This window comes from Eucyclogobius newberryi, unplaced genomic scaffold (genome assembly GCF_026437365.1).
Source record: "Eucyclogobius newberryi isolate DKJ021-1_F unplaced genomic scaffold, fEucNew1.0.hap1 SCAF_4, whole genome shotgun sequence".
Taxonomy (NCBI): Eukaryota; Metazoa; Chordata; class Actinopteri; order Gobiiformes; family Gobiidae; genus Eucyclogobius; species Eucyclogobius newberryi.
The window spans coordinates 4,773,667-4,845,117 of NW_027316056.1; the positions used below are offsets into that span (position 1 = coordinate 4,773,667).

Here is a 71,451-nt window from a genome sequence, read left to right on the forward strand (position 1 = left end):
ATTAACAATACTCGATATTGGAGATTATTTTACCTGTAATATGTCGGTGTAATCCCTCATTCGTCCAGGCGTGTTCCATAGTAGAAAAAGCTTCAGTTGTAGTCATCTGGACTCAGTTAGAAAAAATAAAAAAAATTCTAACTGAGTCCAGATGACTACAACTGAAGCTTTTTCTACTATTTACCTGTAATAGTTTTTTGATTAGTTGACTAGACAAACTTGGAGCCTTTTGAAATACATTATCAACTTATAAAGATTGAAATATGGAAAGTGAAGGCTTCTAGACAGACAATATTGACTCTCACAAATTCCTCAAGCTGCTTCTAACCTAATATCTGTCACTTTCAGACGGATGAAAAAGCATTAGAAGATAATCTTTCGACCACATCGTCCTCAAAGGTAAGGCATTCACCATTGAAATTGTGATTATTTTGTCATCATTGAGGTGGCTCTTTTAACTCGCGCACTAACATTTTCTTTTATTTGTCTCGTAACTTTCAGACGGATGAAAACACGTCAGAGGATATTTCACAAAACCGACCGAAATCCCCTCAAGTCCAAAGCTTAGTCACAGATCTCAGCCCCAGCGAGGGAGACGTTCCGCAGACGTCCCCGGCCTCTAAAGACGAGGAGATGGAGGTAACAGTCACGACTCAGATGGAGAACCTGAACGTGGAGCCCCAACACTCCAGCGCTTCGTCACAACTCGCGCCGATGAAAAGCAAAGGCGACAAAACACACGCGACAGACGCTCGACAACCGTCCGGCGTTTTAATGGAAGAACAGAACTCGGAGGACTCGGAGGAAGATTCAGACAGGTAAATAAACAAGGACTGCCACCATTTATCAGAAAAGACTTAAAATGATCATAATATTCACATTTTGGACACTAAATCACAAAGCTAAATGTGTTTTATGAAGGAGAAAGCAACATTATTAACTCAAAATGTGGAAAAAATATTAAATTGTCAAATTTGATCAATACTTTAGGGCTGAAACAAGTTAATCGAGTCATCACAACTAATTAATTATTGAGATAATGTTGAAGTACTTTAGTTATCAAATAATCTGTTTACTGAACTAAACACAAACTCCCAAAACGTGAAGGTTTTATGAGTCAGACGGAGCAGGAATTAGACTAATAAGACACAGGAACGAGTTTGTCTAAATTGTGTTGACTTATTCCAAGTTCGAATAAATATAAGCCAAAGGTTATTAAAGCTAAATCCTGATTATTATTATTTTTGTATAAAGCTTGAGATTGGTTTTATTCATCTTTCAGGACAGTATTTGTGTTGTTTTTTGAACGTGCTCTTGAGGGCCTGTTGTCATGGCATTGTTGTATTACTCATACATGTGTTTCTTCCCTGATCCGCAGTGACAGCTCCTCTTCCTCCTCGTCCTCGTCCTCGTCCTCGTCCTCATCCCCGTCCGTCCGGATGGTGGAGGAAGACCACGACGAAGGCTTCAGTCAACCAGCTCCGATCAGAATCCAGGGAGAAGTCCTGCTCGAGGTCCGTCCCTCAAACAAACACACTCTAAAGTGTGTCTGTAAACGTGTTGGTCGTGGTTCAAGTATCTCACAAAACATGGACCATAAAAGTGGTCCAGTTCATCTTTATAAATTAAATCAGGTTCTTAATCAAGTTACCTGCATAAAAAAGGGGTGAATACAAATAAAACGCATCCAAAAATACCAAATCACATCATTTTGTTGATCATATGCCTTTACATTTTGTTACATTCTGTCACTGTGGGATTGGAAAACTTCTACAGTTCAACGATAGAGATGGGAATTGATCATATTTTATGCTTCTAGTTTTATAATCCTATATTTGATCTAATGAGGCACTATTTAGACTTAAGCATAACATTTTCTCAAAATAAATGGCTTATTCTGCTGCGTTATGCAAACAAACAAGTCGTCCCAGAGCAAAGACAGTAGGACTTTACCTCGTCTCATTCACAAGTAGAACCGGTTCTCGATTACTATCATATTAAATCAGTATTCTTGTATTGCAGTTTTGAACATGTGTTTGTGAACAGGAGCTGCCTGAGGTGGAGGTGGTGAGCGTGACGTTACCCGAGGACGCCGAGCTGCAGCCCGTCGGAGCCGTCTCCAGTATTTTAAATTGCCTGGGTAATGGGACAAACGCAGATGGGCAGAATGTCAATGTTTCTGGGGGTTTCAATAGTTCCATTCAAACATAAACACTGGTTCTCTGGTTCTCTCTGCAGTTGTGGTCCAGTCGCTCAAAGGTAAACCCGCCCTGAAAGAAGACAGCCTCCTCTTCACGTCCGATAGAGTGTCAGTGGGAAAGGTGAGTGTGGAGAGCTCGAGGAGGGCGGGGCTCCGTTACTATGAACCTTCTTTCATGACCAACTTTCGGTCCCGTGGGTTTATGCATCAATGAGCGAACACGGTACAAACAAACGCGGCTGCACCCTTCACAGACGGTGCATTTCCACATTAGTCCTCTGTACAGACAAAGGGCAGTGCTGAAGAAACCTTTGGAGTTCTGTAATAAAGACGTATAAATGAGTAAACACGGCTGTCGATGCTTATGCTGCCAGTCACTTGCTAACTGCACTAGTCCTCCAGTCAGTTCCTTGTACTTTTGACTTGTAGCCGTTAGCGAAAGCCCTCAAAACACCAAAACATTATGAATAATCAACAGCGTGTCTGCGGGTATCGATCCATCGACCACATTTGGGTCAGAGCCTCGCTAAAAGGCAGAGTTCAGTGTATTTTAGCTCAAAATGATCAGGTCAATCTGAGCCTAAGGTTGGGATTCCTGAAGTTTGTGGTAAGAATCTAGTGACACTTAACTTCCTGTTTCACGTGTTTCTGGTGAGGAGACAGATAAATGACATACATATAACAAAATAAACATGTTCTATAAATCATGTTTCATTTGATGTAACGGGCACACTCTTAACGCGTCCCTCGCTGTCCTCTTCTGCCCTCTTGTGTCAGGTTTTTGAAGTGTTTGGCCCGGTCTGCAGTCCGTTCTACCTCCTGAGGTTTAACTCGGAGCAGCAGATCCACAACGGCGACATCACCGTGGGACGGACGCTGTTCTACGCGCCGAACATAAAGGAGTACACGGAATACATCCTTACTCAGCAGCTGAAACTGTGAGTACAACCAGTGTGCCGAAGCTCCGCCCTCACACGGAGGCGGAGCACTTTCCCTTTGTCATCAGGGCTGCAACCAAAAGAGTATTTTAGTAGTCTTTTTGTATAGTCCAGATAAAGATTATGATCGTCAAAATACAACTACAATTCTTTCTTATTGTTACAATTAGTCAGTTTATCGTTGCACCACTAGTTTTTATTTTCATTAAGTAAGAACACGAATATGAAAAGTTTTTGTCTATTTATTTATTTATTTGCAATTATAGATTAGAATGTAAATGATTGTTTCAGCCCTATTAATTATACTATTAAATATGTACGATAAAGTCATGTGATATAAAATTTATGGGTCATTAAATCATTCAGTGTTTTTTTCAGTTCAATTTGGCGTTGTCATTATTTGGGACATGTTTAAATAAAGTTTGTTTTTAACAGTATGAAAGGATCTGACGCTTCGTGGAAAAATGACGATGAACCACCGTCGGAGGTAAATAATGAGATGGACGTGTTTACAGTGCGTTTGCTGCTGTTTTTCTATTTCTTTTGCATAAATGATTTGTTTTTTATAGTTTTCTTGTTATTTATTGATCAGTTGTTCTTACCTTCTACAGTATGTGCGGCTCTAAATAAGTGTGTTGTTTTAAACATATCTTTGTGTCCAGGCTTTAGATTACAGCGATGACGAGAAGGAGCAGCAGGCCAAAAAGAAAGGAAAAAAGAAGAGGAACCATAACATCATAGGTACAGACTTAAAAGGAAATACTTAAAATTACTGGGGATTTTGGGTGTCCCAAGCTTTCTTTTCTCCGTGGAAATGTTACTGTGATGGCATAAACTTCCATGGAGAAAAGAAAGTGACTCTATCAAACAAAGTATTCTAGCTTTATTTAAAAAACAAAAAACATTATAACTGTTAAGAGCTCCAAATATTTTTCACTACATGCATGCACTTGAAGATTACTCATTTAGAGTAACTGTATTTAGTTACAGTTACTCTTTCATTTGCATGGTGTTGAGAATACATTTACTTTCCTAAAATCAGAGGAGCACATTGAGGTACTAGATCGTGCATGTGCATGGTTTCCCTCTGTACTTGGTGATAAGTTTATGGTATACTTTGTTGAACCTGTAAGGAAATGAAAAAGATAAACAAAACTAACACAAATCCGTTTTAATTCAATGTCATGTTTTCACGCTATTATCACAATCAGAAAAAGGTTTAATGCAACTCATCCATCCATTTTCTACCGCTTGTTCCCTTTCGGGGTCGCGGGTGACTGGAGCCTATCCCAGTGACTTTGGGCCTTAGGCGGGGTACACCCTGGACAGTGGACTCAGTGTGAAAGTATTCCCAGTACTCGGGAATACACTTCTCTGATTGGACAAGGATGACACCAACTTGCTCTTATTTGTATAATTTTTTTAATACCTTTTGTTGTTGCAGATAACGGCGCTCCTCAGAACGCTCACAATCCACAGCAGCAGCAGCAGCTCGACGCCAGGACTTTCCCTCCTCGACACCAGCGTCCTCCGTTCAGGCACCAGAACCAGAGGAACCCTGGTTTCCGCCCGTCCAGACCTCCTCCTCCTCCTCACCACCACCACCACCACCATCACCACCGCCCCCCTCCAGGACAGACCCACGGCTCGCCCTCGTACCCGCCCCCTCCCTGCCCTTACCCGCCTCACCCTCCGCCACAGATGCCCCCAAACTTCCACATGTACCCGCCTCCGCCCGCGTACTTCAACCCGGCCTTCGCTCCTCCCTTCTGGCCACCGAACGCCATGTCGTACCTGGATCTGCCGCCGCCGCCTCCGCCACAGTGAACCGAGTTAGTCTTTTAAGGTTTTCTGGGTCCACCACCTGCTTGTCTCCCTGGAATAGTCCACATTATGGCATTAAAAGGGCTGTACCTGGTTTTTACCGTCTTAAAAACATGAAAAACGAGTTATGTTTTAACTCTTTACAGCGGTGCAAATACAATACTCACTCACCTAATGTATTCTAAGCATCCTATGAGTTGTTAAGCGCTTTTCGTAACTTTCAGAAGACACGGTGAGTCTTGCAGCATGCTAACGGCGCACGTCCTGGTCTGCAGGGGATGATTAGATGCAGACAGCACACAGCGGTTTGATTCTGACCCTACAAGAGCTGCTTTTATGTTATTACATAAAAATAAATTCGTCGCAGCCTCTTTAAACTTTTCAATCTGGCATTTATTCGATGACCGGTGTTTTTGTACCTAAAACAGATACAAACTGTTACAGGTCAGATCGATCGCCTCTTTAAGTTTAAGATGATACTATTTAAATCAATGGTTCTCAAACTTAAGCATATATATGTCATATATAAACCAGGTCTAAACTAGGGTTAAACTAGGTCCAAAACGGGACTATTTCAAGTCTAAACTAGGTCCAACACAGGACTATTTTAAGTTTAAATTGGCTATGGCTGAACAAATAAATCGTAAGATCGAGTAATGTGAAATTGTCTATTATTTGGGTGTTTTTTGAATCGAGGGGTCCACAGTCGATTCTCTTTCAGTAAAAACCGTGGTCTTGAGCACAGGTCAGGCTTTGGAGGAAGAAATTTGAATATAATTTATATTAAATGGCACAGATCAACAGTCTTAAACGACCCAGAAAAGCTTCATGGCGCATCTCTAAATAGTCCCTGTTATTGGACATTGGTGCTAAGTAAAGCAAAAAGTCAAATTACAGATGTTTTCATGGACAACTTAAAGCAGTTTGTGTGGTTTGAAGGCAGACAAAAAATGCAAATATAAAGAGGAAACTGAATCATGATATCACAAAAATAGAATATCTTCACCTCACGAATGGACTTCAAAATGCAAGATAAAGTTATATTTATGCACTTTATTTTACTGTAATTGTGAGCATAACATGAACAAAACGTCGTCTCATACACAGTTCTGCTACATTTTAGACTCTTCTCTTCCTTGTATTAAAAACATTCAATAAAAACTTATAGTACACACATTTTTCACTACGCGACACTAAATTGTAGTAGTAATTAATACTTTGGGATATGCATATATTTTGATATTTACAATTATTTTCAAGCCACATTTTGTTTGACCACTGGATTTAAAATAATTATAGATACACAAAGCACTTCATGTTTTGTTTGTGTATTTAAAAATGACCCAAAACTCATATTTACTTTGTGTTAAATATATAGATACAAATGACTCACTTTTTCTGGAATAGCATCATCCAGTTTAAGATTTAACCATATCATTTCAAAATATGAGACGAGTTATGTTGCAAGATTGTGTTTTACTTTTTTATAATCTTTTTGTACATTTTAGGATTACTGTCTTATCATATTTTATCGCAGTATTTCACTGATGTGTCACAATATCATAAAACACGACCAACATTACGTTTCCATTGTCTAATAAAACATTTATTTTATGAGATGAGACTTAAGTTAATATGACATAAAATAGATCTAGTTTAGATTTATTTGGACTTGGTTTTGATTCTAAAACGGTCTCCATTATTCTGTTTTATTTTGTTAGTCTTTATAATTATATTGTGACCATAATCATCCGAAAGAGAATAATCTTTATCCCTGCTGATGCCTGAATAGAATGTTTGATTTTTGTACGTTTAGCAGGGTCGGTATATTTCCACACTTTTCACAGTTGGCCTCCCAGAATGAGTAAACTACGTGTGCATTTTAGGCACATTATTGTATGAAAACTGTACACCTCCTCTAATATTGGCATAATTGTGAAAACAGGGCTTTTCTGAGCCTCAGGACAATGCAGGATTCAAACAATCAATCAAAACACACTTTGACTAAACTAATGATGAGGAAACGCTGTTGAAACAAGGCTAAAGGCTCATTTTAGTTGATGTTGCATAATGTCTCCTTTAAAGGTAGATCCAAACACTAAAAATCTGCTAAATTTAAAAGGTGATGATTGTGTTTATAATCAAAAACGTGGACTCGCTGATGGTCCTGGTTGAGCCCTGGTTGAGCCTTGGGTTAGCCCTGGTTTAGCCTTGGGTTAGCCCTGGTTTAGCCTTGGTTTAGCCCTGGTTTAGCCTTGGTTTAGCCCTGGTTTAGCCTTGGTTTAGCCCTGGTTTAGCCTTGGGTTAGCCCTGGTTTAGCCTTGGTTTAGCCCTGGTTGAGCCTTGGGTTAGCTCTGGTTTAGCCCTGGTTTAGCCTTGGTTTAGCCCTGGTTTAGCCTTGGGTTAGCCCTGGTTTAGCCTTGGGTTAGCCCTGGTTGAGCCTTGGGTTAGCCCTGGATGAGCCTTGGTTTAGCCCTGGTTGAGCCTTGGTTTAGCCCTGGTTTAGCCTTGGTTTAGCCCTGGTTGAGCCCTGGTTTACCCCTGGTTTAGCCTTGGTTTAGCCTTGGTTTAGCCCTGGTTGAGCCCTGGTTTAGCTCTGGTTGAGCCCTGGTTTATTTAGCCCTGGTTTAGCCTTGGGTTAGCCCTGGTTGAGCCTTGGTTTAGCCCTGGTTGAGCCTTGGTTTAGCCCTGGTTGAGCCTTGGGTTAGCCCTGGTTGAGCCTTGGTTTAGCCCTGGTTGAGCCTTGGTTTAGCCCTGGTTGAGCCTTGGGTTAGCCCTGGTTTAGCCTTGGTTGAGCCCTGGTTGAGCCCTGGTTGAGCCCTGGTTTATTTAGCCCTGGTTTAGCCTTGGGTTAGCCCTGGTTTAGTCCTGGTTTAGCCCTGGTTTAGTCCTGGTTGAGCCCTGGTTTAGTCCTGGTTGAGCCCTGGTTTAGCCCTGGTTTATTTAGCCCTGGGTTAGCCCTGGTTTAGTCCTGGTTTAGCCCTGGTTTAGTCCTGGTTGAGCCCTGGTTTAGTCCTGGTTGAGCCCTGGTTGAGCCCTGGTTTATTTAGCCCTGGTTTAGCCTTGGGTTAGCCCTGGTTTAGCCCTGGTTTATTTAGCCCTGGTTTAGCCTTGGGTTAGCCCTGGTTTAGCCCTGGTTTAGCCCTGGTTTAGCTCTGGTTGAGCCCTGGTTGAGCCCTGGTTTAGCTCTGGTTGAGCCCTGGTTGAGCCCTGGTTTATTTAGCCCTGGTTTAGCCTTGGGTTAGCCCTGGTTTAGCCCTGGTTTAGCCCTGGTTTAGTCCTGGTTGAGCCCTGGTTTAGTCCTGGTTGAGCCCTGGTTTAGCCCTGGTTTAGTCCTGGTTGAGCCCTGGTTTAGCCCTGGTTGAGGTTCACAGCATTAGTTTTCCACCGAGCTGACAACAATCAGACGCCAATATTACTGGAGCGCATTGTATGTTTTGTTTCATGTGAACGTCTGAATTTTTTTGCACTAACTGAAAATATAAACTTGTACAGCACAAAATAAATGTCTTCACAAGAGTTGAGCTGTGAAACTTGTTTTTAAGTTGATCGGAAACAGATGAAAGTGTTAGTGTTTCTCAAGAGGAAGTGGTGTCTACATGACTTCAAGATGGACATGAATGCAATTGACTTAACTTTGTTCATTGCCAAATCACCAAAGCCCCAATCTATTTACATCAAATCTTATTTTAATGAATGTTTTTCAAGTTCACTTGAAAAACATTCATTAAAATAAGATTCATTAAAATAAGATTTGATTTTGACAAGATGACAGCACTAAATGTTACTAAACTTGTTTTTAGATGAAAACAATTAGTTTATCGATATTAAATGTGGTGATACAGTATCTATATATCATGAGCTGCTGTATTTCTCTCCTTCACTGGAACTCCTCCAGGTTTCTACGCTTTTTTCCCAAAGAGGTTTTTTTTGTAGTTTTTCCTGGCCGAGAAGGAGAGTCTGAGGACAGAGGACCCTGGGACATCGTCCCTCGCCACCACAGACATTGTCTGACTTCATCGCCACCACAGACATTGTTGATTCATTTCTCCCTGTGGCCCTCAGAGGCAACTGTTGTTGTGATTTTGGGCCTTACAAAAATAAATTGATTTGATTTGATTTGATATTTATATATCACCATGAGTATTCCGTGGTCTAATTTACAAAATTATGTTGCGCTTGTTTATGCAATATATTTGACATTATTCACTGTGTTGATTATGTGTTTGAGTTTGTTTCATATTAAGAGGTGGTTTAACAAATCATTATTGTTGTGAAAATGTCTAAAGTTCTTTAAAATAGTGATATATGTAAGGATTAAAGAGTGATGAGCCGTGCGTGACACTGTTTTAACCCCACCACACACAACTACAGCAGCAGCACATTGTTTACCCGCTGCTATGGTGACGTCCACAGCATAGTGACAGAGAATGTGATGAACTGCTGCCGGAACAACCTAAAAATAATACACTAGAATTCTCACTGACCAATGCACGATTTCACATTGATCAGCGTATGTGTTGCAAAATGGTTATGAATGTATTGTGAGCCGTTTATTGACATTTTAAACCAGGGAACTGTTTTGAAATAGACTAAGTGGTCAAACCTGAGGAACGAGGCGCAACAAAAGGGGAAATTGCCAAAATGTTGTCGACATTCACGTTCAGACAGAGGCCACATGTGGTTTTTGCTCCGTGTACTCGACATACTTCCAAGATGGCTGTGTATTTTCACTCCGGCTCGTCTGAGATCAGCGTTGAAGTGGGAGAATATCAAGAGATGACCAGAACTGAGCCTGGGTCAACTTCAAAATCAAGTAGGTCGTTTTTTTTATTGGAAAACTAAACGTCTATTCAAGAACTTAACCAGCTTAAACTGAGGACTAATCCAACCAAAGAACCATCTCAGGAAACTAAAACCAGGATTAAATCAGGACTGGCATTAAACATGAGTCTCCTTTTCTCTTTTTCAGAGTACAAACATCTAAACTCCGTCATGCTGAGCTTTGGCGTCCTCTGTGTCCTGCAGGCCGTTCTCAACATTTCTCTGAGGCTCGTTTTGAGTGAGTTCAATTGTTTCTTCACAATTTTTGTTTAGGTTAAATACAATAATACGTTACATTTAGATTTTTTCTGCAGCAGAGTTTACCATGAATTCTAACGAGAATGAGGACAAATCCAACGATTATTACCATTGGTGGAAAAAGTACAAAATTTAGAGCATGTTTTTTTCTATTTTGAATGGTTTATGTTACCACTAGTTACTACATTGTTCTTCGTTTTTTTCTTCTTCTTATTTTGTTGTTGTTTTGTGATTGTGTTTTCGACCCTCTGAATGTTGAGAAAAGTCCCACATAGGGGTATATTATGTGCAATGGGCTCGGTGAAAAATGTAAAGATCACAAGATCGTCTGACGCGACACGACAACAGCGCCACCTAGAACAAAAAACAGTACATTTACAGTAAAAAAGTACATTTTGACCTACGCTCATGAAATTCGGAACTGATTGAAATCAATGAGACAAGTAAAATATTTGATGGGAGCATTGCCCTGACAGACAGGAAGTCGACCATTTTGAATCAAAATGCCGCCTCCACTTTGACATTTTAATTTAACCCTTGTCCTAGATTATTTGTCCATTCATTCATTCAGTCGTTCTCTACCGCTTGTTCCCTTTCGGGGTCGCGGGTGACTGGAGCCTATCCCAGTGACTTTGGGCCTAAGGCGGGGTACACCCTGGGCAGTGGCCAACTCGTCGCAGGACCAAACAAACATAGACATAGACACACAGCTTACCATTCACTCACTTCACTCACATTCACTCACTAGGGCCAATTTAGAGTCACCAATCTTACCTCACACTGTCTTTGGCTGGTGGGAGGAAGCCGGAGAACCCGAAGAGAAACCCACGGTAACACGGGGAGAACATGCAGACTCCACCCAGAGAGATCAAATCTTTACAACCTTGATGGTTGTTCTCTTTTGGAGCTGATTTGATTGTGATGTCACTGCCTCTAAAAGGATGTGTATTGTCATTGTTCTGGAGGGACAGATACTTTTGTGATATTTACTGTGCACGAGTAACTAAAGAGCCACCTTTTGAGAAAGAAAAAATCTGTTATATTTATTCATTTATTGGTAATTGTTTGCAGAAATTCCACAGCAGTACGTCACTGGAGCGTAATATCTGATTGCTGGTTGCTGCAGCCCCCAAAAAGTTGGGCCCTCGATGCTCTCGACGCGCGTCCGGCAAAAACATTCAAAATGCGGAATTTAATAAATATCATAATTTACTCCAAGAGCTGCAACTTTTGTTTTGGTCTGTCTTCTGGATGGTGAAATGCGTAGCTATGTCACTGGTCTCTCATACGTTGCTGCCAAAAAGTTAAGCTTTATCCATCTTCTCTGCATTAGATGCTCTGGACGCTCTCTGGGGTCAAACGCCCCTGGATTCACACCGCATCCCCTGGGCCTCTCAACAAGATATTTTTAAATTAAAATGAAAAAAAGGGAAGTAATAAAATCTGGACAAAAAGCACAGAAAAGGATATGAGTGATTCATATTTGTCAAAATAAGCCCTGATTGCTCTAATCCTCTTCCTGATTTTGTTCAAGGTATTGTTGTCACTGTCTGGAGGAGGCATGTTGTTCTGTGTAAATACGTTGCAGGCATTTATATATGTGTTGTGTAAATGTGTATATAAATTTGTTAGTGGTTTGTGTGCATTTATATATGTACCGTTTGTATTGACTATATTCATATTTGTGTTCCCATTACTTTCGGACATATCAGCTAATTTGACAGTTTGTCTGTGTGGAGACCTGAGTCTTGTTTGTTTATGGCGGTTGGTATCCAGGTGTTGCATTACCGCCAGACTTTATTCCTTAGACTTTATTCCAGCTCGTGAAACGACTGGACACAGCTCCCGGTAGGACAGCTTCAGCACTGTGACGTCACGAAGAGCTTTGAAGTTGTGACGTCATCATGTGTATGATCGCCAAGGTAACACATCATTTGACGCTAGAATGCGACAGGGAGACTTTTCAGTATTATTACTAAACCAGAACTAAACCGTGATTAAAGGAAAAATACAGGATTTTTCACCGATTTGAGAACTAAAGCGACCCTCCTGTTCTTTCCAAGAGGCCGCCCACCATCAAACCTCCTGCGGAACAGGAGCTACGCTGCTACCTCTGCGTTTGTTTATTAACGCAAGGCATATTTCAGTCTCTTCTGCGCTCGAACACAGTCTTTCTCTGTCATCATTTTGTACTGTACACTGAAGGAACTCTCTAAACACACACCAGCATATCAACCATGCATGCGCAGCCAGGGAAACGTGCTCATATGCTGGGAACGATGCTACAGGTGTGCAGTAGGACGCAGGGAATGACTGACATGTGGGAGAACTACTCGGCTGTCCACGCCACGAGGAAATGAGACTCAAATTGCTCTCCAAAAATCATCTATTATTACATAACTCTATCTCGAACTCAATCTCGTGGAAATGTTGAATGAAGTAGTACAAATTGGTAGTGTTTGTGAGGGAGGGGTGATGTAGGGGGGGATTAGAGGTGTGGTCCGGTCGCAAGGGGGGCGAGGGCCTTTATCGCCGCGTGCTGCTTTAATTACTTTGATTTTTACATTAGTACGTATGCAGTTGTAAACAAGCCAAACTGTATTCTCAATTTACAACAACTGTGAATACATTTTGTATTCTCAAAATGTATTCACAGTTGTTGAATAAAATGCATCTTGTCTGTTCAGACAAGATGCAGTGGATCTGTGAGAAACCACTGAAGTAACGGGACACAGCTGTAGATATATTTATTATCATTGTAAATATACTCACAGTTTGAAATGCACAGGTGGAGCAACCAAAATATGTACTCATGTAATAATAATGCTTACTTTAAAATAACATTACTCAAGTAGATGTTGTTAATGTTGGATATTTCATTTTGTCTTTGAGAGATGTTAAAGTTACAAGCTCAATAAATCCAGATACGAATTATATATCAACTAAACCTTCTGAACCTTCAAAGAGTGATGATAAGATTTGACTATTTAGTGTCTGTTGATAAGTCCAGATTTGGTATTTCTCAGTGTGGGAATGCATTTTGTGACCTACACATTAATTTCCCTTCGATTATAATACATGATAATAATAAATATATCTTTAGACTGGATCCTTTCTTTCCTGATGTTTCAAGAGAAAAAAACAATTTGTCCCACATTAGGAAAATACACCAAATATAGAATGATCCACACAAATTAACACATAGCAAATGCAAAATGAATACCGGTAGATGATGTACAGCAAAACTTGTCCACATGCGGCATCGATGACTCACATATTGTGTAAATGAATAAATAGATAAATAAAATTAATAATTAAGAACAGCAGAATTAGAATGATGGCGGTTTTGCACTATGAATAGTCAATTTCCCATTCATTTTTCCCAATAGACTTTTAGAAAATTCAAATTAAAACACATTAAAAACATAAAATCCATCAAAATGTTTCAATAACTTGGTGGTTTATAAAGTTTCAGAAACAGATTTGAAATAAAACTGCAGGTCTTCTGGTCTCAAACTCTGAAATGTTTATTTTTCTAGAAAAATAAATGGGAAATTTACTTTTCTGGTTGCAATAAGATTTGTGATTTGTTTTCAAGACAGAATTAAGCTCACAATACATTTTGCAAACATCCATGAGCATAAACAAATAAGAAAAGAAACTGTTAAACTAATACACGCCACCTATACTTTTTTATTTAGCGGTAACAGTTTGTACTAATTCATTCTCATTTGTTACCTTATAACCTTGACCATGACATTTTATACAAGTTAGATTAGATATTATTTGCAGATTATATTACAAATTGCAGCCTTTGCCACATTTCTATTCATTTAATTTATTTATTTATACAGGGAAAACCCAATGAGAAAAGTTCTCTTTTTCATGAGCCCCTGTTAAAACACAAAATAGGAAACTAAAACACAATTAAAAATATCAATAAAATTAATCAATACACGAAAATACATTTAAACATACAATCTTAGATACAATTATGTAAAACAAGTGCGTTGGCACTGAGGGTCGTCCTTTACCAGTGCTTTAAAATCATTAAAAGGCATAAAATGATTTAAAATAAAAAGTCTCTGTGTTTTGTCCCACAGGAGCAAAGTTGATGAAAGCCTTTTTTCCTGTCTCTGTGTAAACACGATGGGATTGTAAGATAAAAATGTCCTGAGACCTCAAACAGCGAATATTTGAACTAATGTGCAATAAACTGGATAGATAATCAGGCAACATGCATGAGGCTTCCCCAAAACATGATAATTGCCTTCAATTTCAAATTGAATCTGGTATTGTCCTGCATTTGAGGCCTGAGTACTCGGAAAACTCTCAGGATTATTCAACATATTAGGACGTCAGCTCTTACACGGGTAACGATCTCATTGAATGTTGAATCCAGACGCCTGGCGGTTACTGGCAGAATCAATTAAAATGGTGACAACAACATCAGTGGGTGGCTGCCCACAAGTCCAAAGGTTCACTAGTCCAAAGGTTCACTAGTCCAAAGGTTCACTAGTCCAAAGGTTCACTAGTCCAAAGGTTCACTAGTCCAAAGGTTCACTAGTCCAAAGGTTCACTAGTCCAAAGGTTCACTAGTCCAAAGGTTCGCTAGTCCGAAACTGTGAGCCTGCACAACGGGCTCTCCTCGAGGCTCGTGCGCCAGTTAGGGACCGTCTCTAAAGTACCTAAAGTGCTTGTTTAAAAATGTGTTATCTTAAAAAATATCAAACATATTTTAAAAAAGTAAAAGGTGTGCGTATGTGATACCTAGATACCTTAGCGTTGACTATCTAGATTGGCTGACTTGGGAGCTATTGAAAAGAATCCTTGATTTTTTAAGAAAAATATTCTGGATTCATGCTTAATGTTGTTGTTTTTTTTAGTATAAATATGTTTCATATTTTTTAAGATAACAAATGTTTATACAAAGACTTGTGCAATTGTAATTTAGAGATGGTCCCTAACTGGCGTACCAAGCGGCACTTCAGCACAGAAGAACTAGCAAACCTTCGGACTCGTGTCAGTGACATCGATTGAAGCGAGGAAACAGAGTGAGAATTAAGAATAAGTTGATGGTTTTAAGACAGACTGATACATGACGTGATGTGCTAGTGGACTTGGTATGTGAAAATGCTGGTAGGGTTACAGCAAACATACAGTTAATTTGGATTTTTATTTATGCCTTCAAAGTTTTTATTTCGATCAATATTAGGTTTTACTATGAACATTTAAAATAATGATCTCTATATGTTACAGATTGATATTAAATGCCCTCAAAATGGCATAATATATCTTCTTTAACTGGTTCACATTTTGGAGATACCACAAGCAATGGAAGCCAGATGTCATCATAACGTACCACACATTGTACAAAAACATAGAGCAATGCAAAGTGTCATTGAAAAAGAGGGAAAAAATGGGAGGCAGGTAGCAAACTAACATGTTGATCTGCACTGCTAAAATCAAATAAAACACTTTCCTTTTGACAGACTTGCCCTGTTTTCTGCTTGAACCATTTTGCGTCTTGAGTATTTTGTCGCCGGGCGAAGGTCGAAGGAGGTTTCTTAGGATTGACAAACTTGCAAAAGAATTGATCGTCATGAAAGCGGACAGTAAAACGCACTCCAACTTCAAAAATAAATTTTCAAGAGTTCCATGCATTCCACAAATGATCATGACCATAGCATTACCCACAATAATGATCCCCCATGCCACGGCCAACACCGCAAACCGATAGCGTAGAGGTCTGTATTTTAGAAAAACAGTTGGATGTTCAACGGCAAAGTATTGCTCGAAGCAAACTAAGCTCTGAGACAATGGATGACCGAAACTTATGAGACCGACAATGGCACTCCACGTGTAGGTGTACAAGACCGGCAGGAAGTTGAGAGTGAACACGGAAACTATTATGGAACTAGAGATAATAAAATCAACACATATTGTACTCAAAGTCAGTACATCTGTTTTTTCGGTGAGTGTCGAAGAGGCTTGTGTGAAGAGGACCAGACTTTGTACCGGAAAGGAGAAGAGAGTGGGGAGAACCAGGAGCACAGGGTAAAGCTCGAAAGGTTTCCTCAGGCAGGGATCGCAAATGGAAGTGTCGTTGATCATCTCCATGGATGGCAAATCTGTGAGGGAAAGGTGTTTATGATCTGATCTCAAAAGATATAAACTATCGCTATTAATGTAGCTCAAAGTTAGAACACAGACACTTCAGCCATGGTCGTGCTGAGAGACCGGTCAATTTAACCCACAGACACAGCAAATGGCTTTAGTTTCTCATACAGACAATATAAAAATGTACATGAAGCATGATAATATCTATTTATTGAATAATAATAAAGCCTTATTATGTGCTTTATTGGCTATTCAAAGCCTCTCAAACTCTATTCCACACTCGGTAGTGGTAAGCCACTTAAAGTCACAGTGCTCCAGGGGCAGACTGACAGAAGTGAGGCTTCAATTCTGCGCCCCTCCGACCACCACCAACCTTTCATTATACCCTAAAGGCACAGATAGTGTCACACTGGTATGGAGAACAAGAGACAGTTCTCACTATTGATGTAAGTGACCACTGATTTAAACTCACTATATTACAAACATATTCAAGCTTGGTTACCTGACTTTATTCTTGTAAATGTATTTATTTGTTTTTCTCCCACATTATATTGGAAACCAGCACTTCAGAACAATGTATTTTTTATCCGTTGCAAACCTGGTGGAAAAATCTGTCTGTGTTGCATTATACACTTAACAAAGAGAGCGCTTTGACGGTGATGACTGTCCCTGCTTTGCCTCGAGTAACAAGTAATCCTTTTAAAATCTCACAAACCTTCACCAGTATGTTTTATGTAGATGTAGAGTCTTCTCCAATTATACTTTGATTTAGCAGTGGTTTAGTCATGCAGGTTCAGTTTTGGTTCCTGGTTTGCACTTTGGGGCACCAACCATCAAGACAACATATTGGAATTGAAATAATTGAGTCAAACTGTTTTCAGAAACATCAGACAATGGTGACAGATCATCATCCATTCTTCAAACCAGTGTGAGCTAGTTACAGTTTAGATGTTTGCAAAGGTAAAATGTCACTTACCTTTTTAATGTGCACAAAGTTTATGGTCCAAGCTGTGCCCAAAACTGTGTGCCCTGATCCATGCCACGCCCTCTGCCTCCGCATCACAAGTCAAACCTCTTTGAACGAAATATGAAATCATTTCAAGTGGGATGTTAATAATTTGCTGTGCTTAATTAATCTCAGTCCAGTTTTAATGAACCGTCCCAAAACTCATGACATTGACAGTCTTCTACAGTAAATCTGGTTCTAATCTAATGTAATAAGACTATTTACAGGCAAATGTTGGCACAGAACAACTCATAATATTTTAACTTTTATTGAGCTCTTCTGTCATTCATTCGACTATAATACGTTATATAAAACATTTGGATCTGTTTTGTTACTTTAATTGTGCTCTAGAAATGTTTTATTAAGTCTCTGCTTTGGTACATGTTGATATCAAATAAAAAACATTCTTGGAATGGAAAAAACTGCTTTGGTTCATCTAGTTTTGATTGAATTTGGATTCAGATTAGGCCAACCTGAATACACATCCAATGTATTTGTGATGCTTGAATTAAAACTAACTAACTTTCAAAAGCAGAAAATAAATCTGTTAGTAAGTCAAGCTGACTTAAAGCAAAAAAATACAATGTCCATAACCCCAACCCTCTAAATGGAGTAAGACTATTGTCTTTGGGACAAATTGTATATTTATGTAAAACCAATAATCTAGGTTCATTTTTTGAAACATATGTAGACTTTTGCAGTGGGTGTTAAAACCCTTTGGCCAAGTCTAAAGACAAAAGTGCACTTACATCAGTCGACGCAGGCGAGATGTTATTTCACACTGGGTCGGGTTTTGCATTTTCCTTCCGTCCATAAAGAGAAGCCTCATCACTCATGTTTGTCAGCACCTGTCACTGCGCGGTTTAGACCTTCTCCACATGTGCCCTGGTCACACGCTGCGAAAACCACTCATTTACACCATCAGCCCAGTGTGGCCCCTCAACAAACCACAACAGTGGAAAACCTTAGTCATGTGTTGATACTAGTTTGCTTTAAAGATGCACTCTCATTTTTCAGGTGATGGCCACTTCACCTGCTTGTCTTGTTTTGGTTTGCCTGGAGTGTTCAACAGTATGGCATTAAACTTATCTACCAAGCACTTATTTGATTATTACAGGTGTTTGCTATGCATCTGAGATCTGACTAGATCAGACTTGGACAGGTTATGCTCTTCTGTTATAAAGTCCAATTTCACCAAGCTCAGTCAGATCACTTCAGAACCGACATTGCCTTGAGATGCAGCAAATAGTCATTTTAGAAGCAAGCAGCTTGGCTGTGGCTCCTCAGTGCACCAGCAGGGGGCGAGAGCCCCTGCACTGCCGCATCTGTGATGTGGATTTAATATATTTCTAGATTATGTATAGAAAATGTGTTTAGTCACCAACACTAACAGACAGGTGATTCATAGTTAAGCTAACATACTAGTACACTCAGATTGAAGGGCACTTTAAGGACACAGGACCAGGTGAATCAAACAAACAAGAAGAGTATTCTATGAGATATTCTCACTTGAACAAATGTCCAGAAAGTTGAAGTGGAATTATATCAAGTCTGAAATTAAAAGCTTCTCTCATGCATGTGGTTCCACAGCTGACCTCGTCACACTGTCAGCACCAATGACTCTTGAGACCTGAAGATTCACCGTCTGTGTCTCTGTGGCCAACACAAAGCTGTAAATCTCCCTCCACAGAGTTTGGTTTCACACAGAGCATCCTGACCCACGCCTGCCACTGGAGGTGTGTATATTTAGCAGTGCAAATGTACTGTATGCTAGTCCATGTGCCTCTCTGTCATTGTAAGCCCATAATTATGGCAGATTTTTATGTTTTTAGTGTGTAATCCTCTTATTCCCATAGTCATCGCTAGGTTTACTGTTGGATGGTTTGCCACCTGCTTGCCTGGAATGTTCCACAGAAAGACTTTGTACTTTGCAGCACACAGTGAGAATGAATGTTTTTCGTAATACATAAAAGCGCTTAGGCCTTCCATGGGGATTCTTTCGATTTGAACGATTTTGAGAGGATCTTTTCTAATTCCATCCATCCATCTTCTTCTGCTTATTTGGGGCCAGGTCGCAGGGGCAGTCTAAAAGCAGGGCCTCCCAGACTTCCTTGACCCCAGACACTTTCTCCAGCTCCTCCGGGGGGATCCCGAGGCGTTCCCAGGCCAGCTAAGAGACATAGTCCCTCCAGCGTGTCCTGGGTCTTCCCTGGTGCCTCTTCTGACCTTCCTCAAGGAGGCATCCAGGAGGCATCCGAACAGATGCCCGCGCCACCTCAACTGGCTCCTCGCGACATGGAGGAGCAGCGGCTCTACTCCGAGCTCCTCCCGTGTGACTGAGCTCCTCACCCTATCTCTAAGGGAGTGCTAAGCCACAGCTAAGGCAGAGGAAACTCATTTCAAACACTTGTATCTTGTCCCTTGGTTATTACCCAAAGCTCATGACCATTGGTGAGTGTATCAACATAGATTGACAAATTGAGGTCTTTGCCCTAGTACTCAGCTCCCTCTTCACCACAACAGTCCGATGCAGCGACTGCATCACTGCAGCCGCTGCACCGATCCAACTGTCGATCTCACGCTCCATCCTTCCCTCACTCATGAACAAGACCCCGAGATACTTGAACTCCTCCACTTGGGGCAAGGACTCCCCACCCACCTGGAGAGGACAAGCCACCTTTCTCCAGTTGAGAACAACTGCCTCAGATTTGGAGGTGCTGATCCACATCCCAGCCGCTTCACACTCGGCTGCAAACCGTCCCAGTGCATGTTGCAGGTCCGGGTTTGATGGAGCCATCAGGACAACATCGTCTGCAAACAGCAGAGATGGAATCCTGTGGTCCCCAAACCGGACACCCTCTGACCCCTAGAAATTCTATCCATAAAAACAATGAATAGAACGCTGACAAAGGGCAGCCCTGCCAGAGTCAAACATGGGAAAAGGTCTGATTTACTGCCAGCAATGTGAACACAGCTCCTGCTCCGGTCATACAGGGACTGGACAGCCCTGAACAAAGGGCCCCGAACCCCATACTCCCGGAGCACCAACCAACCAAAGGAAACCACAAGGGATACAGTCAAATGCCTTCTCCAGATCCACAAAGCACATGTGGATTGGTTTGGCGAACTCCCATGAACCCTCGAGCACCCGAAGAAGCTGGTCCATTGCTCTCTCACTGATTGCCATTGTACTCTACGATATAATTCACAGTGGTGAGTTCTGTATCCTTCTCCTGTAATGAATCTTAGCGCTGAATGATAAACCGATTTGAGAGGTTTTAAGACTGTTGCTGTAGAATGCATATACCAGTATATAATATCACCATAATCCAGAACTGAGAGAAATATAGCCTGGAGTTTTTTTACAATCAAGAGGAAAACACATTTTGTTTTGAAAGAAGTCTGGCTTTAAGATTATTTGTCAGCTCTTGTACGTGTTTGTTGAAGGACAGTTTATCATCAATCCAGATGCCCGAGTATATGTAATAGGGTACTTGTTCAATCATATTACCATCAAGCACAAGAATAGATACATTTTTGTGTCACTAGAGTGCTTTTTAGAAAACATTGACAGTTTTAAATTAACACAGTTTTGATGGATGGTGTGAATATCCACTATGTTTTAGATTGTGATCACTTCAGTTTATGTAAAGTGTAAATAGAAGTGGGCCAAGGACAGACCCTTGAGGAAGACCTTTCATAATAAGAAAGACCTTTGTTAATAAGAACATGCTGATTGAAAACCATCAGCAGCTTGAGCTCTATTTGTGAGGTCATCTGAAAACTACTATTGTGCATTTGAATCAAACCCAACAGCATCCAGACAATATAAGAGAATTATGTGATCTACAGAATCATAGACCTCTGATAAATCAACAAAAACAGCAGCACATTCTCCATGATTGGCCAATTCAATAGCAATATAATGTATAACTTTGGTAGCAGCTGTGATAGTACTATGCCCTGGTCTAAAACCGGACTGGTAACTCTGTAACAGGAATATAGTGAAAATCTGGTGTAATGACTGTTGTGATTGACCTCGCTGCAGACCTGTCTCTGAGTCAGCGCTCTGGGGTAAGAGGAGCCGGACTGACCCACTAAAATCTCCAGCTCATGGCTTTCCTTAAGCTGCAAATATCATGTTGTGACTACTTTTGCTTTGGGGGGAAAACTTTGTAAAATTAACACCTCGAAATATATTTTGGGCTTAAATTGAGTGTTCTGAATTTATTGTTTATTATTATATTATAGTATTGTTACTTATATAAATGTAAGGGAAAAAATATGTGTTTTTCACCATACTATGTTTTTGTGAAAAAAAGTAAAAATAATAATGTAATTTTGTGTGTAAAAATATGACCTTAATTACTGAAATTGCTATTAGGGATTCATGAATCTATGTTTGCATATATTCTGTAGTATTTGATTTAAACTAGATCTTACTGATCTTACACTTGTTAATTGTTTGCATAAGATTAGCCACAGGATGGAAGTGATGACTCAACCTGGTTATTAAACCAAACCATAACCCATTTCCCAATGTTTCTTTTTTTACAAACACAGTTCTGCCTGGACCTGGTTAAACTTGAAGCTGATTGTGAAACGATACGTGGTAGCGCTGCCTGGTGGTCGAGCGTTTAAGGCGGCAGCACAATGGCTCCATGTGCAGCCGGCTGCACTGCCATAGGTTTGAATCCCAACACTGACAATTTACTGCATGTCCTCCCTTCTCTCTCATCCTCATTTCACACTGAGCTAATAAACAAAAATATTTGTAGAAAATGTGGCAGATGTGCCATAACTGGGTCAGAGTGAAAGTTAACCTAAATTATAACCCTTTTTCTTTAACTTAATCAATTCATCATTCTGTTATATATCAGTTTTGTAGGAACTAAATACATTTTAACAACAGTATCTCTTTTTTTAACAAGTACAGGCAAAAACTTAATTAATGAAATTATGAAATACACCCATTTTAATAATCAAAGCACGCAATATCTCAAATATATTTAATGAGCAATTTTATTTTTTCCAAACAAGCAACTACATTGTAGCACTTTCATAAAATAATTTAGTTAAATATACCTTGGTGATATAAGCAAAACATGATAGCTATAATATATAGCTCACCGTGTGCTTTCTTGGTTTGAGTCAGACTTGGTTTGGTCCCTTTCTAGTCCTGGTTTAGTCCTGGTTTAGTCCTGGTTCCTATTTGGATGCGGTGATAAATGAAAGAATATGTGTGAAGAATTTGACTCTGACACTTTTCCTTTGTCGACCTTGAAAGTCAGTGTTAAGTCCCTCACATATACTTTGATATGGGATCTGAACACGTTTCATAAACACGTATATGACAGGCCGGAATGCTTTGCTCATAGTGTAAATGAGATTCCTCGTGCTGGTTCGCTGTGTCTGGGTGACACTGCCTGTGGGGGGTAGTGGTTTGTGAATACCAGAATACCATGAGCACAAGACCAACGGAGCTGCAAGCAGAAGCATCTAAGACTCTCAAATGAAAGCTCCAGGTTTTTGTGTTGATATAAGCAAGCTGAATTTGGATTTTATGTTTTTTTAATATTTGGGGATAATTGTGAGGTTTTGTTGGATTGAAGATATGCAGAAGATCAGAAAGAAGAAGCATGTTCGGAAAACCTCAATTGCTCTCCTCAAAGCAGCTCAACAGTGAGTAAAACAGAGTACAGTTACTGAACATGGCCGGGAAAAGGACTAGAATAGTAAGAAAACCTAAGTGATTTTTGGTGTGTGTTTACATGCACAAGAGGCATCTGATCCCCTGGTGACACGTGGAGTAAAACTGCTATGCTCTATCAAAAGCAGATTATTATCAGACTTTTGGAGTTAAAAGATTATTAAAAAGCAGCAAGATTATCTGATTTATTTCTGATTGTGATTCCTCTGATTACTTAAGTCACATTTTGCAGTTTACATGTCATTTCAATTGTCTTAAGGTCCGGAAATCAGATAAATAATCAGATTTAGCAAACACAGACACAGTATTTGTCCATCCATCCATTTTCTACCGCTTGTTCCCTTTCGGGGTCGCGGGTGACTGGAGCCTATCCCAGTGACTTCGGGCCTTAGGCGGGGTACACCCTGGACAGTGGCCAACTTGTCGCAGGGTTAAACAGACACAGTATTTGTAAGACGAAAAAAATCTTGATCATTTTCTCTTTCATTTTTGTTTTTGCCGCATTAGTTTGATGTTTTTGCATACATTTCCTTGTCAAAACTTGCACACGTGTGGACAATCTGAAGAAAATCAGATTCCTCACATCAGATGGAGCTGATCACATTGGATAACTCCAGAAATTTGAGAATGATCAGATTTTTGGTCTGCATGTAAACACTGCCAACATTTCTAGTACAAAGTTGTAAGTTGGTAATTTAATTTAATTACATTGTTCAGTTAATTAAAAAGTTAAATTGAGCTCGTTTCAATGAAAGTATAGTGACCTGCATCTTGTGGCAGGTTTGGATGTGCAAATTTCATCTTTCAACATTTCTGGAATGAAAAATGAATAAAATAAAGTGAAATAACCCCAAAACAATTTTTTGCATGTTTATTAAATGTTCGAACTCCATGAATAGTTTGATGTAATAACTGATATTTGCATCTTGGAATGACCTTCTTACCATATTAAACATTATTCAAAGGTGACATATTATTGCTTTTTTTATGTACTTAGTAATGAACTACAACAACCGTATCTCAATGTTTCACTACATTTTGATCTTTGTAAATTGCAAATCTGATCTGAAACGGCTTAATTATAGAAGCAGATCCATTAGTTTAGTTTAGTCTTTATTTAAAGGGATAACGACCAGAAACATTAAGATCATAAGAAATCATGTTCCGCACCAGATTATGGCTAAATTGCAGCTCCTGAACAGGCAGGACTGTACAGGATTTCTCAAACATACATGACTTAAAATACAACTCGAAATTGTTATAACATGGTTAAAAACTCATTAAGGTTTATTTGAAGTGTGCGTTAAAGTTGCAATGTGGAATTTTTCTGGTAGAGTCTCTGTCACATGCTTGTCTCCATGGAAATGTTACTGCAATATTCCACAGTATGTATTACTTCTTACTTCTTGTTTTTCCAGAAAACACAGATAACTTTAGCAATCTGGATAACTCATTAGATGTGATTTTTGATGTGTGTTTAGGAGCACAAAGGAGATCTGACTGACATCAAAACAAAAAATACAATTGTTTGAGTAACTGACATAATTTTCCAAAAAATCAGATAATGATCAGATTTTTGGTGTCCATGTAAACACAGCCTCTGCTGAGAAATACGTGCACTGAAAATACACATTCAGAATATTTTGATTATGGTACTGTATGTGATGTATAGTATTTTTATGGGAAAAAGAAAGAGGGTCAGCCCTATGTTCCCCATACTGTAAAACCATACTTTTATGCACAATCATTGGGGATGTGGAACCTCAACCAGTAGCCAATTCTATTATTTGAGGACATACCCATGTTCCCCCCGTTCATAGAAAAGGGGGAACATAGGTACCGCAGAACATAGGTACCGGGGGAACATAGTAGCGGGGAACATAGTAGCGGGGAACATAGTAGTGGGGAACATAGTAGTGGGGAACATAGTAGCGGGGAACATAGTAGCGGGGAACATAGTAGCGGGGAACATAGGTACCGGGGGAACATAGTAGTGGGGAACATAGGTACCGGGGGAACATAGTAGCGGGGAACATAGTAGCGGGGAACATAGGTACCGGGGGAACATAGTAGTGGGGAACATAGGTACCGGGGGAACATAGTAGTGGGGAACATAGGTACCGGGGAACATAGGTACCGGGGGAACATAGGTAGCGGGGAACATAGGTACCGGGGGAACATAGTAGCGGGGAACATAGGTACCGGGGGAACATAGTAGCGGGGAACATAGTAGTGGGGAACATAGGTACCGGGGGAACATAGTAGCGGGGAACATAGTAGTGGGGAACATAGGTACTGGGGGAACATAGTAGCTGGGAACATATTATGTACCCGGGAACATAGGAGAGGGGAACATAGGTACTGGAGAATATAGGTACATACCCCATGTGCAATATCTTTCTTCTTAAATCTGTGATAAATAAATGCAACCAACACAAGACGCGTTTTCAATCCTGTCAAGTTCATGTGAACGTATTCAGAACACAGTACCCGACTGTGTAACAGATACATTTTAATGCAGCTATTATAGCATAGTATTCTTTCCATCACTGCCCATAAGTGAACCAATCATACTTTTTATATTCAATATTTATTTATTTAAGTTATTTCAAACATTTTTACACATCCTTTATGCTAGAAGATGAGAGAAAACAGAAGGCGTTCTGATAGTAAAGTCAACACAGCTAACAACAAAACATGCTGCATGCCAAGCAGTCATTCCCCGTGCGTTTTGGTCACATGTGCTCATCATTCTCACCTTTCTTGACCACGTGCTGTCTGGTCCTGCATTCCTCTTGTGCATACGTCATTTTGTACAAGCGTGTTATATTTTAGGGCACTTGGCTCTCCTCCAGAAAACAGTGCAGGGGATGTTTGAGGGCATAGGAATGTAAGAAACGCTAAGAATGTCAAATGTTTGGGTTTGAGTTTTTTAGTGTTAGGTCAATTTTATTAAGTTTTTTGTGTGTGGAATTGTAGAAGGAGGACCATTAGTCAATGTCAGTTTGAAAAGCAAGACGTTCAGCCATTTAGGGTGTGGCCATGAGCCGAGGACTAAAACCGTCACAACATTGAAGGATCCGTATAGTTTAACACTGAGCTGGAGGACAGGTCAGAATATGGAAGAACGTGCTGTTTGACTGTCAGAGTTCAGTTGTTTTGACCTGACTTATGGTTAGAAGTTATCTATATGATAAAACTGGCACAAATGTTTCTGTCGATATATATTAAAACATACTTTATTTGAGTTTTTTCCACTTAAGTGGTGCCATTATTTAAGCCCTAAATGTGAATGCAGTCAGTTGAAAGGACATTAAAAGGTACCAAAATCACCACCAAAAACAGGAAAGAGAAACCTTGAGGGGACCCATTGTGAAAGATAGAAGACAGGCTGTAGGCTGTGACCAGGACTGACTTACACCCATTTGCAATTAAAAAAAAAAAAACATTAACTAATCATTTTAATTGTTTAGTCGTTTTGTCAAAGATAAACTCAGAGTTTACCTCGCTCTCTGCCAAACACAATGCCATTGATGCTCAGAACAAGTTACAAACTCCTAAATCTTTTCAACGGCATGCATTCTCTGAGTGTTTTGACCAGCGATGTCCTCTAGGTGTTTGTGAATGGACACGTGTTTGCAGTGATGTCCCTGACCTTTTCTCTTTTGGTTGTAAATGTGTTATGTCTCTGAAACCCACCTGCTGGGTGTCCTACAGTCCCACCTGCTCGTCTGAAGGACACAGAGCTGCTTCCAAGATTCTCCCACCTTTATCTGTCTTCACACACACACACAAAAAGACTACAAGATCATTAATTCATAGCGATACTGTTGGCCAATTGTTAATAGAATGAGGTTCAGCAAAAAAATGTATGGTGAAACCTTGAAGGGGCCATGAAAAGTGTTGTCACCGCCAGAAGTCAGACTGCATGAGGTCCTTGTTTGACTTTACCAGTAGCACTCTCTGATCAGTAACAAAAGCAGTAGACATAAAATATCCGGTTCATGTAATGTTCAATGCTGTTATTACTGCTTGAATTGAACTAATGTGTCCACTGCTGTTATTACTGATTGCTGAAAGGAGTAATAACAACAGTGGGCATTACATGAACCCACTGTAATCACTAATAACAACAGTGGACATTACATTAACCCACTGTAATCACTAATAACAACAGTGGACATTACATTAACCCACTGTAATCACTAATAACAACAGTGGGCATTACATGAACCCACTGTAATCATTAATAACAACAGTGGACATTACATGAACCCACTGTAATCACTAATAACAACAGTGGACTTTACATTAACCCACTGTAATCACTAATAACAACAGTGGACTTTACATTAACCCACTGTAATCACTTATAACAACAGTGGTAATCACTAATAACAACAGTGGACATTACATGAACCCACTGTATTCACTAATAACAACAGTGGACATTACATTAACCCACTGTAATCACTAATAACAACAGTGGACATTACATTAACCCAGTGTAATCATTAATAACAACAGTGGACATTACATTAACCCAGTGTAATCATTAATAACAACAGTGGACATTACATTAACCCACTGTAATCACTAATAACAACAGTGGACATTACATTAACCCACTGTAATCATTAATAACAACAGTGGACATTACATTAACCCACTGTAATCATTAATAACAACAGTGGACATTACATTAACCCACTGTAATCACTAATAACAACAGTGGACATTACATTAACCCACTGTATTCACTAATAACAACAGTGGACATTACATTAACCCACTGTAATCACTAATAACAACAGTGGACATTACATTAACCCACTGTATTCACTAATAACAACAGTGGACATTACATTAACCCACTGTATTCACTAATAACAACAGTGGACATTACATTAACCCACTGTATTCACTAATAACAACAGTGGACATTACATTAACCCACTGTAATCACTAATAACAACAGTGGACATTACATTAACCCACTGTATTCACTAATAACAACAGTGGGCATTACATGAACCCACTGTAATCACTAATAACAACAGTGGACATTACATTAACCCACTGTAATCACTAATAACAACAGTGGACATTACATTAACCCACTGTAATCACTAATAACAACAGTGGACATTACATTAACCCACTGTAATCACTAATAACAACAGTGGACATTACATTAACCCACTGTAATCATTAATAACAACAGTGGACTTTACATTAACCCACTGTAATCACTAATAACAACAGTGGACTTTACATTAACCCACTGTAATCACTTATAACAACAGTGGTAATCACTAATAACAACAGTGGACATTACATGAACCCACTGTAATCATTAATAACAACAGTAGACATTACATTAACCCACTGTAATCACTAATAACAACAGTGGACATTACATTAACCCAGTGTAATCATTAATAACAACAGTGGACATTACATTAACCCACTGTAATCACTAATAACAACAGTGAACATTACATTAACCCACTGTAATCATTAATAACAACAGTGGACATTACATTAACCCACTGTAATCATTAATAACAACAGTGGACTTTACATAAACCCACTGTAATCACTAATAACAACAGTGGACATTACATTAACCCACTGTAATCACTAATAACAACAGTGGACATTACATTAACCCACTGTAATCACTAATAACAACAGTGGACATTACATTAACCCACTGTATTCACTAATAACAACAGTGGACATTACATTAACCCACTAGCAGGACAAATAAAGGCTTGTCTTATTTTAATACCATAGTGGGTTTTACTGGTAACACCCTGTAAGCAGTAACAGCAGTGGATATAGTGTAGCATTAACAACTCTGGACGTTTGTGGGAGCCCACTGTAAGCAGTCAGATGAGCAGTGGTTATGTTCAGACTTAGATGGTCTAATAGAGCCATTTGTTCTGGGCGTGTGTGGTATGTGTTTGTGGCCGTGAGACCGTATCATGCGAAGTGGGAACATGGGAGCTAATCCAGAACTCACATCATCAAATATGTGTCTCCTTCCTCTCGCTTAATGTTACCCCATATACTGTGTCAGACTGAGCACAGGAGAATGTCCGGCCCCCTGACATTAAGAGAAGCCGAGGATATAAACTGGACTTGGCAGAAACAGTTGAACATTCTCGCCTATCAATATCCAATTTACATTTGGTTATTTTGGTACATCACTTTTGTAAGATCAAAATCCTTCGCATCCAATGAGCATCCAATGTTTATATCATGATGAAGTTCTTAGGTTATTTTAAGAATGTGACTGCAGCCTACTTTTATATTCCCTACTTTACCAATAGATAAATAAAGATAAAAAAACATGGCTTAAATGGATGTATTTTCTCTCATTATCATACATTATCATGCTGGCACTGGGCAATTAATACAACTGAAAAACTGAAGCTGTTTCTAAACCTTTTGGAGTGTAAACAAATATTTCTGATCTGTGAAGCTGACCCATTGGCCTTATCTGAGGTTCTCTATTTATAAGAGGTAACCAGCTTACTCATTCCCTTTGACCCCAGTATAAGTCATCTTCTAGGTTCCTCCACTTTCCTCTGGTCTGCTGCTAACAAACACAGAGCCAAATCTGGTTTCAAATCTTGGGGGTAAAGAGGTGCTCTGCTGCTGTTGGGGGAATGAACTGACACACAGTAGATAGAGTACTTGCTGGGTCTTGATGATTCCACTTAAAATGTATTTGTTAAAAAAGAAAAAAGTCCAGGAGGCATGCCCATAAAAGGCCTATTAGTTTTAATTCATTCAATCATTTTTAATTTGTATTTGTAGGTTTGCTGTATAAACTATTTCTGATATTTTTTAGTATGGTTTGACTGAAAATAATAAGGAATTATAAGAGGTTATCAAAAATAATTGGTACACCGGATGTGACCAATAAATGTTTGCTTTCATTTGGTAACACTGAAAGGAGTGCATAGAATGTGCCACATACTTTTTTTTAAATAGTTAGTAGCTCAGTCCATAACCTACTGACCTCCTTTCTGTGTCCTGGCTGCTTCGATGCACCAAGCACCCATCATCTCTGCACCTCCATGTGTCATATTGTCAACTCCTCACTCCTGTAACCACTTTATCAGTCTAGTCTTGCTAGCTAATATTGCTAATGACAGCATCCAGAGTACTATTTTTATGTTTGCGGCCATGCTTGTCCACTAAAGAGACTGACGTGTTGGATGTGTGAATAAAAAGGCTTGTTTTTACTCAATTCTGGCATGAGGAAGAAGGATGGCGCTGACAAAGTTAAGCATGATATTAGCTGCCAAATATTTCTCTCTGATCAGAGAAGAGAGGATGGGATTTTGTAGTCATCAAGCTGTCCATAGAATAGTGATATCATTTCAATACTGACCCCAATGAGTTTTGTGATTAAAGTTAAGGTACACTTTACTGTTCCCATAGGGGAATTTGTCCTCTGCATTTGACCCATCTTCAAGGCTATAATTTATTATTGTATAATAATTCCAATAATATTAATGCTAATAATAATAGTAATAATAATAATACTTATTATTATTGTTAGTATTATATGTGATATGTATGTTTGCCTACATAAAATTATGACAAAGCAAGTAAACAATAATTTTATGTATAAATAAATAAACCAACCAACGAAAAGATCCATACATTCGTTTACACTGAAAATATTCTTTTACGCTGAAAATTCCTGACCGGAAATCTTAAAGTCAACAAAGATGGCGGTGCAGGGACGAGTTTATCTCGTGATGTAGCTCTGCGTAATCCAGGCAAAAGTCTAATTTATTTCATCCTATAACTTCGTGTGTCGTTTACAATCAAAGGTATGTAATCATAGCATTCATGGACTTAACATTTAGTGTAGATGCACATTAACAACACGCGTCTTTTTGGCTTTGCGTTATTCGGATGTGGCGTTTGCGGTGGCAATCCAAAACAAAATGGCTTCCAAAACTAATTTGGCTTTATTTTACGACAATATTATTCAAATATATTATTAAGTCTTTTCCCAGTTAAGACTGCGTGGTTTTATCTGTTTTATCTTGGATTTCGTTGTGAACATTATCTATTTAGGCTAATTTGGTGTTTCAAAAAAGAAAAGGCGTTGGCGCTGCACTTTCCCGTGAGCGATCCAAAATATATAGTGCTTATAATAACAATCACATTAAGCATATCAATAGTCTAATACCTAAATGTAAACTTAAAAGTAGATGACTTACAAACCTGGATTTAGATCGAGTTGCAGTGTCTTGTGTCCTCGGTCTGAGACAATATTTGATAGCTATTGTAGAGGCTGTGCGTGCAGTCCGAGATGAGTGTGAAGGCGCCTGGGTTATGTAACTGGGAAAGAGCTGTAATGTTCTTTTGACGTGTGATGTGTCTGCTCCTGGTCAACCTGCTCTGTTTGTTTTAATTTGAAAAAGTTGCTGTTGTGCATTTTCTGGACGATGGTAAGTGTGTGAAAGGCATCATCAGATGTGGCAAAACAGACTCTGACCAGCCAAGTGTTGGTCTAAAGTTCATGATACATTTTGGTGTGAGGTTGTGTGATGTCCTTGTGATGTGTTTTACAGTGATTTTAATTGTAGCTTTTATATGAATCAAGTTCCTCACACAACCACACCACAAAATTACCTCTCCTCAAATCTGTAACAAAGGCACAGCATTTTATCTGTAATAGTTTTTCTGCTTTTCACCTCACAGCTTGGCTGTGCATACAGAAAGCTATTTCCCGTCCTCGCTTTGTTTGGAGTCCAACGCCCCATTCTCCGTAGCTCTGCGGCTGGCTCACATTGAGGCTCAGGCACAGATTGCCCTGCGACAGCTTGCTACGCTCGCTGCCGTGACCTTTGCCTCCAGCAGACTCATCGCTGCGCTCGCCACTCAGCGAGCTGTTCTGACTCTGAGCACCGACTCAAACCACAAACACTTAGACACTCGCCTGACCATGTACCACCACCATCAGCAGCAGCAGCAGCAGCAGCAGCAGCAGCAGCAGCAGCAGCAGGGTCCTCAGCCCTTTCCCAGCGGGCCTCGACATCCACTGAACCAACCGCCGATCCGACCCCCCACAGACATGATGCCTCCTCCGGGGCCATATCAGTTCGCTCGCCCCACACAGCTGCCGGACGAGCTGGAATCAGCCCTGTCCGTCCGTGGTTCTCGTGACATGGACCACCGTCTCATTGAACACTTGGATCGGCTGAAGCAGCACCAGAGCCAGGTGTGTGCTTCGGGCATGAGTCAACACGGAAACTACGGTGCCAACATCTGCAACACGCAGCCCAAACCATCTATGGACTGGTCCAACTACGAGCCTCCTACCAAACTGTTCGGGCAGCATCAGGGCGGACACACCGCCGCGGGTTTACAAAACTGGAACCCTCCTCAGAGAGAGGGTGGGCGTGGCTTCTACACACCGGAGAGCGCAGGAACTATTCTGGCCAGTTTTGGACTTTCGAATGAGGATTTGGAGGCTCTCAGTCATTACCCGGACGATCAGCTTACTCCGGACACTTTACCCTTCATCTTGCGGGACTTGCAGGTCCACAAAAAACCCAAATCTTCCCGCTCACCTGAGGTGCCCAGCCTTCTGACTGTCACTCAAACTGAGGGCAGAGTCATTGACTATGGCCATGCCAGTCAGGCAAAGGACGAGAGCGGGCCCCCAAAAATATTCAAAAAAGAGCCCATCTCCAGCGAGAGGACTGTGAAAATGTACTCTTCGCCTGCCCTAAAGCTGGAGACAAGTGTGGGAAGGCAGGTTCGCTTGGAGCCGGCTGAGCCAACCAGACACGGTGACAGGGATTATCGGCGCCGGAGCAGCGAGCACCACTCCAGCCGGTCACCACCTCCACGAGACTTTTCCACAAAACCTCGGCATCAAGACCGTGACTACAGACTGGAGCAGCCCAAACCAAGAGTCTCTGCTGAGAAGAGAAGCGCTGAGTCAACAGTGTCGAAACCACACCCTCTGCCCAGCGTGAAGCCTCTGCGCGCCGGACTCAAAGCACCCGGCAACAAGAAACTCCCCACGCCCACCATGATGAACGATTTCTCTGGAGTTCCTCCCAAGGTCTATCCTCATACCTGCTCCTTGTGCAACATGCAGTGTGATCAGGAACAGGTGAGTCTACGCACAGTGTCTAACTCCACTGAGGTGAATTTTGTTTCAGTCTTAAGGGTCCATGACAAATGTTATGGTATGGATGTTGTATGAATTGTTTTGTAAATTATGCTAATTATTGTCAACTTCTTAAACTTTTCAAAAACAGAAAGAGTGGGTTAATGTAATGCCCGCTGTTGTTATTAGTGATTACAGTGGGTTAAAGACAAAACATTGGTCTGGCCTTCTGCAAGATTTTGCAGTTAAAGCAAGATGTAAATTGTCCTTAATCAGTGTAGAAGCAGAGACAGAAACATTGATATGGAAAAGGCACAAATCAGGACATATAGTATCTTCATCAGGTTTGGGTAATAAAGTAATACATGTAGGCAGATTCATTTGATACAGCTCCTACCTGTAACACTTTGTTATTTTTTATTTTTTATTTTTTTAGGACTGGGCAGTATCTATGAATGCAAGTCAATTGCTTTTGTCCTGAGAAATTCCAAGGCTGCAATAAGTCAATTGTTAATTGCAACTAATCAATTATCGACCCTTTAATAATCATCAACAAATGTAGCAATCAAATAATTAACTGGTCTATACACAGGTTCCCAAACATGTCAGGAGAGGATTTATAACTCAGACAAAGCAGTTATTAAATCTCTTAATGACTCTAAATATACGCCACTACACATCCTCAAGCGGCTTAACTTCTGTTTCATCTGGGTACAATTTTGAAAATATCTCCTTCTCGAGCCTTTCGCATTCTAAACAGACGATCAATTAAAGGAATAATAGAGGATTTTTCGCCTATTTGAGAACTCAACTGTTGGTCCCTTTTTAAAAAATGCGCACACTCACCCCCCACCCTCCTGTTGTTTTCAAGACGCCGCCCATCATCAAACCTCGTGCTTAAGCACGCAACAGCCCCGCTGCTACACGTGCGCTTGTTTATTAGCGCGACGGATTGCATCTCTTGTCTCTGCAGATTTCCGTCTCTTCTGAGCTCAAACGGTGTCATTTTTGTACTGTAACTGAAGGAATTCGATAAACACACACCGGCATATCAACCACACATGTGCAGCCAGGGAATCATGCTACTATCCTGGGGACGAGGCTGCAGGTGTGCAGTAGCACGCAGGGAATGATTGACATGTGGGAGAACTACTCAGCTGTCCATGCCACGAGGAAATTAGACTCGTCTATTATTCCTTTTAATTGAAAGAATAATCACTAGATTCATCGATTAGCAAAATAATTAATGGCGCAATGAACGATTTTTCGGCGATTTGAGAACTCGCGCGAAAGTGCGCATGCGCACTTCCCTGTGCGGACTGATTCAACACACACGTGCGTTTGTTTATTAGCGCGAAAGATCGCATTGCATTTCTCGTCTCCCGTAGATTTCCGTCTTATGAGACAGCTCGTACTGTCTTTCTCCGTCTTAATTTTGTCCCGTACACTGAGGGAACTATATTATGATAGATCAATGCGCTTAGACACGCTGAAACGTGCTGCTCGTGGGGACGAGCCACACGCGGCTGCAGGTGAGCGTTGGGTACGTTTTATGATTGATACGTGGCAGGACTAATCGGCCGTCCACGCCACGAGGAAATGAGACTCAGATTTGGGTCAAAAAATCGTCCATTCAACCTTTAAGTAAGTTGCAGCCCTAAGGACTTCGCTTAGTTTTTCAGGTTTAAACAAATTATATTTAACACTGACGTAGGACTTATCTCAAAATGGGTTGAAGCTGAAAAGACTTAATTTTTTTCGTCTCTCTCTAGACCCCCTCCTCCCCCCCAAAAGACTTCAGACTGGCTTCACATAAAATTTTACGCGTTGATAAAACGATAGTAGCTTGATAGACTTGCTCACCTCTAGTGAACATCCCTGAACATCCTTTGGTAAGTTTATATTTAGAAGTTATGAACCCTCCAAATAATGTCTCCTGTCGCGCATGTTTACTCAATCCACATGGTCCAGGGCCAGCCCCAGCACATTTGGTGCCCTAGGCGAGCTACTCCCCTGGCGCTTTGTCAATTCCAAAATAGTGTTTGGATACATAGAAGGGGGCGCAAAAAACTCGAAACAAAAAAAAGCATTTTTTTTATTTTATCTTTTTAATCCAGAGGGGTGTGCCCTTCCACTAGGCCGCCTATACGGCCTAGTGGAAGGGCCGGCCCTGGCCCTACGGCACATCCCATTCAACCCAAACTGTGAGATGACCACATTGAGAGTCTCAAGAGGACGAGAGAGTGAAAAACTCGTTTCTTGTCAAAACCTGTAATTGTCAATTGCCTGAGTTTAGACCTTAGACATGTCAGACTGACACGCGCTTTTGTCTCAGTGAGAATCTCACGTCTTCTGTGATTGGCTGAAACCTCATGCAGGTTTGTGTTGGTCCTTCCTCCGGTCAGTGCGTAGCACGTTACTAGAGCCAAATCTCTGGATCATTTGCTGCGCCGCGTCTTGCCGCAAAAAAGCTTTTCCAACTTTTCTGCACCAGTCGCCTTGGCGACGGCGACGCCCGCCCCGCTCCCCGTTGCACGCTGTGCTCCCCCGTACGCACCCGCGTACTCCGCGCACGCACCCGCGTACTCCGCGCACGCACCCGCGTACTCCGCGCACGCACCTGCCGTGCTCCGCGCACGCACCCGCCGCCTAATGTTGGCCTAATGCTCGTTGTTGAGAGTTTTTTAGCATTTCAAAACAATTACTGCCACAACGATGTATTGAAGCTTCAAAGCAACAAAAAGACAAAATGTAGGTTCAACCCCCCCCCCCTCCAAGACGAAAAATATTTTGAGATGATCCCTTATTCAGTATGACTTACAAAAAGTTACTTGGTTTGTAAAAAAAAAAAAATTCAGTCACAGTAAAAGTACCAAAAGTGTGTTAACATGAATATCAACAGTTAAGTTGAAGCCAATCTTCATAATTGACTATGCGTGGTGATTATAAATCAATGCTTTTGTGTTTTGTTTTATTTTGGTGTAACTTACGACTGTGGCCTTCATTATTTTAATCTCTGTATATCTCAGTTTGTGTAAGAACAAAAGTGTCTTGCGTCGACTATGCTGTAATATGTAATCTCTGGTCAGCGCTCGTGTCTGTTCTTCTTCTCAGGAGTGGATCGGACACTTGGGGACGGTGAACCACACCGCAGCCTGCAGACACCTGCGCACAAAGTGAGGCCTCTACAGACACAAACAACTGTTCAGTGTTAGCTGAAGCTACAGGAAGCGTTACATTCACTCAAACATAAATGTTACACAGATGACAAATGTTACAGAACTAGTTAATGCATGCTAGTTGTATTCATCATTACAGAGCCATACGGTATTATTTTAGTTGTATTCATCATTACAGAGCTATACGGTTTTATTTTAGTTGTATTCATCATTACAGAGCCATACGGTATTATTTTAGTTGTATTCATCATTACAGAGCCATACGGTATTATTTTAGTTGTATTCATCATTACAGAGCCATACGGTATTATTTTAGTTGTATATATCATTACGGAGCTATACAGTATTATTTTAGTTGTATTCATCAGTTGTATTCATCATTACAGAGCTATACAGTATTATTTTAGTTGTATTCATCAGTTGTATTCATCTTTACAGAGCTATACAGTATTATTTTAGTTGTATTCATCAGTTGTATTCATCATTAGAGCTATACAGTATTATTTTAGTTGTATTCATCAGTTGTATTCATCATTAGAGCTATACAGTATTATTTTAGTTGTATTCATCAGTTGTATTCATCTTTACAGAGCTATACAGTATTATTTTAGTTGTATTCATCAGTTGTATTCATCATTAGAGCTATACAGTATTATTTTAGTTGTATTCATCAGTTGTATTCATCATTACAGAGCTATACAGTATTATTTTAGTTGTATTCATCAGTTGTATTCATCATTACAGAGCTATACAGTATTATTTTAGTTGTATTCATCAGTTGTATTCATCATTACAGAGCTATACAGTATTATTTTAGTTGTATTCATCAGTTGTATTCATCATTAGAGCTATACAGTATTATTTTAGTTGTATTCATCAGTTGTATTCATCATTAGAGCTATACAGTATTATTTTAGTTGTATTCATCAGTACAGAGAACAGTGTTCTCGCTGAGGGGCCGCCATGCTTCGGCTGGTCACCGCCATGCTCAAAAGATACAGCCAGGTATTAAGATGACCGAAAAGCACCACGGCGCTCGCACGGTGATCTTAAAGTACTACGCCGCCGTAGTACTTTGCGCTTGCACCGCCTATGGCGCTCGACTGTGCGAGCGAGCGCCGCAGTAAATTTTTAAAGTACTTTTTGCGAGCGCCCGCACAGTTTGCCCCTCCGCCATCCTTCAATCTCAGCCCAGCAAGAACACTGCGGTCATTTTTTGTTGTTGTATTTACCATTACAGAGCTATAAGATATTATCTTAAGTTACAGCTCTACCAATGTGACAGTGCTAAAATATCTTCTCCAAATAAATGTGCGCATACAGGGCTCAGAATAAGCGGTATCACATCGCAAAACGCTACGCAATTTCTCTCAAATGCGGTGCATTCGTCAGAAAAAAAGTGTTTTTGTATCGCAGCTTTTGCGATACAAAAAATTGTGTTCAATTGTATAACAAAAGCGCCTAAAAAGCACTGATCACTCGTCAGTCGATTGTCAACAACGGCATGACACAATGTAGGATGCTGTGTTGACGAGGTTCCACTGCTCAGCGGGAGGAGCCACGGGAGGAGCCACCGGAGGAGCGGAGGCGACGAGGGGCTTTGACGAGCGCCGCATCTCGCTAATCTCACGACAATAACTGTGTTACACAATAAACATGTGTAACACAAACTATGTGTAACACATATTGTTGCGAGATTAGCAAGACGCGGCGCCCGTCAAAGCCCCTCATACTCATCGCCTCCTCTCTCCCGTTTTCACCCCGAAAACCCCGAAGATGTTGAATTCAAAGGGGTCAAACTCACTCATGTCCAGGACAAAACCAAGACGTGTTGTGACTGGAAAAATCCAGAGCCGTAAGAGAAGTCATTCTGATCCAAACAGCTCATGGTAGAGATGCACCGATTCCAAAATTCTTGGCCGATACCGATTTCCGGTTTTTAAGGCGGTCTGACCTGCCAAAACCGATTTTTCCGATACCGATTTTCTATCTAGCCACTGATTTTCCCACAAACTACCCAGTATTATATGAAAAAGTTGCATGTATACAGGACACACGTTTTATAATATAAAATGTAATTTATTTTGTAGAAAAATAGAAATATAAATAACTATATATAAAAATAATATATATATACAGAACTATATACTAACTAATATATGGCCTGGAGAAGAGTGGGGGACACAGAGGAAAAAGGAGTCCATTTCTTCTCCAGAAGATGCAGCTCCAATGGTTCCAGATAGAAATCAAATGAACTATTTTCATATAGTAATTTATACATTTGTAATTTTACACATTCTTTTGAATGAGCTGGAACCCTCTGCAGGAGAGGAAGCAGGTGGAACATGAGGAGGGTCAGTCCTAGAGCGCTGCCAGCACCTCCCTCTCAAAGCTGGAGGACTCTGGCTCCAGGACCTCCCTCTCAAAGCTGGAGGACTCTGGCTCCAGGACCTCCCTCTCAAAGCTGGAGGACTCTGGCTCCAGGACCTCCCTCTCAAAGCTGGACCTCCCTCTCAAAGCTGGAGGACTCTGGCTCCAGCACCTCCCTCTCAAAGCTGGACCTCCCTCTCAAAGCTGGAGGACTCTGGCTCCAGCACCTCCCTCTCAAAGCTGGAGGACTCTGGCTCCAGCACCTCCCTCTCAAAGCTGGAGGACTCTGGCTCCAGCACCTCCCTCTCAAAGCTGGAGGACTCTGGCTCCAGCACCTCCCTCTCAAACCTGGAGGACTCTGGCTCCAGGACCTCTTCCTCGTGGTTCTACAAAAAAAACACACATTGCAATTTAGATTACACGGGCTAAAAAACAAATTGCTATCCAACCAAATGCTTTTACACACCTGTGGGTGCAGCAGAAGGGCCAGCATCCCCTGAAGGAGCAGGAGCAGCAGGGACAGGAGCAACAGGGAGGGCTGAAGGCAAATCCAGATCTGAAAGAACATTGTACAGCAGTTATATTTGAGCCCAGTACATTTACTGCAATATTATTCAAACTTTTAATATTATAATACAGCATATTTAATGAGGCACATATGTTGCCAATATCATTTTCCAGTTTCATCAGCTCTTTGATAACCTCACACACTCACTAGAAGCACAATGAGCTGTGCACTATAGATTCTAGAGCACTATAGATTCTAGAGCACAGCTGATTGTGTGAACATTTCTTTGAGGCTGTGGGACAGTTAAATAGTCCTGACATTAGATTGTAGTCACTCATTTCACTGTTGGAGTCAGTAATTTAAGTTTTGTATCTACGTAATGTATGTCTCAAATGCATCAAAGTGTTTTTAAAGTCTCATTTCAGGTGGATGAGATCTCTTGTTAGCATTAGCTCGTAGCTTAGCTCTGCTAGTTGAGCAGAACAACAACAACAACAACTAACTCTTCTGACAGCCCTGCTGCTGCTTCTTCTGGCCCCTTCATATAATGTGTACTCTTCTGCAGATAACTCTGAATAAACACATGAACTCGTCAAACACAAACCAGCGCAAATTATTTTGACGCATCAACTATCAACACGTAGATTGTAATCGTCTCAAAGTTGTAATAACTTACCCCACAGTCCAGTCTCCTCTGATCCTCCTCCAGGCTCGGTCCTTCTTGTGTTCCAACAAAGTTGAACAAATCTGAACTTTTCTGCGATGAACAATTTTAACGCTTTGAAGCTTATGCCTGTCAAAGCTTTTGTCTAGAGCGGAAAACACCAAAACGGACCCTCCGCGCCGCGCGCCGCGGCGAAAAAGCAGGACTCGCGCCGCGGGAAACGCAGGAGGAGTTCGACACACGTTTACATAGACTTAACTGTAAACTGGACACTTTGGCCGCCGCGCTCTGAAAGAGTCTTGTAGTTTTTAGCTGTTTTGCGCTGGGCGCGTTGAGCTGCTACGCACCGCGCATGCGGGTCAGTTTGGATCGGCCGAAAACCGGCCATTACGACATGGACCGGCCGGTCACCGATTCTGGCCGATCCAGCATAAAACCGGCTTTTTAAATCGGCGGCCGATTGATCGGTGCATCTCTAGCTCATGGTCATGACGAGTCTGGTGGTGATATGTAACCTGTGAGTGTAAAGACAATATGTAAATGAGACTCATGCAAATAGTCATCTGATGATGATTATATGGAAAAAAGTTGTAAATAAGACCATCTACTTGGTGTTAATTAATTTGTTCAACTCATTTTATTTGCAAGTTTTGTGTTTTATTTTGAAAAAAATAGTGTTTAAAAGTTTTAAGTTAAAAAAAAAAAGTGAATATTTACAAATACATTTGAAATAAATAATCTTATTACATCAATGGAAAATATTGATTGTTAATCATTTTCGTGTTTTGCTATGCAACTTATCAAATTGCAATACACATTAAAAAAAAAAATGAATCGTTTAGCAGCTGCTGCTATATAGGAGAAAATCCTTAATCTGAGCCCTGGCATATCTTTAATAAAAACCCAGTGTTACTATAAGTGATATACTTGTAAGCTAATGCTCTCGACATGTGGTAACTGCTGGTCTCTCTGAAGGTATCCCGACTGGAAGCCAAAACTGCCAAGGTGAGTCACACTCATTAAAAGGCTATTTAATCTCTGCTGTAAATACAGCATGAGATATTCAGTTTACAAAAACACATTTGTGCTTGCGATCATTTTGTTTTGTCACTTTGCTTAAAGCTGGGGTAGGCAAAAGGTTTTTCCTCATCATTTGTAAATTCTGTTTCCACCCAAAAAGTATTTTATAAAAGCAAAACTTTATGAAAAAGTCAGACCTCCACATGCTGTCTTAATCTAATTATTAAACATTTGATCCCTTCAAACTTGTAGGAAAGAGCCATGTGAGTCAATCTATGAGACTTTGGGATGAGAGCTGAGGCTGTTTAGGGACATAACCTGCTTCACTTTTTGTGTCTGAAAAGGCTAATCTAAAGCTGTGCAAGTGGACAAAGAAATTTATGCATGTGAAAACCAGTGACGCGTCAGAGGAAAAAGGTTTAAATACCTACTTCCTTATTTCACGGTTTTAAAATTGGGTACCCCAGCTTTAATCATTTTGATATGATACAGTCTTTGGTGCATCTTTTATGCAATAATAATAACTAGGCAAGGCAGACTCTGCCAAGTAAATCAAACAATTGAGTGAGCGACGTTTGTAGATCTGAACTGATCAGTGCATGGATTTTGTTTTTGTTATTTGAGCCGAGCTCAGACTTTCAATGGCGCCGTTTCAGTTTTTCTCCTGCCCTAATCCAGATCCATATGATGGCATTCCAGTTGTTGTTTTCTTAATGATTGTCTTAATCATTGTCTTAATCATTGTCTTAATCATTTTCATGTCCTTGTGAAGTCGTGACTATGGAAAGCGATCCCCTGCACCACACTCGGCCTCTCGCTCCACCTCCTGGTCTCCTCCACCCGACAAACGCAGGGGAAACTTCAACAAGCCCCGCGGCAAAGCCTACGCTCCGTACCACGTCGCCAGGAACCAGCCGAATCACACCAAAGGTACTTTTTACTTGCCTGACCAGCCAAGACTACGCAATTTTCTGCATTATACGTAGTAGACTGAGCCCCGGTCTTAGCTCCTCGAGTTCAGATTGACAGCGGATTCATCTAGAAACGCAAAATAGATGGTTTTAGGGGAGGACTGAAGAACATTGCATGTAACTGGAGAATCGCTCAGCCGAGCATACGTTTGGCCGATATTTGGTCTGTGTGTGTGTCTTTCCCAGTTTGTCCTCTGTACATCAGATTTGTCTTTTTGTGAAAATATGAATACAACAGCATTGAGGCGAGAAATAAATGCACAACGTTAATTTGTGTTCTTCACTTCAACTTCAGCTTACTAGATTTGTGGTCCTGGCTATGGATTTTAAAATCTAAATATTGGTATCTACAAATATCAATATCGGTCACAGCAGTTTTTTTAAACACTAATTTCTCTTTGGCTTAAAATCTTGATAATATATCATGAATGACTTCTTGGGGAAAACACGTATTGATACAGAGATGTGTTTTGTGATACATTTAAAATGCATACATTAATTATAAATTGCAGTGTTCTATTCTTAACCTGCTGACTGCTCATTTGAGTAACACCAGTTTTAAGAGACATTCATGTATCAGAACTCTTATAGTATCAAGCTTGGAGTATCGGGAGACATATTGAAGTACTAGGTAATACCCAGCCCTAGTTGTGTGTGCATATGGATGTATCAGCCGTTACGATATACAATATTTCTTAATGTTTGCTGATAATTTGCTGGCTTTTGAATTCTATGACAAAGCCCACAAATTTAACTTAATTTGTTGAGAATGACACATGGGCACAGAGACTGGGACAGCTTAGTAAAAACTATTGGCCCGATTTTTCTGAGTATCTCTGTTGGCACAGATATTTTAAGATGATTTAGTCCATCCCTCTCATTAAATCAGCCTTTTTCCTGGTGTGTGTTTCTCTGCAGATGTTGATGCCAGATATGAGCGGCCGCATGTTCGCGGTGGAGCAAACCTGCGCCGACCCTCCTTCAGAGAGCACCTGGACAAGAGAGAACAGGCCGGTCTGTAGACCGTCTTTATTTACAACATCACAAGCATTTTGAAGCTGCATCATTAAACATGGCTTACCAGTTAATAGTGCATTTCAGAGTGATAATTTGAGATTTAAAAAATCCTTTTCTTCTATACATTGCATATCAGTGATGGTTGTTAAATGTTATGTTTTTAGGCTGCCCTACTCTAATTTAAAGTTCCTTTTACTAGCCATTTAGATTTTTAACCGTTTTTGTTGCTCTTTGTTTTTCATCCCCAGGTGCATCACGGACTTATCTAAAGCGGCCACAGTTTGAGTCCAAGCGTTACCAGGGTTTTAAAGGTGATTTTACAAGGAAGACGACACTGACTAAAGCCAAGACCAGCTTAAAGCCGGGCCAGGGGACCAAACAGGTTTGTTTCCTGATATGAATACATCATTAGGCTGAATCTGTACTTGAAATAGAAAATACAATTTGAATAGTAACTTGGAACGCACAAAGCCTCTAGTTTCTGGACCAGGCTTTTTAAATCAAGATCTTTCAGCTGCCATTGAAAAGTCATTTCTAATCTATCTTCAATCTAAAAGGACTGATCTGAAGAACTAAAACTTGCACTGCCCTAAGGGAGGTGTTATGCGCTGAAACTTGCCCTGGCCTTGTTTAGGGAGATGTATCAATACTTTATTCATGTTCAGCTGCAGAAACACATTCACTGCTCAGACTGGTTTTAGGCTTGTGTATAAAGCCAGCTGGTTTTAGCCAGCTCAGAATAAGCGGTATCGCATTGCAAAATGTGACACAATTGCTCTTTAATGCGATACATTAGTCAGAAAAAAGTGTTTGCGATACAAAGAATTGTGTTCAATTGTATAACCAAAGCCCCTAAAAAGCACTGATCACTCGTCAATCGATCGTCAACAACGGCATGACTCAATGTAGGATGCTATGTTGACTTGACGAGGTCCCGCAGATCGCCAGAGCGAAGGCGACGAAGGGCTTTGACGAGCGCCGTGTCTCACTAATCTCACGACAATAACTATGTGTAACACAATAACTATGTGAGATTAGCGAGATGCGGCGCTCGTCAAAGCTTCTCTGCATTTCTACCAAATGTTAAAATATGTCTTAAAATGTCCTTGTCACACTCTTTCAGTCTGAATGATGAACAAAAGGATAAAGTAATTAAGGACTCAAAACAAAATATTCAAAATGACTTCTGTAATCTTGTGATTTCAGGCTGAATATGGTCCACCGGCCAAAAAGAGGAAAGTGTTTCTTCCGGTGGCCGCTCATGGTCCGGAGTGTCTGGTTTACCTGACCGACATACCCAAAGAGGCCACTGAGCAGGAGGTGATCAACCTGGCAGGATCCTTTGGCCCCATCAACAACGTACTTCTGATGCCCTCCCACGACGAGGGGGAGGACAAGGACCGCGGACAACAGGTACAACTAATGATCACGAGTAAAGTGAGGCTGAAGACTCTTGACCTATAATGCAGGACACAGGATTGACCATTCAGGTCTACGCTTTAATGCAAAATAAATACAATCAATTTAAACTCTATTTTAATATTACGGGGGGGCAAGTGTATCCCTGTGGAAAAAAAACACTGGATTTAATTTATCAGAAAACATCTGTAAAGTTTGGATGACGTCAGTTGCGCGGGTAGCAGACCTCAGGAGCAAAGAGGCTCACTCCATCATATAAACCGTGCCAAAGCGCTCCTTGAGGACCAGGGCTTGTCCAAGTGGCTTCATAATGATGACTAAGAAGGTTAAAAGTGCCTCATCGATGCCCAAAGAGACAAGTCTAATACGAGGAGCGAGAGAGAGATGACCAAACTGAAGCTGTCCATGGTCTGTGCAGATGACAGGAAAACCACCTCAGCGCTAATGACGAGATCTTTGTGTTTGATTCTGTTGAAATCCACAATCAAGGCTCCTTCCTTCTGTTCTCAGGCCTCCGTGTGCATGATAAAGGCAGAGGATGCTCAGACTTTTGCCAACGCTCCAAACCTGCTGATCAGAGACAGGGTCATCACGGCAACTGTCTCCAAGGTAAATGAAAATGCCCTCAATGTGGACTGGCCCACGTGGTCCAGGCGGTCATTATGCCTTATAGTAAATGCATTCAAGGTGAGAGGAGGTGGTTAAAATGTGCTCAAACTGTTTGGGGGGTCCTGTACTAAGTCTTAGGGGGGAAAATTTCCCAAAATTAATCAAATCTCAAAATATGTGCCTTCCTTTTCAAAATGTTTTTATAATCACCTGTACTCCCATAGAATCCTGAGGAGCCGTCCGATGCAGACAGGTGAGGCACAATTTAAAAGAGTAAAATAAACTTTCAAGATCACAATGAACTGTTCACATTCAAATGCCTGTATACGTTATTAAAAGTACATTTCATTGTTTTTCAGTTCAGTGACGCCTGAACAAAAAGGTAGGGCATTATTCTGGTGTGAACAGCATAAAATGTGTTAAAGTTCCCTCATTTATCTTTATGCATTTCTTCATCACAGGAGGCGGTGAAGATCAAACCTCTGAAAAGAAGGTATTTGTTGTTTTATTCCATGTTCAAGATAAGTATGAATTGATCTAAAATGAAATGTAGATGTCACAGTAAAATCAGCAGTTTATTAGCAACAAAGAAATTCTAAATGCACCTATTCCAAAATAAACTGAAAATGAAAGTCAAATTGATTGTCAAGAAGGAAAGTGAAATCTGAAGACCGGGTTGAAGCTTTTTACTCAGTATTTGCCACGTTGTTTCTTCACACACTGATCTTAACACGGTATTAAACGTTGCGTTGTTGACTTTGACAGAAGGGTGTGGTGTTGATCGAGGAGCTTCCCGAGAGTGGATGGACTGAAGAAAACCTTAAAGCCCTGGCTGAGCCTTTTGGATATCCACACAACGTCATCGTGGCCAAACAGATTAGGAAGGTACTAGACGTGCCATTTATGTTTGTGTACTAACATCAGGGCAACAATGGAGAGCTAAACGTGAACAGGACGGTGGTGTAGTGGTTTAAGGCGTGGCACTTGTGTGGGCTTTACCATCTCACCATCGTATGTTTAGCCACACACGTTAATTCACGAACGTTAATTTACGCGACTTCTCCACTCAAGTCGCATATTTTCTTAGTTCGAATACAGAAAATACTGGCGGAGTACACCGCAGCGGATAGTCCAGGTTTAGTGATTTTATATTGCCTTAGTCTAAATAGAACCACCTCTTCTCAGAAGCTGAACGGGGCCATGAATGTGTCCATTTTCCAGTCCATGTTCGCGTTAAGTTCCATTAATACATCAGTATTAATGGAAAGCCACAGTGGTAATGAATAGTATCATTTTCAGGCCATTCTGATCATGCCGGACGTAGAGACTGCTCAGGAGATGGTGAAAGTCCACACGTTCAGCCCGGCGTCCATCAACGAGCACAGCGTGACGGTGAAAAATGTCCATCGAAACATCGGCACGCAGACACCGGTAAGAATCAAGTCGTGTTAACAGGACGTGCTGCATCGCTACTGGACATATACTGATTATTCTGACTCTTCCTCAAAACAGGTGGCTTTGTATAATCTCCTGATGCACTCGGTAGATGGCGCGGTAAGGTCCAATTTCACTCATCTAATTAAATCACAATTAGGGATTGAACTCGAGTGATTGGGTCCACAAGATCGAGACGGCTTTCCAATTGTGGCAGTTAAGCTCTTTTCCCATCCCTTTTAAAGGACGAATATTTAGCGAAATGTACTTTTTTTGAGCTTTAAACCATGTTCTAACATTGTTCCCACATTAAAAACATACCTGGAGTAGCATTTAGCTTCATTCACGCTAGTTTGATGAATCTTGTTTAGAAAAGTCCTCTCCCATCCGAGTGTCAAAAACACTCAACACTAAAATTTCTCCCATCCAATCACGATCAGTACAACTGCGTACTGAGACCCGGAAGTGAGAGGCCATTGTGCTGAAATCATGGATCAGTTTATCTCAACTGTGCAGTTTCTTCTACAGCCAGATGACACCAAACTGTGCGTTCATAGACACTTTTATTCTACATTTGTAATGCTGATTCTTAATTCCAAAAACACTGGACAGGTTTTCTATTTTGTTCAGAAGCAGAATGAGCCTCACACGAGTCTTTCCAAGCGTAAAGCAGTGTTTAAACCTGAGCTTTGTCCTGGTCTCTGCCAAAGCACCTGCAGACAATCATGAATCAGTGCTGAATCAGTTTTCTCACGAGGCAAGTTCATTTTGAGAATGAGCAAAACTCATGCATATCGTCCATCTACAGGCTAAGCACATTGTGATTGTAGTTCTTTTTCAAACCAGTAAGAGGCAACACAAACTTTAGACGAGCGTAAACTTGGCTTACAATCTCCCCATTGTCGTGTGTGAGAACTTTGTACACCATGTTTTTCAGGCCAAGGCTCCAGCAGTGGGCTGGGGAAAGCTCGTGGTAGTTTCAAACGTGCCTCAGACTCCGTCCAGCGCCTCCATCGTGCACAAACTGGTCAGCCGCATCGGGACCGTGTTCAAGACTCTAGCGGTCAACAATCTGGTAAATGTTTCTACTTATTCTATTTCTGAACACTGGTGATAAGAGAAAAGCATAAATGTACAGAGATGCAGAGTCTAGTTTATAGTCCTCGGTGACGTTTTGCATGGTTTTAATTCAAAGATACAAATGACCAAAAAGTCTTAATATTTCATGTGATTTTGTATATTATTCGTATTAATTGCATCACAAAAGGTACAAAGCGTATTTTTAGTCATGTTAAAATTTGTGTGGAATCCAATTATTTTGTAAGCAAGATTTTTGACTTCTAATGAAATGTATGTGGTAAAATGTAAGACTAGTGTATTTTTTTTAAACTTTTATTCTGCTTACAACTTCGCGCTAAGATTTGTCCATCGATCGTCTGTTAAATGTAGATTGTGGCAGGTTAATTTACTTCACACGTTCCATACGCAAGGTAAGATTGATGCATTAAAATCACAATGCAAACGAATAAAAAAAACAACTTTAAATAAAGATAAAATCCTTTCAGTCTTACGCTTGCAGTATTTTTAGCCTTTATTTGAACACAAGCCTTGACACATCTTCAGGAATGTCCAGATTTGAGCTCTTTAAAACTAACGCCGAGTCCCCATGTTTAGAGACCTGGACAAAGAACCTGAACTGACCCATGGTTCTTCTGGATGTTCTCTTTTTAAAATGTCCTGTTCTCTCTTTTGCTCTCAGGTGATCTGTGAGATGGCCACAGGACCTCTGGCCACTGCAGTTTACAGACATTATCTAAAGTTCCCCTGCATGATCCAGAACAACCCGCTGGTGTTTGTACGAAAACCGGACCCCAAAACCCCCGTGAAAGTCATCCCGGCCTTCCTCGACACAGACAAAGTGAGCAAGTGTTGATCGTAAAGAATAAGGTGCAGTATAATATAGATAAAGGGGTATTGTTCAGGTAAAATTCTGGTTTGTAGATAAAAATATAGATCATTTGTACTGATGTTTAGAGGAGGAGGTTGGATCTACAGGAAACTTGAGGCCTAGAAAAAGGCCAAAGATGGAAAGAGAACGTGACTTTCTTCAGTTCTAGATTATGTTCAGACCATGTTTAGTTCTGTTTTAGGCAAGTCTATTTGTAGAGCACAATTTGTACACAAGGCAAAGGCATGATGAAGTCTAACTAGCTATGTACTAACTATTGTTCATAGCAGTTATTTTAAGTCAAAACACTTATGAGGCGTGTGTAGGTTTCCAAAAGTCTGTAGGAACCTCAAAGTGGGAAGTCAGAAATAAAGTTTTTTTTAGAAGCATTCATTTTCCAAGAATACAATACATAATTGCAATTCAGCTCAATGTGACAAATGAAATGTTTTAAATAATTAAATAACTTTTTTACCAGGACATGCCTGAAGAAAAAAAGGAAGCCGTACCAACTGCAGAAACAAACCAAAAGGAAATCAGTGAAAATTCAGAGCCAAAAGAGGAAATAAAAGTGGTGGAACTGAAGTGTGAAAAGGCTGAAGAGGTCTTAGCTGAGAAAGAAAGTCCTGAAGAAAACACAACCACCACCACCACCATTAAAGAAGAAGAACCCATGGAGATGACAACAGAGGATGTGGTCAACACCGAGTCGACAGAAGAAGCTGTGAAGGCGGCGCCCGCAGAGAAAGACCAAACCAGCCACGTGACCCCCAAAGAAAATGGTGCTGAAGGTCAAACTGCCGAAGAGCCAACGGTCACTGCATCCACTGAAGGAGAAGCTTCTGCCCAGAACTCGACCACTGAAGTCCCCCAGGTAAGGCAGAGGACATGCAAACATCCAAATGAAGTTGAACAACACTATTTCTAAAGACATAAAACGATACAAATTCTGTATCCACTTTGTGTGCAGCATTTAGGGAACATTGTTGATTCTGAAATGTGCATTGTGGAGCTAATCAAATCTAAAAGTAAAGCGTTCTAAATATGATCGATCAGGATTTTCAATTCAATTTTATTTTTGGCTTATTAAAACAAAATAAAAATGTGTATTATTTAATGACGTCACTGCAGCCTTTTAATCATTGCCATTTAACAAAAAAGCCTCATTTCTTCCTTCAAAGTCTGAACTCCAAACTAAATGTTTTTCCTGACTCGAACCAGATGATTACAAAATACACAAATACAAATTGCAATACTAACTTCGACCACCAGATGTCACTAGTTTACATGTCATGTTTCCAGGCCGTGTCCACGGAAACAGAAACTCCACCGAAGCCCTCGGCTCCATCTGCAACGCCAAAGCAAACGTCCCGGGAGAAAAGCAAAGAGCCGATGAAATTAAGCCATCGCAGCATCGGAAGAGCGGAGCGAGACGGAAGACAGGGGAGAGAGGACGAGTCCCGCGATCGAGAGAGGAGAGACGGGGTGTCCCGCGATCGAGAGAGGAGAGACGGGGTGTCCCGCGATCGAGAGAGGAGAGACGGGGTGTCCCGCGATCGAGAGAGGAGAGACGGGGTGTCCCGCGATCGAGAGAGGAAAGAGGGAGAGTCCCATGATCGAGAGAGGAGAGAGGGGGAGTCCCGAGATCGAGAGAGGAGAGAGGGGGAGTCCCGAGATCGAGAGAGGAGAGGGGGGGAGTCCCGAGATCGAGAGAGGAGAGAGGGGGAGTCCCGAGATCGAGAGAGGAGAGAGGGGGAGTCCCGAGATCGAGAGAGGAGAGAGGGGGAGTCCCGCAATCGTGAGAGGAGAGCGAGGGAACGCAGCAGGAAGGACCGCGAGTACGACGAGAGGAGCAAGCGGGACCACGAGAGGGAGAAGAGGGCGGAGCAGAGGAGGGAACATGCGCGACGAGACGAGATGAAGAGGGAGGATCCGAGGAGGGAGGAGGAGAAGAGGGCTTGGAGGAGAGAGTGGGAGCGGAGGGAGGGAAAGAGGCGACCTTACGGAGACATGGACTTCAGGGGCAAACGGTCGCACCACAGAGACGAGCGACACAGAGGCTCCAGTGAGAGGAACCGGGTGAGGAACAAGCACAACATTAAATACTTTTAGTTTTGTAAATGAGTAAATATCTTGCGAAACAGGGCTGCACAATGTTATCCACGTAAACTTGATTTAGATGTTTCTTGAGAATAAAAGTCATCATATCATTGTAACTTGTGGCTTTTCATTTACACAACATCGTTTTTTTTCTTGTATCAGGCTGATGAAGACTTCCCATTTAACCTCAGCGACTTCGTGACCGTGGACGAGGTTGGCGACATCGACGTCGACAGTGAAGCCCCCGATGCTCCCACCGAGACTGGCCTGGAACTTGAACCAGGGCTAGAACTAGGATCTGACTCCAAGCCAGAGCTAGAACTAGGATCTGACTCCAAACCAGAGCTAGAACTAGGATCTGACTCCAAGCCAGAGCTAGAACTAGGATCTGACTCCAAACCAGAGCTAGAACTAGGATCTGACTCCAAGCCAGAGCTAGAACTAGGATCTGACTCCAAGCCAGAGCTAGAACTAGGATCTGACTCCAAGCCAGAGCTAGAACTAGGATCTGAAACTGGACTAGAGACCCAGACAGAAGAGAGTCCAGAGTCTAGACCAACACCAGAACTTCCACTGGAGACGGAGAAGGTGAGAAGACTTTTTACTGTAATAGACCACGTTAAAAAGGAATAATAGAGGATTTTTTGCCATGTAGAGAACTCAAGGAACAATTAGTCCCTTTTTTTTAGAAATGTGCATACACACACTCAACCCCACCCTCCTGTTGTTTCCAAGACTCCGCCCTCCATCAAACCTTGTGTGGAAGCACGCAACAGCCCTCTGCTACACGTGCATTTGTTTATTAGCACAACGGCTCACGTCACATCTCGTCTCCGCATATTTCCGTCTCTTCTGAGCTCAAACACAGTCTTTTTCTGTCATCATTTTGTACTGTAACTGAAGGAACTCACTAAACACACATCTGCATATTAACCACGCATGCGCAGCCAGAGAAACGTGCTGTTTTCCTGGGAACAAAGCTGCAGGTGTGCAGTAGCACGCAGGGAATGATTGACATGTGGGAGAACTACTTGACTGTCCACGCCACGAGGAAATTGCTCGCCAAAAATCATCTATTATTCCTTTAATTTACAGATTCTATAACTTTGTAGCACTCCATATTGTAATAGTTTTCCTTCTCATTTGCCCTTTCAAAATCACAACAGAAACATTTCAAAAGATTCTAATTTGAGGATTTTGTGTTTGGGCGCAGGATGTTTGTTTGGAGGCGAGCGCTGAAGAACCAGAGAAGACTGAGGTGACACTAGTCAAACCCGAGGAGTCCAAAGAGGCCGCTGTCCTCGGTGGTAGGTTTGATCCCATTCCACTCACTCCGACTTCACATACACAGTCCATGTGCCGCACCGCGGGACATTCTAAGTTAAATAAAGCACCTTTCTGATGAAAACCTTTCCATCTCTGTGAGCATCTACGAATGTGACGTTTCAACCGTTACAGACGAGGATAAATGTGAGGCAAAGAAATGAACCAAACTTGTCAATGAAAGTGCACAAATAAGAACAAGTGGGAGATTTACAGAAAGATGATATAATTTCTCCTAAAAGGTGGCGACATAAAGTACATGTATGTTGTCTATGGTAAAACAATTGAATGACTGTAATCTCCCTTTCACGGGTACAGAGGGATGTTTTGTGCAATGTCAAAGTGTTGTTTACCCAAATGATGTAGCAGGGGCTTCCACATGTTTACTTTATGCAAAACTTTATTTATTTTATTGTGTTTATTTTATTTAGGCAAGAGTTTTTTTAATTTGTTGTTTCACGGCTTTTCGTAGGCATTTTTAAAAGGGGAGGACGGAATCAAAAATTAAAAAAAATATTTTATTTTCCCATTATCAAATCACATTTCTACCCTCCAAAAGTCAGAGTTGAATTTAAAAATAAAATGTTATTCTAAATAATTTTCTTGGATTCTTAGAATATAGGCCCAACTCCCACCTCTCTACATTATCTACATAATTATAGTTATCAATGCAAGACATTGAAAATAACTTTTATTATACTGCGGTGTATAAAAATACCTTCAATTTCATAATCTAACTGTTTAATGGAAGGTGGAACTCACAGTGATCAGACAGAAAGTAGTCCCAGACTGACCGAAAGTAGTCCCAGGCCGACAGCTTCTCAGAAAATGAATCATCCTGTGACCAAACAAGTCGCTTTGATAAACTTTATTGAGTCTTGACAGGAACACAAAGTGTGCCATGAATGAAAATGTCTTATTGAGCTAGTTTAAATTTGGCCACCAGTGATTTGATCCAACGGTAGGGATGTAGACCTAAACCCACGTTCAGGTTCAAGTCCGGATTTGAATCCAGAGGTTTAGGTTCAGGTCCGGACTCATTAGGTCCGGACCTGAACCATGCCATATTTGCATAATGTTACAACAGCGTAACACAAGCTGCTTCGCTAAATTAAGTTGGAGACACTTGAACAAGGACGACTATCAAACACAAGGCTTAACTGCAGACTGAAATAAACTCAACTTTATTCACAGTTTTTAACAGAAGTTACAACTTACAAATCACAAGTTACTAGCTAAACTATAGCTTAACAGTTAACACACATTCATGTGTTTTACTAGAGGAACAAGAGCATGTCGAGTATTGTTGACAGGGTCAGTCTGGGTCAAGGGTCAAAGCAGCTGTTTCATCTGATACAATGTTTTGTCTTTAGATACATTTCCACTCTTTAATGTTCAGATCCATTGGCATCAAAAGTCAAGTAAAAACCTTTAAACAGACAAAACACCAGTGTAAATAATTAAGTCACAGTGTAAAATAACAGAGTTCCAAAAACTAGCATAAAAGTCAACTAGAATCACTATAAAGCATCAACTTAGCAGTATCAAAAGTAGAATATGAAAATATTTTACACAACACATCAAAATAATACATCATATTAGCAGCATTAAACACCAGACCATATTTAACAACTGTAGAATACAAATACAAAATACTATTACAAAATATAAACTCCAATTAATGAATGCAGCAATTAAGCAGTATTACTTTGACTTAGTATTTACTTAATGCCAAATACATCACACCACAACATATAAGTTATTTCATTCATATTTACACCCAGACAAGATCACGCTGACCCCGCCCCTTTAACAAGCTGACCCCGCCCCTTTAACCCGCAGCACGTTAACCATCACAACATCGCACGCGGTGGCCACAGCTTAAACAGTTCAGATAAAGCCAGTGATCTTACCGGCTTCACTTCAATGTTCACATGTGGATACACGGTTCTGCCGCTCGACACGTACGAGGCGCTCCCGTCTCACACGTACGAGGCGCTCCTGTCTCTCGCATCTTTAAACTTATTTCGCTGGCTTCAACTTCTGCCCTGAAGACGCGTGCGTCACTAATTAGGGTCCGGGTGCTCCATTGACGGCGGCGCATGGCAGTTTTTACGTCTTTGCCCGATTTAATGATATTCCCTTTTTTCTGAGAATGCGTTTGATTAAAGTCGGCCTCGGCCTGCGCCACGACAGTTTACAAGTGAAAATTTGCATGCTGCGCGCTGATTGGCCGACAAAGTTTGTGTGCTTGACTCTGATTGGCTGCCGAGCCGTGGTCCGGAGAATAACGAAGCTCCATTTCCGTGCGGTTGCGCGGCGCAATTACTCAGGAACTACTCTTCGTGTTCTGGCGGGAAATAATCGTGCGTGTTGGCCCAGTGGTTAGCGACACGGCTTTGCGTGCAGATGTTGATGAGATCGGAACCCGACATGAACTTTTAATCTTGCATTTTTTTCCTCGTCTCCCAACTCATTTATTTCAATATCAAATGAGTTCAGGGGTTTTGTCAGCATTCCTCTCTAGTCCTCTTTTACTATGTAGTCAGGAGACGAGGGGGAAAAGATGCAAGATTAAAAGTTCATGTCGAATATCGATCTTACAGACCTCTGCACTCAAAGCCGTGTCGCTAACCGCTGGGCCAACACGCGGGTGGGTTTCAGTGCAGCGTCCGTGGGCTGCACCTTGCGGGCGCCTGTGCGAACGCAGAGCGCCGTCTGGTACAACACAATCATAACTGTTGATATGAACGTAAAAGAGCCGCATGAAACCAGGCAAAGAGCCGCATGCGGCTCGCCACCCCTGTTCTAGAACAAAAAGGATATAGTATGTCGGTGCTAAATTTGATATGAGTCCAGAACGAATCCCCGGGTTTCGTTTTTTTTGGACCTGAACCGAAACGTTTTTACAAGTCCAGATCCGGTCCGTCGTAGCGGTACACATCCCTATCCAACGGCGTCATTTTTCTCACACTAGAGTCGTGACACGCAGCTCAGATCATCAGTGATTCCACAGACCAGCTGGACATGTCCACGTGACTCCACAGACCAGCTGGACATGTCCACGTGACTCCACAGACCAGCTGGACATGTCCACGTGACTCCACAGACCAGCTGGACATGTCCACGTGACTCCACAGACCAGCTGGACATGTCCACGTGACTGCACAGACCAGCTGGACATGTCCACGTGACTCCACAGACCAGCTGGACATGTCCACGTGACTCCACAGACCAGCTGGACATGTCCACGTGACTCCACAGACCAGCTGGACATGTCCACGTGACTGCACAGACCAGCTGGACATGTCCACGTGACTCCACAGACCAGCTGGACATGTCCACGTGACTCCACAGACCAGCTGGACATGTCCACGTGACTCCACAGACCAGCTGGACATGTCCACGTGACTCCACAGACCAGCTGGACATGTCCACGTGGAGACGAGCTGGACATCCTTCATGTTAATCTCATGGATCTATGGTCAAGCCGTGAGGTGCGAGAGTTTTCAAGTTCTGACGAACTCGGGGTTGTGCAGAAATGGTCGGAGGTCGGAGATGCTGGTGCAGAATACATTTTTCTTTTTATTGAGATTTTGGCCCAAAAAAATTCAGAAAATCTGCTCAAACAGGAAAAATAAATGTATTTATTTTTTTAGAATCTCCGTGTTTGACGTCGGTGGGCCCGTGAAACAACTTATTAAAAAACTCGCGCCTTATTTTCAGTATCGGCTGTCGATCTCTCAATAGAAAAGAGCTGATATCCGTCTCGATTAAAACCCTACTTAAGGCGTTCTCTTTTCACCCTTTAATGATGAGTAATGTACTTAGTATATATAGTATATTAATCCCTGTGTACATTGGTTTGACAGAAGAAGCTGCAGAGAGAAACGTGAGCGAGATCACAGACGAGGAAAAGGGTGAAACAAACCAGGACGGACGCTCTGAACCTGCTCAGGACGACACCGACGAGGTAAAGACCTTCAGACTTCAACCTGCAGGAAGTGGGAAGGTCATTTATGTAATTAACCATGGAAACATCATTAGGGTTTGCACCAGAGTCACTTCTGACCAGGTACTATACCAGAAACTTTGGATTTTCCTGAATACATTTAAATTGGTTATTTATTTCATATTTATCAGAAATGGTACGTTCTTGAGAATTAGACGAGTGAATATTATGTGAAGTGGTTCTTTTGTTGTGTATTGTTTTAACAGTTGTTTCTCACAAAAGTACCACTCAATATTTAAATAATTGTCCTTCGAGCACCACCCGATTCAAACATTCTTCTAGGTCTAAATTAGGGCCAAAGCAGGTCTTGATGAGCACACGGACAGTTGCTTTTGTTAATTTATGAGTCTGCATAAAACCTGACGGAGCTCAGTTTAAGAACAAAGTATCTCAATCCTGCAAAAAGAGCTGAGTAAGAAGAACATTTAACAAACGTATAAGTGAAGTAAAGTGTTTGGTTTTTTTTCTGCCCTTTAGTCTTTTCACATTTGTCTGACCCTTAAACCTAAACTTAACATTCAAAGACATTGTTTTGCCACATTTCTATTGAACTGCAAAGACGTTTTCATGTTTGTCGAACACATTTAAATCCTGGATCTTTGTCTTGATTTGAGTTGCAGTACTTTGTAAATTGCAGTCACGTGTACTTAATAAAATGAACATTCCAGGTTTCTACGACGACAATCCTAGAGGAGGAGCTAAAGGACAAGGAGGAGGAACAACCCAGTGCGCCCCCTGCTGGTATGTTATGGACCGTGTTCCTTTTTGCTGTACTTTTGAATATTAAATACACTTTGTCAGTATCGCGGGGAGTAAATGCGTCTAAGACAGTAAATGAGTCAAATATTATATTCTGTGCTCTGTTTATTGTTTGTACATTTTAATGCACAAGTTAATCAACTAATCGTGACTAGTCGACAACCGTACTTGTATTTTGATCATTGTAAAGCCAAAACACTTTAAATCACCAAAACAGCGACATAATTAAATCAAAATGTCATTGATAATGTTCTTAGGAAAGCTTTATCTAGAAGCCTTCGCTTTCCACATTTCAACCGTTGTTATTTGGTTAGGAATGTATTCTCAAAGTCTCTACAAATGATCTCTCGTAGTAATGCACACGGCTCCCTCTGAGTTTGCAAGTGACCGAATGTTTTACAGCTCGAGGCATACAGCACACGGTCTCATTTGCTAGAATAAAGCTTTAAAACAATACAAATGATGACTAAAAAGGTGGTGTGTTTGTAGTTGTCCCATAGGGAATAACTGCTTCGTAGATCCTTGTTTTACTGCAGTTGTGGACACAGAATGACTGCCGTACTTTTCCGACTTTAAGCCACTACTTTTTTCCCAGGCTTTGAACTCTGCGGCCCATAAAACTGTGTCTAATTTCTAGATTTTACTGGCTAATGGTGTTAGACACGCTCTACTAGACCCCAGATGTCAAAGGACAATGGTCACTGTCCCGGGGACATATGTTCTTTAGATTTTAATCTACAAAACACTGTTTTATTACAAATGAGACTCATATTCACAGATAAATGAGTCTAATGAGGAAGTGAATCTAGACGCTGCGAAACACAAAGACACAAGTGGAGCTCGGACATGCGACATAAGGCGGTCTGCAGTTTAGAACCTGCCGCACTGAAATGAGACTTTCTTGGCCAGACCTGACCATCTTTAGTTTAGTTCTATTAAGAGTGTGTTTTTGAAACTTCCTATAATCTGTCCTTTCCTCCTGTTTCTACTGCGTTGTAACAACGAAATTTCCCCTTGTGTGGATATTAAAGGATTATCTTATCTTACCATCTAAGCTTCAAAATGCTGTTTTATTACAATCCAACTCATATTCACTGAGAAATTAGTCTGAGACCCCCGGCGCAGCGGATCGCAGCTTTGTTTATGTGTAAATCTCATGTTACAACATGGACGCCTGCGGTTTATTGACAGGTGCATCCCGTATATGGACAAGTTCTTTTTTATGTAAATTTAGTGAGCGCGGCTTTTATTCAGGAGCGTTGTATGGCCCGAAAAGTATGGTAAATGTTTTTGTGTGTTTGTTTTTCAGCAGAATCTGAAACAACAGAGAATGGCGAGAAAGACGTCACAGAGAACGCTCAGAGTGACAAGACCCTGCCCCCGTTTGACGCCAACCGTTCAGTCGGTGAGTTTACGTGTGCTTTTCCGCCGCTGCTCACAAAGTCTCTGGGTCAAGCCTCCATTTGTCCTGGTTTCCCCTTCACTTTGTCTTCCATAAAGTGTACAAAGAGCTAATTTAAAGTTCTAGTTCTCATGTGACGTACAAACCCCAGAAGTGGCTCTTACGTGTCTCTGTGTTTGGTAGGTTTGGAGTACTTGGTGCCTATGACGGGTTTCTTCTGTAAAGTCTGCACTCGTTTCTTCACCGGAGCAAAGGACGCTCAGATCGGCCACAGCAAAACTTTCAAACATTACGAGAATTTCGAGGTGGGTTCAATAACGCGAGTTTGTACCAATATGACAGAGTGAACTTAAAACTGTTTATTTATTTCCAGAAATTCTTGAAGTCTTCCTCCGCTGATGAAGCCGGCTCGACCTGAGTTCACAGGATTATATTTTATACAAAGACTTTTCCATTCCCTTAATTTTACTTTGAAAAACAAAACGTCACTGCTGTATTAATTATGTGCTTTTTTTGTTTGTTAACTGATCCAGAGGCCATTTAATATCAATAAAATTAGCAATTTGGAATCTGACTCTGGAATTTTTTCCCCCAGTAAATGAATAAATATGTGGTTTTAGTTGCAAATTATGGTGAAGCAAATTTGCACTGTGAAATCCAAAGCGGATGCACCGACCTGGAATATTGTTTTAGTCAAAGATGTAGCGTGCAGACACGGCAGCAGAAGCAGGGGGAGTGATTCCGTGATCCTGATGGAGAGTCGTGCTGATGAACGGAGGAGTCTTTAGAAATGTCAATTAACTGGTTTTATTCAGGCTGTATTTGTATTTTTATTATTTTTAATTTATAATTACAAACTTTCAGGGAAGAAAAAATAGACACCTGTGCCATACTTTTACTTTTGTACTTTACTTTGCAACACTGGCAGTACTATATCCTTCATTTACACTTTTTAATCAGTGTAATACTATTATAAATGGCACTTTTGACATGAGGGACAGACTCGTTTTATGTTCTGAGAGTTTCATTTCATGGATTTGTGATGACACAAGTGGAGACTAAATGAAACTTAAGGTGAGGTTCTCCTGACCTTTGCCCTAGTTCACTCACTTCTTTATTTTCCCAGTGCGGGGAAATTGAAGGCTCAGTGTTTGCATCTGTCCCGGAATATTTCATTTCTTCTAGTTCGAGGACAGGACCATTCTAGCAAAAGGCAAATCTAAAGCAACTGAGCAACTCGTATTTTATGGTCCAATTTTAAATCATAAAACATGCATTCCCTTCTAAAGAAGTTAAGTACAATTTAAGGGTTGAATGGAAATCTTTTGTCTGTAGAACAGCAAAATTCAAATAGGAATAATATACAATGACATGTATTTTCAAACTCATTTTCTGGCCTGTACATGTGTGGTCATAATAATGACACAACCATAGATTATTATTCTATTACTATTTATTGTTTTACCAGTGGGAATAAATTAAATTGTTCGTAACAAAGCAGGCTAAAACTAAAACTATGCAACAATAAATAAAATATGAAATTCCCTTATGTGGAGTCTGACCACGCCCATGACCTCATTTGCGCTAAAATGGCCACACACACTAATATGTTTAGTTTAAGTCACTCTAAAGTTGGGCAAATTCAACAGTGGAAAATCCTCTTTCCTTTGTGATATAATTATTCAAATAATATGCAAATCACACCGAGTATCATTTTCAGACGCATCTGCAGATCTTTCAGCGCATTGACAAGATCAGGTAAGAGGATGTGTCAGTTTGTAGAATTTTAGCCTCTTTTGCCAACCTATTGTTTACTCTTTTTTTGTTGAGCTGCTTTAGACCAGATTTGTTTTAGATTTGGTTTGGCGTCGTCCTGATATTCAGACAAATGCCTGAATGTTTTGGCTGAGATTCAAGTATTCGATTGTCTACCATTATTTTAAAGTACACTCCACGTTTTTCTTGGTGTAGTCCAAGAACTCGAGACGACTCGAGACTAGACCCTAGTTACACCTAGTTTGGTTCTCATTTCGACAGTTTCTAAAATTCTGGACCATTTTCTCACTTTTTCCAGTCCGATTTGGCCACAATGGTGAATAACTCCACTGAGCCAGCGCCCTTCTCACCCGGGCTCTACTTCTACATCGTGATAACGTGTACTGAATACTCCATCGCTCTTCCTGTGAACCTCTGTGCTCTCGTGCTGATCCTGTCAAGCAAAAGACCCGGGTTGGAAACGGAGATTTTGACCCTGAACCTTCTGCTGACGGAGGTCATGAACTTGACCTTCTTCTGTGTGTGGCTGCTCCGCTTTGCCACAGAGTTCCATTCTGCTGCGCGGCTCATCAGCTTCTATCAGGGCTCCATGACCGTGGCCAGGACCCTGTTCCAGTGGCACCTCTGTGTGGACAGGTACCTGGCTGTGGTCCATCCCGTCCTGTTCATCAGGTAATGGAGCAGTCGTCATGGCAACACCTAGTTATACTTTTTAATTCATGTCAGTTTTTCCACCTATTTTAGATACAGACAAATCAAGTATCGTGCGGCCTGTCTGGTGCCTCTGTGGATCATCGTCATAGGTAATGATTCATCTTCTTTTATCTGTCTTCCCTCTTCCCAGACGCTTCCCCCAGCTCCTCTGTGGACATGGAAGGCATCCAGGACAGATGGCCCAAAACCAGCCCTAGAACACACACACACACCTACACACACACACACCTACAGACACACAGACACACAGACACACAGACACACAGACACACAGACACACAGACACAGACACACACCTACACACACCTACACACACACCTACACACACACCTACACACACACCTACACACACCTACACACACACAAACACATACACACCTACACACACACTCACTCTACGCACACACACACACACCTACCTACACACACACACACACACACACATACACACACACTCACTCTACGCACACACACACATACACACACACTCACTCTACGCACACACACACACCTACACACACACACCTACACACATACACACACACACACACACACACACCTACACACACACACCTACACACATACACAGACACACACACACCTACACACACACACACACACCTACACACACACACACACACACACACACACACACACACACCTACACACACACACCTACACACACACACACACACACACCTACACACACACACACACACACACACACCTACACACACACACACACACACACACACCTACACACACACACACACACACACCTACACACACACACACACACACACACCTACACACACACACACACACCTACACACACACACACACACACACACAGGAGGCTGAGGACAGATAAACCAGTTTAGGAGGCACCATCAGAGGAGCCGCCACAGAACACAGGAGAGACATGGCCCCAAACCTCCCTCAGGGGCCCACGAGCCAGGGCCCCGCAGCCACAGCCGACACCTCCACAGAGCTCCTGACCGTAATAAGAAGTGACACGTGCATGAGAACAATGAACAGCAGCAGGTGGAGTCCCTCCCCGGGGAATGATTTCCTCTTCTTGTTGGCAGCTTGTGGTCTCGCCAATGTCTCCTTCCCCATGAACCCGCTGGTGGTTTCTGTGTGTGCGCTGAGCCTGCTCGTCCCCGTCCTCTCCACCGAGATCCTGTGCAGTCTGCTCATAGTCCAGATCCTGAGAAAGTCCGGTCCGGGCGAGCGAGCGAGCCGGGAGAAGAGCGAGGGAAACGCCCTGAAGAGGAGAGCTGTCAGAATCATCACCTTCCTGGCTCTTATGGCCGTGCTCAATAATATGAGCGTTATTTTGTTTCCTGCTTTTCACCGTCAGACACACGAGGATTTCTTCCCCGTGGCTTTAGCCCTGAGCACTGTCGGGAGTTCAACCCACGGCTTCTTGTACCTGAGCCGAGTCAAGAAGTTACAATGCAAGTAGAAGCAGAGCCATCGTTTCAGACTGGACGGCTTGGACCAAAGCAGAAAACTGAAAAATTGGATTTATTTTGTGATATTGAATAGTTTTCGCGGTTGAATGTTTTCTCTTGAGAGACGCAGTTGTTTTTATATTCTTATATTTTGTGACTTTCTGTGTTAATTGTGCTGCTTTGGCCGGGTCGGTAAAAGCACAGACACTTTTAGCACATTATTTGTCTTGTTTGTCTGTCTTGCATCAATAAAGTAAAAAAACAACAATGTAAATGTAAAAAAACTACAGTAAAAAGTATTTGATCCTCAACACAAAACGCTCTGAATAATGTGCAGCATGAAAGAAGACAACTTTTAACAGTGATTGTGGCGTTGTGCATATTTACAAATGTATTTTCCCTTTTGTACTTGTTTTATTTAACTTTGTGTAACTTTACAGACACTTTTGGCCAGACTTTACTTCACATATGATGTAGCCACAGCTGCCCTGGGCTGAACTCAGAGTAAACCTTTAAGCTTTGTCTTTGATGGAGAGTCATATCACATTTTCAATAAACTGAGACCCAAATATATTAAAAAGTGTTTGATGTATTTCCTATGTTTTCTCCTGTATTTACTTTTAGCTGAACTAAATTGAGTTTGAGAATGTGTTTATTTGCATGTTACTGATGCCAGATTGTCCCACATTCGCTCTCATTCACACACCAGCACACATGGACACTGAAGGCAAGGTGAGGGAAGTGTCTGGCCCAAGGACACGACAACAGTTTACACTAGCGCCCCCCTGTGGCACCTGGCATCCCAGTGGTCTCTTAAGTACTTACCCTGCTTAGCTTCCCAGACCTGACGAGATCAGGTTTGACAAGTTGGTACAGCAAAAGTAATTATGTAATATTTTTTAGGGGTGGTTGATATTGAGAAAAATTATTATCTTGATTTTTCCAATATTTCTTTAGTATCCCGATAACAATATTCAAATTATGTTATGCAGATCCAACTGAAATGTGTTAAAACATGTCTTTAAACGTGTTAGTCGAGCTTTAAGTATCAGACTTAATGTGAATTGTCAGTCAAATGAATCACAAAACTGCAGAAATATCACCTTTTTAGAAACATTGTTTTTTTTTAAAATAAATTTGTATCTTTTTTTATCAGCTCTTTTTGCAGCATTTTTTGTTGTTGTAATACTCTCAATGATACGCTTGCTATTAAAATGTTGCGTCTCTTCAAAACCACAATCACAATATAATCTAAATGTGGATATACGGCATGTGTCAGGTCACAAAGCGAACACAGTATCTCTGTGGGATCACATGTTTGGTCAGGGTTGTCAGGTTGTCACACCTGTCGAGCCGGTCGGGTCGGGTGCACCTGACAGTGGAGGAGGGAGGGCACATGCTCAGTTACAACAGCTCAGTGACGGGAAAGAAGAAAGAATAAGAAGCAGCGAGCGGGAGGAAGCGGCGATGAAGGCTGAACACCAACACTGAGCACTCACACGGTAAGAGCAGCTCAACATGAGGCAGGACCAGCTATAGCTTTGTTTCTCATTTCAAAGTAGAAATCCACGAGTGTCATAGTGATGCAAAATTGGACCGTTGCCATAGCGATTAACAACTGAAAATAACATGTCCTCTTTTGAATGATGAGAATGGTTAAATGTTGCCTTTAATTGGAAGCTGTCTTTTCTTTTTTTGTATTTTTAAAGGTGCACTGTGTAACTTTTCTACGCAGAGACGTTATTGCTTTACCTGGAATGTTCCACAATATGGCATTAAACTGATCTATTTTGTGTTCATTTATGCCCACATGATTTGATAGCTCAAAAATACTTTAGAAAAACATTCATTCTTACTGTGAGCAGAGTCGCCCCTCCACAGATCTGATCTGGTCTGATCTTGGCCCAGTAGCATTCTTTCCTTGTCTCCATGGAGATAAAGTCATACTGTGGAACATTTCAGGCAAAACCTTAACATCTACCTGGAGACAGTAAAGCTACACAGTGCAGCTTTAATGTCCACACTGAGTTCAGACATGGTGAAAACACTTTTCATTATTTTGTTGTTTTATTATTAATAATCTGTTTTGTAGTGTAGCACAGTGTTTCCCAAAGTGTGGTACGTGAACCACTGGTGGTACACCGACACCTCTTCAGCTCTAGTGTTTCTTTAATATTTACTACTATTATTTAGACTGTCAGTAGTTGTAAAGAAGACCACATCAAGTCTTTTATTGACATCTTTGCTCTTCCTTGAGTCATTTATTGGTTAAAACTACTGTGGAAATGGAGCTGGTTCAGCCCAGAAATACTTCTGTTATTGACCTGATGTGGATCTGGTGGTACTTGGAAGACTAAATATTTCCTTTGCTGGTACTTGGTGTACATTGGTGCCTTGAGCATAAACTCTGGCAGCACGGTGGCAGAGTGGTTAACACTCTGGCCTCATGGCGGCTCCTTCTGTGCTTGTGTGGGTGGGTTTCCTCTGGACACAAAACATGTGTAAACACAATCCTCCGGTGAAGGTTCTGACCGAGCCGAGCACAAAGACCTGGAGATGAGTCTTTGCTCCTGAGGAGATTCCTCCAAGTGTAACTCAACCTGATGGATTGTTGATGAAATAATGAATAATGAATCATCTGTTTTATTTAGTGCGTTTCAGAGTAAGTCAAAGACGCTTCACATGCATGTACTTCACATACTTCACATGCATGTACTTCACATACTTCACATGCATGTACTTCACATACTTCACATGCATGTACTTCACATACTTCACATGCATGTACTTCACATACTTCACATGCATGTACTTCACATACTTCACATGCATGTACTTCACATACTTCACATGCATGTACTTCACATACTTCACATGCATGTACTTCACATACTTCACATGAACACAAACAAGCAAAAGGCAGATGAAAAGGTATCATCTGAGGATCACTTGATGACTGACACTTTCCACACACATGTTTGTTCCATGTGCAGTGAAAGGAGCCGAGAGGAACTGGTTTAGCCACGTTCCTTTGGAATGCGGCGTCCACCTGCTCGACAGAGGCAAAGACATGATTCAAAATGATTACTAATGCTCACGTTTCATAATAGAAGCCATTTTCTCTGGTGCAGTAGTGGATGCAGTACTCAATGTTGTTACTTACTATTATTAAAACACCCGCAAGAGTAAATGTAAGTATAAAGCACATTTAGAATAGATTTTGACAACTATTTAAGAGTTAATTGTAGTGACACGGATAAATAATTGAGCTTAAAACCTTTAGGCTGGATGAACGAAGAAAAAAAACTTATTTTTCAGTCCAGTTCAAAATGTAAATGTACAGATTCCTGCTCCAAAATGTGAAGTAAAAGTAAAAAGACTCTGCGTTTTTAATATAGATTTTGTGTATTGGCTGTGACTAATACACAAAATAAACAAAGTCGTAATTATAAAAGGATGCAGTGAGTAAACTGACTAACCCTGTAGGTTCAATTTCAAAATAAGATATATATGTCGGTTATAATGTCAGTCCAGTTCTTCAAAATAAGATTTATATGTATAATATTATAATGTCAGTCCAGTTCTTCAAAATAAGATGTATATGTATAATAATATTATAATGTTGGTCCAGTTCTTCAAAATAAGATGTATATTTATAATATTACATTTGTGCCGTCCATTTTTTTTGTGATTGCCTGTTTTCCCTGCGTCCAGTAGTATGTTCCAGTAGTATGTTCCAGTAGTATGTTCCAGTAGTATGTTCCAGTAGTATGTTCCAGTAGTATGTTCCAGAAGTATGTTCCAGTAGTATGTTCCAGTAGTATGTTCCAGTAGTATGTTCCAGAAGTATGTTCCAGTAGTATGTTCCAGAAGTATGTTCCAGTAGTATGTTCCAGTAGTATGTTCCAGTAGTATGTTCCAGTAGTATGTTCCAGAAGTATGTTCCAGTAGTATGTTCCAGTAGTATGTTCCAGTAGTATGTTCCAGTAGTATGTTCCAGAAGTATGTTCCAGTAGTATGTTCCAGTAGTATGTTCCAGTAGTATGTTCCAGTAGTATGTTCCAGAAGTATGTTCCAGTAGTATGTTCCAGTAGTATGTTCCAGTAGTATGTTCCAGAAGTATGTTCCAGAAGTATGTTCCAGTAGTATGTTCCAGTAGTATGTTCCAGTAGTATGTTCCAGAAGTATGTTCCAGTAGTATGTTCCAGTAGTATGTTCCAGTAGTATGTTCCAGAAGTATGTTCCAGTAGTATGTTCCAGTAGTATGTTCCAGTAGTATGTTCCAGTAGTATGTTCCAGAAGTATGTTCCAGTAGTATGTTCCAGTAGTATGTTCCAGTAGTATGTTCCAGTAGTATGTTCCAGAAGTATGTTCCAGAAGTATGTTCCAGTAGTATGTTCCAGTAGTATGTTCCAGTAGTATGTTCCAGAAGTATGTTCCAGTAGTATGTTCCAGTAGTATGTTCCAGTAGTATGTTCCAGAAGTATGTTCCAGTAGTATGTTCCAGAAGTATGTTCCAGTAGTATGTTCCAGTAGTATGTTCCAGTAGTATGTTCCAGTAGTATGTTCCAGAAGTATGTTCCAGAAGTATGTTCCAGTAGTATGTTCCAGAAGTGTGTTCCAGTAGTATGTTCCAGTAGTATGTTCCAGAAGTATGTTCCAGTAGTATGTTCCAGAAGTATGTTACAGAAGTATGTTACAGAAGTATGTTCCAGTAGTATGTTCCAGAAGTATGTTCCAGAAGTATGTTCCAGTAGTATGTTCCAGTAGTATGTTCCAGTAGTATGTTCCAGTAGTATGTTCCAGTAGTATGTTCCAGAAGTATGTTCCAGAAGTATGTTCCAGTAGTATGTTCCAGAAGTGTGTTCCAGTAGTATGTTCCAGAAGTATGTTCCAGTAGTATGTTCCAGTAGTATGTTCCAGAAGTATGTTCCAGAAGTATGTTCCAGAAGTATGTTCCAGTAGTATGTTCCAGTAGTATGTTCCAGAAGTATGTTCCAGTAGTATGTTCCAGAAGTATGTTCCAGAAGTATGTTCCGGTAGTATGTTCCGGTAGTATGTTCCAGAAGTATGTTCCAGTAGTATGTCCCAGTAGTATGTTCCAGAAGTATGTTCCAGAAGTATGTTCCAGTAGTATGTTCCAGTAGTATGTTCCAGAAGTATGTTCCAGAAGTATGTTCCAGTAGTATGTTCCAGTAGTATGTTCCAGTAGTATGTTCCAGTAGTATGTTCCAGAAGTATGTTCCAGTAGTATGTTCCAGAAGTATGTTCCAGTAGTATGTTCCAGTAGTATGTTACAGAAGTATGTTACAGAAGTATGTTCCAGTAGTATGTTCCAGTAGTATGTTCCAGTAGTATGTTCCAGAAGTATGTTCCAGTAGTATGTTCCAGTAGTATGTTCCAGAAGTATGTTCCAGTAGTATGTTCCAGTAGTATGTTCCAGTAGTATGTTCCAGTAGTATGTTGCAGAAGTATGTTACAGAAGTATGTTCCAGTAGTATGTTCCAGTAGTATGTTCCAGAAGTATGTTCCAGAAGTATGTTCCAGTAGTATGTTCCAGTAGTATGTTCCAGAAGTATGTTCCAGTAGTATGTTCCAGTAGTATGTTCCAGAAGTATGTTCCAGAAGTATGTTCCAGTAGTATGTTCCAGTAGTATGTTCCAGAAGTATGTTCCAGAAGTATGTTCCAGTAGTATGTTCCAGTAGTATGTTCGAGAAGTATGTTCGAGAAGTATGTTCCAGAAGTATGTTCCAGTAGTATGTTCCAGTAGTATGTTCCAGAAGTATGTTCCAGTAGTATGTTCCAGTAGTATGTTCCAGAAGTATGTTCCAGTAGTATGTTCCAGAAGTATGTTCCAGTAGTATGTTCCAGTAGTATGTTACAGAAGTATGTTACAGAAGTATGTTACAGAAGTATGTTCCAGAAGTATGTTCCAGTAGTATGTTCCAGTAGTATGTTCCAGAAGTATGTTCCAGTAGTATGTTCCAGAAGTATGTTCCAGTAGTATGTTCCAGTAGTATGTTCCAGAAGTATGTTCCAGTAGTATGTTCCAGTAGTATGTTCCAGAAGTATGTTCCAGTAGTATGTTCCAGAAGTATGTTCCAGTAGTATGTTCCAGTAGTATGTTACAGAAGTATGTTACAGAAGTATGTTACAGAAGTATGTTCCAGAAGTATGTTCCAGTAGTATGTTCCAGTAGTATGTTCCAGAAGTATGTTCCAGTAGTATGTTCCAGAAGTATGTTCCAGAAGTATGTTCCAGTAGTATTTTACAGAAGTGTGTTACAGAAGTATGTTCCAGTAGTATGTTCCAGTAGTATGTTCCAGAAGTATGTTCCAGTAGTATGTTCCAGAAGTATGTTCCAGAAGTATGTTCCAGTAGTATGTTCCAGTAGTATGTTCCAGTAGTATTTTCCAGTAGTATGTTCCAGTAGTATGTTCCAGAAGTATGTTCCAGAAGTATGTTCCAGAAGTATGTTCCAGTAGTATGTTCCAGAAGTATGTTCCAGTAGTATGTTCCAGTAGTATGTTCCAGAAGTATGTTCGAGAAGTATGTTCCAGTAGTATGTTCCAGAAGTATGTTCCAGTAGTATGTTCCAGTAGTATGTTCCAGAAGTATGTTCCAGTAGTATGTTCCAGTAGTATGTTCCAGAAGTATGTTCCAGTAGTATGTTCCAGTAGTATGTTCCAGAAGTATGTTCCAGTAGTATGTTCCAGAAGTATGTTCCAGTAGTATGTTCCAGTAGTATGTTACAGAAGTATGTTACAGAAGTATGTTCCAGAAGTATGTTCCAGTAGTATGTTCCAGTAGTATGTTCCAGAAGTATGTTCCAGTAGTATGTTCCAGAAGTATGTTCCAGAAGTATGTTCCAGTAGTATTTTACAGAAGTGTGTTACAGAAGTATGTTCCAGTAGTATGTTCCAGTAGTATGTTCCAGAAGTATGTTCCAGTAGTATGTTCCAGAAGTATGTTCCAGAAGTATGTTCCAGTAGTATGTTCCAGTAGTATGTTCCAGTAGTATGTTCCAGTAGTATGTTCCAGTAGTATGTTCCAGAAGTATGTTCCAGAAGTATGTTCCAGAAGTATGTTCCAGTAGTATGTTCCAGAAGTATGTTCCAGAAGTATGTTCCAGTAGTATGTTCCAGTAGTATGTTCCAGTAGTATGTTCCAGTAGTATGTTCCAGTAGTATGTTCCAGAAGTATGTTCCAGAAGTATGTTCCAGAAGTATGTTACAAAGGAGTTTTAAGGCCCAAAAACATCGTTCTGAATTAGGCATGTCAAGATTATTACTTTAATAGATAATTGTGATTATTCAGGTCAATATATAATCGTCAGAACCCAAAAATAATAATTGTGACCATTTTAGAAGCAAATTTAAGTATTTTTTTATTTAATATACAGCCGAAAAATAGTTAAAAACTACATTAGTCTAATTAAAAACGCATCCTAATAGAATCTAAACTACATAAGAAACAAGATCTGTTTTTTACAATCTTTAAAACTTAAAACGCTGTACAATTAAGAACAGATACTTTTTAAAGGTGAATTAAAGGTGCACGTAACATCGCCTGCTTTTCACTTATTCAATTCAATGTGTTTAAATTGACAGAAAATTACTGGTGGGGATTGTTAAGTTTTATGTCATTACAACGTTCGGGGCAAAACGAAACAGTCACCTCTATATATTTATGTTTATGAAAAATGTCCTCATATTGTGTGACTGGCGCTTCTCTCGACACAGAAGAACGGTGTTGAAAGGACGATGATTTCAAACTTCAGTTGTGTCGGTTTGTTTTTACAGTTTGTGGTTTCTGTCGTCTTGTGGCTGTAGCAGAGTCTTTAAACCCGACAAGAATAAGAGTTCTGAGAGATCAGGAAAGCCAGGCTCAAGCTCTCAACACGGCCTCTGCTCACCACGTCACACTTTCACCACTTCACACTTTCACCACGTCACACTTTCACCACGTCACACTTTCACCACGTCACACTTTCACCACTTCACACTTTCACCACGTCACACTTTCACCACGTCACACTTTCACCACGTCACACTTTCACCACTTCACACTTTCACCACGTCACACTTTCACCACGTCACACTTTCACCACGTCACACTTTCACCACTTCACACTTTCACCACGTCACACTTTCACCACTTCACACTTTCACCACTTCACACTTTCACCACTTCACACTTTCACCACGTCACACTTTCACCACTTCACACTTTCACCACTTCACACTTTCACCACGTCACACTTTCACCACGTTACACTTTCACCACTTCACACTTTCACCACTTCACACTTTCACCACGTCACACTTTCACCACTTCACACTTTCACCACTTCACACTTTCACCACGTCACACTTTCACCACTTCACACTTTCACCACGTCACACTTTCACCACGTCACACTTTCACCACGTCACACTTTCACCACGTCACACTTTCACCACTTCACACTTTCACCACTTCACACTTTCACCACGTCACACTTTCACCACTTCACACTTTCACCACTTCACACTTTCACCACGTCACACTTTCACCACGTCACACTTTCACCACGTCACACTTTCACCACTTCACACTTTCACCACGTCACACTTTCACCACGTCACACTTTCACCACTTCACACTTTCACCACGTCACACTTTCACCACTTCACACTTTCACCACGTCACACTTTCACCACTTCACACTTTCACCACTTCACACTTTCACCACTTCACACTTTCACCACGTCACACTTTCACCACTTCACACTTTCACCACTTCACACTTTCACCACGTCACACTTTCACCACGTCACACTTTCACCACTTCACACTTTCACCACGTCACACTTTCACCACGTCACACTTTCACCACGTCACACTTTCACCACGTCACACTTTCACCACGTCACACTTTCACCACGTCACACTTTCACCACTTCACACTTTCACCACGTCACACTTTCACCACGTCACACTTTCACCACTTCACACTTTCACCACGTCACACTTTCACCACGTCACACTTTCACCACGTCACACTTTCACCACTTCACACTTTCACCACGTCACACTTTCACCACTTCACACTTTCACCACTTCACACTTTCACCACTTCACACTTTCACCACGTCACACTTTCACCACTTCACACTTTCACCACTTCACACTTTCACCACGTCACACTTTCACCACGTTACACTTTCACCACTTCACACTTTCACCACTTCACACTTTCACCACGTCACACTTTCACCACTTCACACTTTCACCACTTCACACTTTCACCACGTCACACTTTCACCACTTCACACTTTCACCACGTCACACTTTCACCACGTCACACTTTCACCACGTCACACTTTCACCACGTCACACTTTCACCACTTCACACTTTCACCACTTCACACTTTCACCACGTCACACTTTCACCACTTCACACTTTCACCACTTCACACTTTCACCACGTCACACTTTCACCACGTCACACTTTCACCACGTCACACTTTCACCACTTCACACTTTCACCACGTCACACTTTCACCACGTCACACTTTCACCACTTCACACTTTCACCACGTCACACTTTCACCACTTCACACTTTCACCACGTCACACTTTCACCACTTCACACTTTCACCACTTCACACTTTCACCACTTCACACTTTCACCACGTCACACTTTCACCACTTCACACTTTCACCACTTCACACTTTCACCACGTCACA

The 71,451-nt window shown here is 41.0% G+C and overlaps 2 protein-coding genes across 2 annotated transcripts in view; both read left to right on the forward strand.

The window, feature by feature from the left end:
- Positions 1 to 8,622, forward strand: part of naf1 (nuclear assembly factor 1 homolog (S. cerevisiae)) — an 11,016-nt gene extending 2,394 nt beyond the window's left edge. Inside the window, exons 4-12 of the mRNA XM_072463763.1 lie at positions 349 to 399; positions 502 to 818; positions 1,379 to 1,514; positions 2,047 to 2,140; positions 2,239 to 2,321; positions 2,978 to 3,138; positions 3,574 to 3,625; positions 3,801 to 3,879; positions 4,583 to 8,622. Of these exons, the coding sequence (XP_072319864.1) occupies positions 349 to 399; positions 502 to 818; positions 1,379 to 1,514; positions 2,047 to 2,140; positions 2,239 to 2,321; positions 2,978 to 3,138; positions 3,574 to 3,625; positions 3,801 to 3,879; positions 4,583 to 4,965 (1,356 nt within the window). The 3' untranslated portion in view covers positions 4,966 to 8,622. The remainder of the gene's footprint in view (positions 1 to 348; positions 400 to 501; positions 819 to 1,378; positions 1,515 to 2,046; positions 2,141 to 2,238; positions 2,322 to 2,977; positions 3,139 to 3,573; positions 3,626 to 3,800; positions 3,880 to 4,582) is intronic.
- Positions 8,623 to 22,610: 13,988 nt separating this feature from the next.
- On the forward strand, positions 22,611 to 58,345 carry LOC140377024 (uncharacterized). The gene is made up of 27 exons (XM_072462274.1): positions 22,611 to 22,852; positions 31,617 to 33,039; positions 36,151 to 36,212; positions 40,733 to 40,762; positions 41,550 to 41,707; positions 42,667 to 42,762; positions 43,014 to 43,147; positions 43,972 to 44,178; positions 44,695 to 44,793; positions 45,018 to 45,046; positions 45,153 to 45,175; positions 45,255 to 45,286; positions 45,559 to 45,678; positions 46,093 to 46,224; positions 46,306 to 46,347; positions 47,165 to 47,302; positions 47,987 to 48,145; positions 48,654 to 49,049; positions 49,478 to 50,254; positions 50,438 to 50,573; positions 50,748 to 50,863; positions 51,489 to 51,582; positions 55,471 to 55,571; positions 56,279 to 56,351; positions 57,679 to 57,774; positions 57,955 to 58,076; positions 58,145 to 58,345. Exons 1-27 carry the CDS (start codon positions 22,785 to 22,787, stop codon positions 58,187 to 58,189), a joined length of 4,908 nt encoding a protein of 1,635 aa, XP_072318375.1. The 5' UTR covers positions 22,611 to 22,784; the 3' UTR covers positions 58,190 to 58,345.
- The last annotated feature ends 13,106 nt before the right edge of the window (positions 58,346 to 71,451 follow it).

Bases quoted from the DNA above. Each gene is read 5' to 3' on its own strand.
- LOC140377024 (XM_072462274.1), top strand. From the start codon at position 22,785: ATGCAGAAGATCAGAAAGAAGAAGCATGTTCGGAAAACCTCAATTGCT. The intron at 45,176-45,254 runs GTAGGGCATTAT...TCTTCATCACAG, and splicing joins AGTGACGCCTGAACAAAAAG to GAGGCGGTGAAGATCAAACC. The intron at 49,050-49,477 runs GTAAGGCAGAGG...TCATGTTTCCAG, and splicing joins CGACCACTGAAGTCCCCCAG to GCCGTGTCCACGGAAACAGA.